At 34.3% G+C, this 72,089-nt stretch overlaps 3 protein-coding genes and 2 pseudogenes across 5 annotated transcripts; 3 read left to right on the forward strand and 2 right to left on the reverse strand.

Moving 5' to 3' along the window:
- Window positions 1–19,327: 19,327 nt before the first annotated feature.
- Window positions 19,328–21,033, forward strand: LOC145626775 (putative pentatricopeptide repeat-containing protein At1g03510 pseudogene; annotated as a pseudogene).
- Window positions 21,034–21,695: 662 nt separating this feature from the next.
- Window positions 21,696–24,094, forward strand: LOC145626776 (protein ALTERED XYLOGLUCAN 9 pseudogene; annotated as a pseudogene).
- A 4,549-nt stretch (window positions 24,095–28,643) lies between these two features.
- LOC145626777 (uncharacterized) lies at window positions 28,644–30,880 on the reverse strand. 2 transcript variants are annotated; one of them, XM_081679254.1, is made up of 3 exons: window positions 30,740–30,880; window positions 29,544–29,840; window positions 28,644–28,820 (listed from the first exon to the last, which is right to left on the reverse strand). In XM_081679254.1, exons 2-3 carry the CDS (start codon window positions 29,760–29,762, stop codon window positions 28,707–28,709), a joined length of 333 nt encoding a protein of 110 aa, XP_081535380.1. In that variant the 5' UTR covers window positions 29,763–29,840; window positions 30,740–30,880; the 3' UTR covers window positions 28,644–28,706. The 2 variants fall into 2 exon arrangements, with proteins under 2 accessions (XP_081535380.1, XP_081535381.1); XM_081679255.1 differs by having other exon boundaries at window positions 29,544–29,888; window positions 30,740–30,815.
- Window positions 30,881–33,111: 2,231 nt separating this feature from the next.
- On the reverse strand, window positions 33,112–36,977 carry LOC145626778 (uncharacterized). Of its 2 annotated transcripts, none has more exons than XM_081679257.1 (8): window positions 36,849–36,977; window positions 36,195–36,566; window positions 35,919–36,004; window positions 35,328–35,406; window positions 35,169–35,228; window positions 34,657–34,778; window positions 34,461–34,532; window positions 33,112–33,498 (listed from the first exon to the last, which is right to left on the reverse strand). In XM_081679257.1, exons 2-8 carry the CDS (start codon window positions 36,564–36,566, stop codon window positions 33,462–33,464), a joined length of 828 nt encoding a protein of 275 aa, XP_081535383.1. In that variant the 5' UTR covers window positions 36,849–36,977; the 3' UTR covers window positions 33,112–33,461. The 2 variants fall into 2 exon arrangements, with proteins under 2 accessions (XP_081535383.1, XP_081535382.1); XM_081679256.1 differs by having other exon boundaries at window positions 33,112–33,652.
- A 1,659-nt stretch (window positions 36,978–38,636) lies between these two features.
- LOC145626780 (expansin-A13-like) lies at window positions 38,637–43,890 on the forward strand. The gene is made up of 2 exons (XM_081679259.1): window positions 38,637–39,225; window positions 43,364–43,890. The coding sequence occupies exons 1-2, from the start codon at window positions 38,720–38,722 to the stop codon at window positions 43,668–43,670; spliced, it is 813 nt and encodes a 270-aa protein (XP_081535385.1). The 5' UTR covers window positions 38,637–38,719; the 3' UTR covers window positions 43,671–43,890.
- Window positions 43,891–72,089: the final 28,199 nt, after the last annotated feature.

The following is a 72,089-nucleotide window of genomic DNA, read 5'->3' on the forward strand; positions in this document are numbered from 1 at the left end:
ATTTATCCCGTCTCCGGCCTTGGCATGTTCAATGCTCTTCAATTTCTTTGAGTCAGCACTGTTCTGTTCAGTCCCTTCAAAGGTTCTTTTGCGAGGTTCGAGGCTTGCCAGCTCCATTTATGTGCTAGAGGATTGTTGGCCCACCTTTGCCTTTCTTTTCCATCCACCAATTCTAGGAATGTCAGCCTCAATTCCTTCCATCATCACAATCTGCTGGGAAGTAAATTCTCCTTGATTGTTCTGAGTATTAGGAGAAATAATGTGTGTAATGTCATTACCAGCCTTAACAGTCACCACACTTGCTGTATTTTGGCCATTAGCAGCTTCTTCACAAGATTCGGCAGAAGGAGTAGTATCATTTGCGTCGGCATCCAGCTGGACACTTGGCACGGAAATTTGGTGCTGACTCGAATTAGTTCCTGCTTTATCAATGCATCTTGGTCTCAACACAACCATATCTTCTCCCTCCACCCTTTCAGCCTGAAGTCGAACCTCTCTCTCCTTGTAAATAGAAGCTTGCTTGTTGTGAAGAGAGCAATTGTTAGGACTGTTAAACAACAGCTTACGAGCAGCACCTGGGGGGCCAAGTTTGATAACTCCCTGGTCATTGAAACCTTTTGGTTTACCAGCAGGGATAACAAGAAGACTTTCTTTCCATTTTTTCTCCTTCTCTTTTTCACTTAGGTTGATTTTTGCTCGTTTTCGAGGAGTTGCTCGGAGCCAAGGCCCGTATTGAAACACTTGATCTTCTTCACCATTTCTAGCCTGCTCTTTGTCATGACAATCTCGATCAATGTGATCAAGCTTTCCACAAAAGAAGCAAAAGTCCGCAAGCCTCTCGTATTTCATGTCTATCCACTTAGAGGTGGACTTTCCTGTTGCCAAAAGGAGGCCTCTTCGCAAGGGTTTCCTGACATCCACCATAACCTTCAATCGAAAAATTCCCCCCACCCCAAAGGATCTTCCTCGTCAAGTTCTATAAATCCCCCGAGGAACTCACTAACGTCATACATTATCGATGCATATCGTCTGTTAAACGGAACGTCTAGGAGGCGAACCCACATTGGTGTATGGGTAAAGGTTATCTCCGAGGGTTGTTCATCCCCTTGAAGTTCCTTAAGCATGATTATTTTGTCATAAAAAAACCACGGACAACCCTCCAGAACACGATCTTTGTCACTCTCACAAAAGAACTGGAAAACAAACAAATTCGTTTCCACAACCCTAATTGCAACATCATCCTTCAACTTCCAAACCGATTGCAGCGTTCGTTTCATAGCTTCCACGTTATAGGGCTTGCTTGTACATAATTTTCCCACAAGAGTCAGTCTTAATTGAGCGCTAAATTCTTCAAGATTTGCCCCCAAAGAATTCCCTCCAATCACCGCCAATTCATCATCAGTAAGCTTCAACTTCTCCCATTCTTTCACCAGATTGTTCGCCATAGGGGTTCTAGGGTCGATAGAGCAATAAAAATCGTCACAAAGAGAGAAAATCGAGGGGAAATCACTGGGAAATCGAACTACAAAGCGAACTACGAAGCCCTAGCAGGGCGACTACTACCATTAATGATACATGAGTAGGGTCAACTTGCCAGAAATTTATCATTTACTATATAAATATCGTTTTTAATAATTTAAAACAAATTAATTAATCAGTAATTAATTGTAATGTGTTAATTACTGTTTTTAAAAAAAAGGCCTCCATCCACCACTTCCCTCCGTCTCCTCACTGCCGCCGGTGCCTCCATTGCAATCACCCACAATTCTGACAAACACCCAATTCTTCAAAACACTCTTGATTACTTACTTACCCATCTTCCCTTTACCCCAAATGCTCCTTCTTACTGGGTATTGGATTGAGGAGGAAGAGTTTGTTTGGGATTAAGTACATTTATGTTTATGCTTTTGGTATACTTCTCTAAACTGTTTTCTTTGAGTTTACTGCTTAATTTTATGATTTTTGTGTGATTTTGTTGATGGTTTTTGTGGGATTTTGTTCAATTATCATTAATTATAACTGTTTAAGATTTTTGGAACCCCGTTATTAAATTTTAATGTATAACTGATTCTTTATTGTTTGATTTAGTGTGTTAATTGTGTTTTCTTACTAAACGGAAGAAGAATCAACAAAGAAGATGAATGGCTGAAGATAAGAGGAGAGAGAAACAATTGGGGTTTTGTTATTTTAATTTAGGGCTTTTTTAATAAAATAATAATTTACACATTACAATTAATTATTGATTAAGTAATTTGTTTTAAATTACTAAAAACGATATTTAAATAGTAAATGATAAATTTCTAGCAAGTGGACCCCATTCAGGTATCATTAATGTTATTATGTTTTTTATAATCAAAGTTGGTGTCAATATAGCTAGTGATACAAGTTGGTGTCAATATAGCTAGTGATACAAGTTGGTGTCAATAATTGTGACAACCCCCAAAGTTGGTGTCAATGGTTGTAATTTTGCCAAAAAAATTAATAACACCATGAATAGTATATGGGAAGACAAAAATAACGGAGGGAGTAATATGTATTGAACTTAACTTATATGTGTTGCATTTAATTTTATTTTATTTTTATTAAAAATAAAGTATTTTGTCTTATCTTAGAGGATTTTTTTTATTTTTTATAAAGCTTTAAGCTAATAGAAAGTCAAAAACTTCACAAGTTTGGTAGTGTTTGAACATGATAATAAATCTTTCCTAATCCACGCGCTATGCCAATAATTAAACGCCAAATAATTATCACATCATATTAATAAATCTTGCATGATATGTGTAGACACCCAAATGTGTCCCCAAAACCAAACCCAGTGATGAATACCTTTCACGTCATTTGATTATCGAATGAAGTGAAAGTGTGAAAATTCTACTAATGTAGATGTTTTTTAAAATCTCTCTCACTCTGTTTTTGAAAATATTTCTTTTCTTATTCTATTTATGAAAATAGTCATTCCAATTAAGTTTGGTCCATGATATGGGTCCAATAATGGTGTAGTTGGATGGGGCATTAAAAGACCATTCCAACGATATATTATAAGCCTAATTCCGATGAATAATGAGGAAGTTATGGTCAAAATACTAAATTGAGACCAAACCGGATTTTACCTACGATCCAATGATCATGTGGAGGGTCCAAAGGTATCCTATTCCTAAACTAATTAGGATTAATTAGAAGCTTCTATGAGTTTCTAAAATATCTTAATTATCCTTTTTGAAAAGATAAAATTAAAGAATTTGAAATTGAATAAAAACTTTCTTTTTTAAAAACTTTCCTTTTTTTAAGTCCTAATTCTATTCGAATTTAAAGATGTTCAAAGACAGTCAGATATTATTTTTTTGCCTCATAATTTTTATCCAAACCTTATATGGTAGGATAGATCTTAAAATTATCTTCCCAATGATATATTATAATATAAATTTCGAACTATAACGAAAAAGATATGAGATACGAAACTCTATTCAAAACTGACACCCTTCCACTATTTCGGCCATATCCTTTTATCTACAAAAGATTTAATCTGATTCTAATTGGGTTGGAAATTAGACTTCAAGAGCTTTCCAACGACATATTATATGATTTATTTGGACTTTTGGATCAAAAGATATGATAAAAACAAAATCCGCAAAAAAGTTGTCCCAGCGCTAAACGATAGGTCTATCGCCTAACGACAATACCTGTCGCTTGGCGCTTCTCTTGTCGTCTGGCGCTAACTCCTGTCGTTGGCGACATGAGGTCTTTTATTCCGAATAGGACTCGAACTCTTTTCTTTCGATTTCCGTGCTATTTTTTCTATAAATAGGGGTCGTATCTCCCCGTTTTTAATCATTCACAACCGTCATCTCTCTCTCTCTAAAGCTAGAAGCTTTCTCGCTCTCTATTCTTTTTCTAAACCTTCTCTTTTACAAAATTCCTCACTCATTAGATCTAGAAACACCTAACCAAGTTCGAAGTTGCCTTCACCCTAGACGTGAAAGGTTTGATATTTATGAGGGTTTGGTCCCAAATCTCTATTTCTATTATTTAATTTAATTGTTTATTATTTTCCTTGAAGCTACTAACGCGTGTATTTTGTTATTAGAAAGAGGTACGAGGCATCGAAGTAAGTAATTTAATTGCTTTATTATAGATTGTTTTGTTGATTCCTAGTATCATGTTAGGATATTTTATTGATTCCTAGTATCATGTTTAGGGTTAAATAAAATTTCTAATATCAAGTATGTTTATTATGATGCTTCCTATTTCTTTCCTAATATCATGTTAGGGATAAAGCTTTGATCTTTAATGCTTAGTGACATGCTAGGGTTTTTTTATTAATCTTGTTAGTATCATGCCTAGGATCTTGTTAATATTAATATTATGCTTTACTTTCAACATGATTATGATGATTATGATTATAATTTCGATGATGATTATTATGTTGCTTCATGTATATATTATTGTTATTGCTTGATCACACCTTTTTTGCATGTTTAAAGATAATTTGTACTTGTAATCATGCTTAATAAGATGATTAATAATCTTGTTTAGGTTAAAATGATTATAAATCAAGTGATCGTCAATAATAGATCTGTTTGTGCATTAATATTCAACCAATATAGATTAAACAGGTTTAGGGTTAATCTATTGATTGTATGTTAGTCAGAAAGTGCACATGAATACGATAATAATAAAGTAGAGGCCTATTTTTAGGGCAAGTTTAATCTCTTTTAGGTTGGATTTGTACCTTCATCCCCGAACTTCCAGTCATGGTTCCAGGCCTATTGTAGTTAACGATCTCCTGGATCGCTAAGGGGTGTAACCTTCACCCTGTGAACGGTTTACAAGTTCCTAAAACTTGTTGGCGACTCTTTTACTCTAGCTTCCTTCCCTTTGGACGCCACCATGCTTAAGTGTATGATCACAGTGGGGCTCAAGTGTGGGATGACTTGAAATATTCCCTACAATATGGGTATAAAATCACACTTGATATTTGTGTCACTTCATATATAATCATACTTGATTTTTTTTTTTTTTTTTTTTTGTCATTTCATATAATATCACACTTGATGTCATTTGATATGGAGTACTAGCTATTGAGGTAATAATCATTATACATAGGCATTAATGGCAAAATCAAATGAATCTTTCTTTTATAGTAACAAATAAAAATCTATCAAATTGTGTGGAAATAATCAGAGATGATCACAATTCCCACAAGAATCATATTTTGACTAAACACGTATCACTAAAATGAAATGATCAGATTAAATAATTGCATTTAAACTTTACTCTTTAAAGAAAAGGAACAAATGAAAGAAAAATAAACTTACAATTAACTTGATGCAAAGGTAAACTTTAATTTTATTGAAACAAACTATATGAATCAATAAACATCTAATGGTACATAATATATCTCACTAATTAATAACACTAGTTTAATTTTCTATTTATTTAAATAATTTTGAAATAGGGGTCGACTAAATAATTTCAGAAATTTTTTAATCTATTAAAATTTTATTAGGAGTTAAAATAGGTTTAAAATAGTTGAAAAATGTAAATTTTCTAGTTTTGTTAATGAAAATACTCCAAACAATAGATGAAGGGTGAGACATATATATGACTTAATACGAAGTATAAAATACAAGTCCGGTTGCATTTAACTATATCTAGATGGTATCATTTTTCATTTTATGCTATAATTATTTCTCATGGTAATTATATAATCAACTTTGTTATATTTAACATTATACCAAAATATCCTTTGTTTCTTCTATATATATAACCTAGCTTCTTCATTCCCCATAATTCTTTTCTCTTTTCTATTCACCATTTTTTCTCCTCTCGTTCATAAACAACCTTCTCTACAAAAATTATGGCGGACCCAAACCAAAATTCGCCTCTAGTTGGATTTACTGAACCGGTATGAAACTTCAATTCTCCTTTTCAATTACCTATTGGTATAACATTTTTTGCTCATTCTTTATACTTGTTTGAATCGAATTGTGGTCTAATTGGGTGTAATAGTGTAAATGGTTGATTTTACATCTACATGATTTATTTAACTATTCTTTTTTTAAAATTATTATTATTATTTACTATTGATTTTAAATTATTTTCAGAGTTGATTTTTTCTAGTTGGTGATGTTCATTTGAAGGGCATAGAGGGTTTGGGGTTTTAATCTATTTATGCATGTTTCTACTTTGTTAATTACATAAATTTTATTTATGTCGGTATTTATGTACTCTCTTCTAGTGATAGTTCAATGGATTAAGTCAATTTGTTTTTCTATCAACTTCATGTGTAATATTTATGTCATTATTTTGGGATATCACATAATAAACTAATCAAATTTTACATTCTTCTAGTGATAGTTCAATGAAATTGGTATAACATTTTTTGCTCATTCTTTATACTTGTTTGAATCGAATTGTGGTCTAATTGGGTGTAATAGTGTAAATGGTTGATTTTACATCTACATGATTTATTTAACTATTCTTTTTTCAAAATTATTATTATTATTTACTATTGATTTTAAATTATTTTCAGAGTTGATTTTTTCTAGTTGGTGATGTTCATTTGAAGGGCATAGAGGGTTTGGGGTTTTAATATATTTATGCATGTTTCTACTTTGTTAATTACATAAATTTTATTTATGTCAGTATTTATGTACTCTCAACTAGTGATAGTTCAATGGATTAAGTCAATTTGTTTTTCTATCAACTTCATTTGTAATATTTATGTCATTATTTTGGGATATCACATAATAAACTAATCAAATTTTACATTCTTCTAGTGATAGTTCAATGAAATAATTCAATGTTTTTCTATCAATTTTTATGTAACGTTTTGTGTCACGATTTATCTGCTATCACATGTTAAATAAATCAATCAAATTTTAGTTCCTTCAAGTGATTGATTAATAAATCGATCTATCTGATTATTTTTTACCATTTTTTCATGGAGTTTTATGTCATGATGAAAGATCTATGTGCTATTGTGTGTTAAATCAATCAATTTTTGAATTCTTCTAGAGATAAATCAATGAATCAACCCAATTATTTTTCTATCTACTCTATTTGCAACATTTGATGTCACGATATGTTATTTCTAGTTGGATTAACTAAAGTTTAATTTTTGTGACATCTCAATAAACCAATCCAACTATTTTATAACCTATCGCTTCCGTATTTTAGACAAACATGTTGTTTCAATAAAAAAACTTTTAATTTTATAGTTTAAAATATATCCTCTAATATAAGTTAATTGAAAATCATAGACCAACACTTACTTAATATTTCATCATCTTATCTTATTTTCATAAACTCATATGGTTAAAATTATAATTATTCTTATATATCTTTCAAAATAATTAAATTAACCATTAACTAATAACTAATACATAGTCGTATAGTTGTAATAACCCAATACTCAATTATAAATATAGTGTCAAATTAAAATTTTAGTGGTCGTTCATTTATATGTTAAAATCCATTTATGTTAATGTATGGTTACCCTAAAATATTAAAAAATTATATAAACTATCAACGAACTTAACGTCCATTTAAAATTAAACTTAGGTAGATTTAGTAAATCTCATTAAAATCATAGTCGTTCATCTATGTCCTTCAAACGACACTAATGGTTATCTACTTATGACCATTTTTAACTTTCTTTATAATTGATATTACAAGTTCGAGCTTAGATGACTCTTAATGTGTGATTCTATTATGTTTGTTACTTAGGTTGTCATGAAAGTATATATCTTTGATTTGTTTCTAAACTTTGTTGTGTATTTATTATCCGTTCATACATGCAATTTACATAAAATATACTACATATATCATTTATATATTGTTTATATTGTTGCGTTTACTTTAATTATTGTTGTTTTAAATGATAATTTTATTTAAATTTTCACAAAAAAAAATATAGGACCCGTCATCAGATGAATATACAAGATATTTTTTGAATTTTTCACCCTATGCTACTTCACCCGATATAGGTGTAAATGTAACTCAGGTAATTACTTACGCATATAAATAATTAATTTAATTTTATATTGATTCTAAAATACAAAAGTCATGTTCTTTTCATGTTATTTTCCTGTACTATTTTTTTAAAAAAATTATTTTTAGTAACTTTGAATAAAATGAAAAACCTATTACAGGATACTATCGACCAAACAAATGATGATTCCCTAAATACAATACTTATGGCGTTCGAGTCCGCAATGAATAATCAAATTGTTCAATCATCTATGACATCTGTTGAATTTGCTACTAATGTTTCCACAACAACTAAAGTGGTAATATATACTTCTAATGTTAAGTTGTATAGATTAATTACAAACTATGATTACAAAATTTTAATAACTTTAATTTGTTTTTACAAAATAATATTGTAGAATGATGAAGATGATGCCTTAACTGCGACACTTGTGGAAATGAGGGCCACAAGGGCGAATAATGTTGAATCATCTATTGGAACTGTCGAAGTTGCTACTAATGTCTCTGCAGCATCAATGGTAATACTTTTATCGTTAAATTGCGTAGGTCATGCACCAAAAAATGAAGTAAATATTCTCACAAATTATAATTTAAAGTCGTACATAATAATTAACAGAGGTGGTATAAAAAAATTATTGCAGGATACCGTCGCTCAAATAGATGCTGAGGCCCTAAGTGTGGCAATTGTGGCGATTGGGACGACAATGCACCAAGATGGTATACAACCTCAAGTTACTACTAATGTTGCAAGCACTGAAATGGTAATGCATAATTATAGCTTTACATCACAAGCCTTATTTCAATTAATTAGTTACTAAAGAGTATAATAGTTTAGGTCATTATGCAGTAATACTATTTATTCATTACAGGAGATGATAAATAGTTTGACTAAAGTTAATAATTTTGTGAGAAATCTTGTTGATGAGCCCAGAACACTAGATATATTGGCTACTGTTGCTCAAAACTCAGCCGTGGATAATGAGGTAAAATGTTGATAGATTATATAAATCAATCAATATTGTCGAGTTATTGTGTATATGTGTGTACCTTATTCGTTAATAAATCATCAATTTGTCTAAATATCTTACTTTTAATGAAGTGAATGGATGAGTAAAATATCCAAATTTCATTATTAAAGTAAATCATAAAAAATTAGGTTACTATATAGAAGGTAATACTAATGGGATAATAAACTAATAATTTGAAACTAGGAAATCTACGTCTATTAGTATTTGACTAATTAAGCTTAATTTTGTATACTAAAAATATAGTATTTTAATCCAATATCTCAAATTAATATACGTTTTTCGTGAGATCTAAAACTTGATTTTTACTTAAGAAAAAATAATTACACGTATCTTATTACCTATCTCTCAACTTTTGATATTAGGGTAAAAATATAATAGTAGCACTATATGGATCGGAGTAAAACATTACTACTTGGGCATTTTTAGGGTTGTTTTATTATTATTGTTATTATTATTATTATTATTATTATTATTATTATTATTATTATTGAAAGATGGGCATTTGTTGTATAACTACGTCTTTTATGAAATTTGAGTGGACTTTACGATATACTTCGTATTAAATACTCACGATAGGATACATGCATCAAAAGTTATATTGGTAAAACCAAATAAGAGGTTTAAGGAAATTATGGTAAATTATTATATTAGTGTATTTTGCATGCACATGGTGTTTTAGAGTATATATATGCATGTGATGACACAACTTTAAACTATGAATGTAAAAGAGACATAGTACCAAAATTATTACCTAGTCCATTTTTGTCTATTTCATTATTGAGGAATGATAGATTTTGATAAGAGTATAATCAAATCAAATTTTAATTAATTCATGTAGAAATACACATGATTTATTAAATTATGGCAAGTAAAAAAAAGTTATTGTAATATGTAAGTATTATTGCTTGAAGATCCATGCATTACTCTTCTTCTTCTTCCCTTTTTTTTTTTTGTTCATTTTCAAATTGTTTAATTTTTTGTGATATACTATGCGTGGGTCTATGTGTATTGATGTATAATGATATCAAAGGATGTTTATTATGATTTAATTTATTTTATTATTTCTCACTTTTTTAAAATTCATTTTCAAATAAATGATGAACATTTTGCAGACTGTGATGGTTTTTGACATTAAGCAAAGAAGAATGTCAAGGCTTACACTAGATGAACGATTAAAAAATTGGTTGATAACAATGTATGTTCGAAATGACAAAATAAGGATCGATAAGGTATGAAAAAATTCTTACTTTGCTTTCAAGAGATATACATATTATACTTTGTACCCAAATTTATATTATTATGTTATACCTTGCTTTGCAGTTCTATACTCATTTATGGTCCAGCCAACAATTTAGGTCTCTAAATGAAGTTGATGACTTCATTCGCCTTGGCTACCTCCCAAAGAGGCCCGAGAAGGAGGCAAAGCCAGTTGATAATGTACGCTTTATCTTAGTATGATTATTTCTATTAATTAAGTTTTTACATGTTTTTTTTGGTATGATTGAATTGGTATTATTTATAATTTTTGTACTATTTTCTTATGTAGTCTGCGGAAGCGAGCACTTTAAGGGGGAAACGCTCAACCCAGAAGAAGTTAAACTGGGAATTTAGGTTTACTGGAAAAATCTCTAATGGTGAAAATGTTATCTATGATATCCATTTTCTTGATTCTAGTTCCAACACAGATCCAAACAGTGTAAGTGCTTTTTTTTTTTTTGTAGTCTTATATAATACGGAGTATACATATTATAATTTCTATATTGTTTTTTTTTAAAGTCACGCGGCTTTAAGGTCAATGAAGAAATATTTTTCTCAAGTGGAGGAAAGACAAATGATCCTGAAAATCACCGCCGTAAGAGAAGGAAGACGATAGAGCTCACTCTTAAGGAAAGGGTGGAGTCGTTTTTAGATGAAGCAAATCTGAATCTCCTTAATAATGGAAACAACAATGAGGACCGGGATGACAAAGGAAAATGCAGCAAGGATAAAGGCAAGAGGAAAATGTATGAAGATTAAAGATGGCTTGAGAAGTACACCAGAGATCCTTCATTAATTCGAATCAATTGAACTTATATAATAATAAGAATTTATGATATCCTTTTGAAGTGGGGATTTTTTAAAGGTTTACTTTGATGTATTTTGACACTAATTTCTTGTTGTTTTGAACTACTTTTCTTAAAGTTTATTTATTTTTACTAATTAAAACTTATTTCATCCATGATTAATAGAAGGTCAAAAGCATCGATCACAAGTTTGGTAGTATTTAAACATAATAATACATCATTCATTATCCGGTTTTCCAATAATTAAACACCAAACAATTATAACAATATATTCAAAAATCTTTCTTTACATGTTATCAAATCAGGCTTGATTTTTAATTTTGTGTCATTTCATGTAATATGCTTTTGAGGTAATAAATCAACACAGATATTGTCATATATTAAGTCTTAATTGTATGAATAATAAGAAATCAACCATATTATATCTTTATGAATTATATCAATTTGTGTGAAAATAATCTAAAATGATCACAACATCCACAAGGACCATATATTTTGATTAAACATGCACTAATGAAATGAGGATTCAATAATTATATTTGAACTTCACAATAATTTTTTTTTTTTTTAAAAAAAAAAGAGTAAAAAAAAAGAGTAAGAAAAAAGCAGAGTAAAGTATAAAGTCACTCCCTAAACTTAGGAATTTGTTGCAAATCACTCACTCAACTTACAAAAGTTGCATTTTACTCACTATGCTGGTCACCGGAGGTAAACTTTCCGGTTGTTACCTGTTGCTCCAGGTAAAGACAGGTAACTCCCTAAACTTTTTATTAAAATTAAATTTTTTACTTTGGTAAATTCTAATCAAAACTGAACAGCCAATGAGAGGGCTCCTTGATAAACGAGATGCCATCATTACCTGTCACAATACTCAATGAGCGGGAAAGCCAAAAGCCTTTATAACTAAGGTTTGGACAGAAGCTTTCTCACTTCCTTTATTCGCCAAAAAACAGAGCTTCAGAGAAAAAAAAAAAAACCTTTGAACTTTCCTTTTGAAGAAGAACACCATTAATGGCGTGGCCCATGGATGAAATCCCAGCAATAAAAGTTGCTCGACTGTACAACGAAGAAAGTATATTCTTGTACTTTTTATTTGTTTACTTTATCTTTGTTGTTTTGTGTACATAAATGCCAGAGCAAGTGTGTGGGTTGTGTTTACTTTTTCTGAATTATGGTATTTTTGTTTGAATCTAGCTTAGATTATGTGGCAGATAGTGACTGTAGGACAAAGTTTGTGTTTTTGTTGTTGTTTTGTTGTTGATGTTGCTGTTACGGTTAATTAATTAAGAATTTTGGTTAGGGTTTTAAGAGAAGGGTAGAACTAGGGGACTTTCATGGTGGGGTTTGAACATGACTTTGTCCATAGTTGATGATACCTTGCCTTGTGTCCTTGAATCTAGGTATGGAGACTTTGGCTGACGCTCACCCTTTATGGAGCCAGCAGGATCTCCTCGTCACCCACCTGTTCCCGAAGCTAACCTGGGGTGCTAGAATTGCTATGTAGCGTGTGTGCTCGAAGTGGAGGCTCTGGTGGCGTATGCGCAACTACGCGTTCACCCTTCCATTCCTAGGCCCTAGGGCTGCTGTGAACACATGGATCCTCGAAGACCTCATCTACAATGATGGTCGCGACTTTCATGCCTGGATTCACAAGGACATGACCATCTATTTCGATGGATTCCCCCTGTTGTTCAAGGAAGAGTAGGGTAGTTGTAGTTGGGTAGGGGGGAGGGATTAGTGAGCAGCTTAGATGGTTTTTGGAGTTGTGCTGCATGCTCTTTTTGTAAAGCTTCTATGTTTTTTAGTTTTTATGTTTTAAGATCATTGTCATGGTAAGGTAGTGTAGTTGTGACAGATTTGAGTAGGTTTTTGGTTTCTGTCACTACCATGACAATGTAGATGATGATGTAATGGCTTCTTATGAGAGGTCATACTGAAATGTATTGAACAAATTAATCTTTTGATGATGAATGAATGTTAGTAATTATTTTGCTTATATTCTTATTCTACTTAATTTTGCATATTCTTGTATGAGCAAAAGTATCATTGTTTACTATGTATGAATGACATGACAAGTAAAATGCATATAATGTATTGACTTAATCATCATAATAGTGTTTTGTGTATGTTTTAATGACAGAATGCTCTGATATCAAACCATGCATAATTGTTCACCATGGTGGGGAATGGTTAGAGTGTGGTGAAATGATGTACATTGGGGGTAGTGTTAGAGTCTTTGATGGATTACCAAAGGATTTAGATGGTACATATGTCAAGGAATTGATAGAGTCTTTGGCATACAATGATATAGTGAAGCTGCATTATTTGGACCCAAGAAAAACATTAACTGATGGGGTTAGGTTTTTGGGTTTTGAGAGGAGCACATTTGATCCATTTCTTTGTCTGTTGTTAGAGCACATGGTCATTCATGTATACACTGAGCATGAAAGTGGGAGTGTTAATTCAGGCGGGGGTTCTTTCTTGAATATGTTGACTGGTGGGGCAGCTGGTAGGTCAAATCCTAGGAGTAGTGCTGTGAATGAGGTGGATTATGATAGTGAAGGAACTGATGAGGATGACATTGAGTATGTAAATGCTAGGACTAGGGTTACTCAAGAAAAAAAGGAACAAGCATCATACGAGGAGGAGCTTAGTATGTTGCAAAGATTGGCTGACTCAAAGGGTAAAGAGAAACTGAATGTTGATGATAATTGGGAGGATTGGAGTGATAATGGGAGTTGTAGTGAGGGGGAAGGTTCTGATGAAGATTGTGGGTATTTGGTGGCACCTAACACTTCAGATGATGTTAGGAAACAGCAGAGCAAAGTTAGGGGTGATGCCGATTGTGCATTTTATGTGGGACAGTCCTATGAGAATGATGCAATGTTTAGGAAAGCTTTGGGGAACTATTCCATTGAATCAGGAAGGGATGTTCCATACTTTAGGAATGACAAGGACAGAGTTGGGGCTAGGTGTAAGCATCATGAGAAAGGTTGCCCTTGGAAGATCTGGGCCTCCTGGGATCAAGGCAAAAATTATTTTAAAGTTAAAACTCACATAGGTAAGCACACATGTGGTAGGTCAGCAAAGGTGAAGAGAATGAATGCAACTTGGATTGCCAACACATATGCCAACAAATTCAGGGTCAATCCTTACATGAAACTTCATGACATAGTGCAGACAATATGGTTGGAAAAGGGAATAAGGGTGACCAATTTCATTGCTTACAGGGCAAGAAAGAAGGGCCAGGCCCTGATAGTTGGTGAGTATGAGGAGCAGTATGGTCTTCTCCCAAGATATGCTGCTGAAATAGTGAAGTCAAACAGGGCAAACACAGTCAAGATGCAATTGAATGCTAATATTTTCCAAAGATTGTACTTATGTTTTGATGCTTTAAAGAAGGGATTTTTAGCTGGTTGTAGGCCCTTCATATCATTATATGGTTGCTTTTTGAAAGGACCATTTGGGGGGCAGCTTTAGGTAGCTGTAGGGAGAGATGGGAACAACCAAATGTTCCTAATAGCATGGGCTGTTGTGGAGGTGGAGAGTACAGACAGTTGGACCTGGTTTCTGAGTTTGCTAGGTGATGATTTAGGGACTGTGCAAGGGGCTGGCTACACATTCATGAGTGACCAGCAAAAGGGGTTGCTTGCTGCAGTTCCTGCAGTGTTCCCAGAAGCAGAGACCAGGGTGTGTGCTAGGCATGTTTATTACAATTTCAGGGGTGTGTTTGGGGGTAGTCTTGAATTTAGAAAGCAGTTCTGGATTATTGCTAAGAGTTCAACAGAAAATGACTTTAATGCAAATATGGATGCCATGAGGCAGATATCAGAGGATGCGGCAGATGATTTGATGAATAGAAACTACATGAAATGGTGTAGGGCCTTCTACAGCGCTGTCTCATGTTGTGAATCTGTGGACAACAACATGAGTGAGGTATTTAATGCCTATATTTTGAACTCAAGGCATAAGCCTATTATAACTATGTTGGAAGACATAAGAGAAAGTTTGATGGAAAGGTTACATAAAAAAAAGGGATGAAATTGGAAAAAAAAAAAAAGATGCCCTAGGATTCAACAACAATTGGAGAAGAATAAGGTTTGGGCAAGAGGGTGGAATGCCTTTTGGGATGGGGGGTTTACTTATGGAGTTAGGAGAGGGGCAACCCAAACAAAATTTGTAGTAAACTTGCAAGATAGAACTTGCAGCTGCAGGGCTTGGCAAGTCAGTGGTATACCTTGCAAACATGCAATTGTTGCAATCTGGAACAAGGTGGATGAACCTGAAAACTATGTCAATGATTACTTCAAAAAAAACCACCTATATGAAAGCCTATGATTTTTTACTTGAACCTCTTAATGGTCCACAAGAGTGGCCAAGGTCTGATGATGTAGTGCTCCCACCCAAAGTGAAAAAAGTCCAGCACAGACCTAAGGTGAAGAGGAGATTACAGCAGGGGGAGGTCACAGCAACAGGGAAACTAAGGAAGAAAGGAGTTACCATGCACTGCAGCCTTTGTGGGATGCCAGGACATAATAAAAAAGGGTGCAAGAATGTGTCTGAAGGTGGTCCTACCCACAACAAGGGTCAGTCCAACACTGCACAGCAACCTGATAACATTCAACAGCCACAAATGCAGGGCCATGGTGCAGGACAAAATCCTATTCCCATGCACATGAGAGGGATTGGATTATATACCTACCCTAATGGCTTTCAAAGACTGTCAACAGTAAGTTATTTCAATTTAATCAAATTATAAGTCATATTATCCTATACTGTAATTCTAATGTCAATAATAAAAAAAAAATGTGTAGCCTGTTCAGAGAGCTTACTATAGAGACAATGGGGGTGGTGAGCAGACAGTGTACTCTGTCAGCCAAGATGAGTATCCATTGTCCAGCCAGCCTTCTCAAAATTAAAACACAATATCAAGCCAAACATTGCAGGTAATTTTATATATCATCTGTAAATTGAAACAACCTTAGTATTCATTTCATTTATTTAAATTTTCATTTAACGGAATATGGCAAGGGAAAGGAGGCATGACAAGCACTAGGAACATCCCTAAGGTACATTCCCTATCACTAACTTATATATTATCATCTAAATAAAAACCAAGTTACAACAACAATTAAAAACAAAATAAGCTTCCACGGCTCACAATTGAAGCCCAAATTAAAGCATGCTGCCCTTTTATACTTTAGCATCAAATATTCACCCTCAACCTTCCTTAATTTCTTGTTGGCTTCTTTCAGATCATGCCTAATGCTCATAAGCTCAGTTTTCAGCTCCTGCTTCTCCTCCAGTAAGCCCAAAATCACATCAGTCTGCCATGATGTGGGATCTTCACCATCAACCCATCTAAAAAACTTGCAACCCCTCCTTTTAGTTTCAGCATCATAGTCAGGGCATGCATAAAACCTTCTACCAGGATTATCTTTAGTCCAAGCCCTACTCTTTGACACTAACAAACCACAATGACACCTCCTTCCCCCTGGACTCATTCCAGAACTATTCCTAGACATATTGCAGAATTAATATTTTTGAGAGGGTTAATTTTTTTTTATGAATTTTGTTGCAGATTTGAAGTGCAGAAGTTATGGATGCTGTGGTGTTTATATAGAGCTTATGTACTTTTTTTTGATCAAACAGTATTGTAACGGCTATTTTTTTGGAAGCAAAATAACAGATTTCTAAACATAGTTTAGGGAGTTCCTGCATTTATATCAGAAAGTTTAAGGAGTTGTCAGAAAGTTTAGGGAGCTCATGGAATTTACCTGTTACTGAAGGTCACAACTCAGGTGAGTGAGTGAAATGCAACTTTTGAAAGTTCAGTGAGTGATCTGCAACTTTGGCCTAAGTTTAGGGAGTGACTTTATACTTTACTCGAAAAAAGCACTCTTAAAACTAATGGAATAACGTACAAAAGGATTTTATTTTTTTTAAAATAATTAACTAACTTGATAGATGTATAAATTATTTTGTTTAATGAAACATTCACAACTTAAATTTTATTGAAACAAACTATACGAATCAATAAATATCTAATGGTACGGTACAACTAAACTCACTATTTAACAACACTAGTGTGATTTGCTATTTATATAAATAACTTACAAATAGGGGTCAACTAATAATTTCCGATTTTTTTAATTAATTAAAATTTTAATAGAAGTTAAATAAATTTAAAAGAATTCAAAAGTGTAATTTTCCTAGTATTGTTAATGAAAAAACTCTTGCCTATGTAAACTTATCTTACATTTACAATGGGTGAAGGGTGTGACATATATGTGAATTAATATAAAAATAAGTCTGGGTGCAATTAACTTCACCAAGGTGGTATTACCATTTTATGCTGTAATTTTCTCATGGTAACCAATCAAATTTATTATATTTATCATTTTACCAAAATATCATTATAGCCATATATAATATATATATATATACACGCTCTACCTCATACATCTTTTCAATCCACCTTTTTCATTCCTCTCATTCTTATACAACATCTTCAATCTACATCTACATATTTAACTTATGGAGAACCCTAATGATAACTTGCGTGCCAATTTGAAAACCTTCAATATCTACATCTTGGTGAATTGGTGTGAAATTTTAATTCTCCTTTTCAATTACCTTATTTTTTGCTTGAGTGATGCCTTGGATTGTTGATTGAGTTTTAGAATAAACTTTTGGAAAATTCTCTTTGGTAACATCTAGATTTTTTTATTTTTATCTTTGGTGAATTGGAAATAAGTTATTATTTTTGGTAATCCTGTATCAATTGATTACCAAAGATAATAAGTATTGTATTTAAACCATGGTTAGTTTTTTTAACCAGGTGGTTCAAGAACTTCCCATTCCTCAGCCCTGGCTGCAGGGAAACGTTTCTAGCTTGCTATGTCATGACGAAGGTCAGTAACCTCGGCTACAATGCTACTAACCTGAGCTAGATAGTGTCGGAGACTTTCGGTCTCACATAGCTTGACAACGATCAGCTCGACAGTTGCCTTTTCTCAGCGGTTGTTTGCAATGAACTTCTCCTTAAATTTCAATATGAGATCATCATCACACCCGGTTATTATACTGTTCCATTCCTGAGGCCTTTGGAAACCCAAGCCTGAGCCAACCCTATAAGGGTCCTTGTCGAGAAATATTTGCACGATGTTGCCACAAAATACTGGAGCAAGTACATATGCCCCTCGAGTGCCGAGATATGATCCTTCGAATCTGTCACGGCATCGAACTTGATGTGCATGCAAAGGCAGTTTGACCTACACTGCTTGCTCTTACAAAATCCATGGGGCAAAAGGCGATCTCTCGGGAGTCATGATCGCTTTTCCCTTTCCTTTGCTCAGCCAAGAGTTCTGCATGTCTCTTCCATTGAGGCAATTGTTCTTGTTTTGTTTGAAGGTGGTGTTGTGAATGCGTCGGTCATGCTAAGCCGCCTCTCGCCTAGGCCCTCGTGAACATTCCTACGCGGTGGTGTCGGCGTAGGTTGCTTTGAGCACGTGTTACGCTTTGAGCACATGGGGGCCCTCGGGACACATGTCATACTCTGAGCACATGGACTCCTTTGGTGAACTTTTTATGGCCTTTAGACTGACTTGCATGTATAGAATATGACTTGAGGCTATTGAGCTTAGTGCCCTAGTTGATAAGTAAGGAGCCAAACTGAGAATCCGTTTTGGCACCCAAACAACTATTAACCAAAACTTGGAAACTGTTTGTTAACTTGTTACCAAAACTTGTTTATTAGAGCAAATTTAGCTCCAAGTCTTAAGACTTGAATGTGACATCATTTTTGGTGGTCCCCATTAAAAATGATGTCATCAAATTCTTGTTAAGACTCACTAAGACCTACAAAAATTTATCACTTTATCCCTAAGACTTAAATATTTGACATATTATACGTAGAAAAGTGTAAGAAAAAAAAAAGGGATAATAAAAATAAAAGTGAGGTGGGAGTAGTGGGTCTCAATCTCAAGTCTTAAGTTGAGTCTTGAAATTTCAAGACTCAATTTGAGACTTGCTTGAAACTTTTGAAGAAAAATAGGAAAAATCATAAGAATAAGTGTTAAGACCTAAAATGATGATGCCACCAAAGTCTGACTTGGGGCTAAACTTGCTCTTAACTTTGAGTACCGTCGTCATAAAAAAAAAAAAAAATGTTCACAAACGTATTAACTCATTTCCACCCCTAGATCCAACAACATTACATTTGCAAACAAACACGAAACCTCGAAAATAAATGGCGAAATTGCAGAAGTCATGAATTACTCATACAACTCAAACTTCTTACGCTTGCTTTCCTACACAAAGCAGCTAACTTCCCACGTTAATCAAGGCCGCCATAACCAAGCACTCTCTCTCTTCCACCACATTCACTCTGCACTCATTCTTCCTCTTGACCCTTATGTCTTCCCGCTCACTCTCAAATCATGCTCAGCCCTCCATTGCTCACTTCTTGGGACCTCCATTCATGCCCACTTAACCAAATCTTCTCTACTATCAAACCCATTTGTAGCTTCTGCTCTTGTTGATTTTTATGGGAAATGTGTTTCCTTGGTTTCTGCACGCCAACTGTTCGACGAAATTCCCCTTAGAAATGATGTTGTATGGAATGTAATGATTTCACTTTATGCACATTCTAATAATGTATCTCTGGCTTTAGGGTTGTTTGAATCAATGGATGTTGCTCCTAGTATTTCGACGTTTAATTCAATTATTGATGGTTTGTCGAGGTTAGATGATGGGTGTTACAGGGCTCTTGCGTTTTACAGAAGAATGCAGGGTTTTGGGTTGAGGGCGAATTTTATTACTGCATTGGCTTTGCTTTCTGCTTGTGCTGGAGTTGGGGCTCTGAAGTTGATTAGAGAGATTCATGGGTATAGTATTCGAAACAATATTGATCCGAATCCACAGCTTAGGAGTTGTCTTGTTGAAGGGTATGGGCGATGTGGATGTGTTGATTATGCTTATTGCATATTCTGTAGTATGGAGGAGAGAGAGCGAGATGTAGTGGCATGGAGTAGCTTGATCTCAGCTTATGCATTGCACGGCGAGGCAAGAAAAGCGCTGGACATATTTCATGAAATGGAAGACGCGAAAGTGAAGCCTGATGGGATCACTTTGTTGGGTGTACTGAAAGCTTGTAGTCATGCAGGATTGGCTGATGAAGCGAAGGGTTACATTGCAAGGATGCAAGAGGTTTATGGTGTGGAAATAACCAGTGATCATTACTCTTGTTTGGTGGATGTACTAAGTAGGGCAGGGAAATTATATGAAGCTTACGACGTCTTGACTAAAATGCCAGTTAAGGCTACTGCAAAAGCTTGGGGCGCGCTTTTAGGGGCTTGCAGAACTTATGGGGAGGTAGACCTTGCAGAGGTTGCTGGAAGAGCATTGTTTGAGATAGAACCTAATAATGCTGCTAATTATGTGCTGTTAGCTAGAATTTATGCAAACGCAGGAAGATATGAAGAAGCTAATAACTTGAGAAATGAAATGAAAGAAAGACGAGTGAAGATAGCACCAGGTAGCAGTTGGGTGTAGTTGGACAGGAGTTGTTTCGTCCCTTAAGTAGGACACACAACGGAAATTCAATGGATTCCCAGTTTGCCTGCCAAGGGTAGACTGGTAGTGTCTAATGTGATTCTAGTATAATTTTTCCTGTATACCAATGTTGGGCTGTCCTTGAGAACTGATCAGCAAGGCCAGCAACCCGGACCTCAGACGTAAATCATGGTATATGGCGGCTTATCTGACCTGAATTTGATCGGTTGAACTGTATTTTCGGGTTTGATAATACAAAAAATATACTCATTAATTGCTTAACTGTGATTATTCACTATTTATACATGAGCCAATGGTTGGACACCTCTTTGTTTTGCTTTTCACACCACTATTGTCATTGCTCGTTTTGTACAGGCTTCATAAAATAGATGATTGGTGGATGTATGATGTGTATTCCAGTGAAGTGATAAATAGATATTTTGGATTGATAAATTACTCCTCTCAATCTTAGTATCTCAAAATTAGTTAAAATAAGTTACGATGAGGGGTTTAAACTTTAAAGTGACAATAACAAAATCATAGATTTCTAACCAACCATGCCAAAGTTTTTTTTTTTTTTTTTTTAATAGTGTGCAAACGAGACGGCATTATATATTACAAATGCGTAGGAGACTGGGAGGGGGGGTTTTGAACTTATATAGTAGGCCAATACCTCATCGATTATTCTATTCACTTGATTTTTACTCATTTAAAATTACATGAATTTATCTAAACTTATTGAACTTTTTTTTTTTTTTTTTTTTTTTTTTTTTTTTTTTTTTTTTTGAACTTACAAGGCGTGAAAATAACTTAATTTTTTGTTCTTTCAAAATAGGGCATAAGTGAAAGGAAAAAAAGTATCCAACCACTAGATCAATATGGATCTCAAAGAGTAATCTATCAAATCCCTGAATATAACATTAATGTATAAATCGAATTAATATTAAAAGATCTGTACTATCTAAACACGACATGACCTTTTCTTGACTAAAATTACCGGATTTGAGCATAAGATATCTCACCCAATACACGACCTTCCACGTCCCAACCCGTGCTCAACTCTTGTTTCACCTCTAACTTGGTAAAACCATTAAACCAGACATCTCTTTAATTTTCCATTAGAGGAATAAAATACCCAATTAAAAAGTACAATCAATTACTGTGTGTTTAACAACTATTGAACCGCAGTTGATTCAGACTGACGACGCCCGATTGCCAAGAACCATCATCAATCATCTTCCATGGTCGACATATGACCTCTCAACTTCCCTCCTTTCTTTCTCGATTCTTCACAATTCTCAATCGTCGTTTGTTGCTTCACCTTTTCCTGACTTTGACATCTTCCCCTACCTCTCTCCTCCCTTGTCGTTACCCCATTTCCATCACCCAGTTTCCGCCATTGCAGCACCTTCAGCTTTCAGGTAATCTCTCAATTGTTCAATACCCAGATCAAAATCATTCACTTTTCCCCAAATACTTAATGGGTTTTTGTTAAATTACGAATTAATCGATTTAACAGCTGAAAATAACGAAATCCCAGAAAAATTATTGAATACCCAGATCATAATTTGTGAGAATTTCCCCTTTTTTGGGGGATTAATTGTTGGATTTAATGGAAACTTGTTAGTTTATATGATGTTAGGTGCCGTCCAATTAGGTGTATTGGCGGCTTGTATAGTAGTTCTTGTTCCAATGGCGTTAGCAGGGTGGCATTTGAGCCGCAATAAAGTGTTGTTCTTTAGTGGTGCTCTATTCATTTCACTTGCTGTTGCTGTTCATCTTTCTCCTTACTTTCCTTCTCTTACCGACTTTTTCCCTGATGTTTCATCATCGTCATCTTCGTCTTCGACGTTAGTTGTTCTTGAGAATCGTGAGTCTTGTATTTCTTTTCTTCATCGGATCCAGTGGAAAAATCACCCTAGAAATATGAATGTGTCTTCTAGTTGGAAATGGATGTTGTCAGATGAGAATGTGTTAGCTTGTGATTTTCAGAAGTTGGGTAGGAAGGATGTTGGGGATCTGCTTAATGGGTCTTGGGTGATGGTTGCTGGGGATTCGCAAGCGCGGTTATTCGTGCTTTCATTGTTGGATTTGATGTTGGTTGAGGAAGAAATGGTGGCGGTTCGAGGGGAGTTGTTTAAGAGGCGTAGTGATTATCATTTGGTGGTTGATAGAGTAGGGTTGAAGTTGGATTTTGTATGGGCTCCTTATGTTAATAATTTGACTCACTTGGCATTGGAGTTGAATAGGAATCATAGCTGCCCTGATGTTCTGGTCATGGGTTCTGGTCTTTGGCATATGCTTCATGTGAATAACGCGACTCATTATGATGCTTCGTTGCAGCTTCTGAGTCGTTCTGTGATGCCATTGTTGGTGGGTAAATCTCAACCTCATTTGTTTTGGTTGGGGATCCCAACATTGATACACTCAATGCTGAATACTGAAGAGAAGAGAGAGAGAATGACTAGCGCGACACAATTTGCTTATGGTTTAGGAGTTCGTGGTGCTAAGCTTTTACGGCCTAGTGGCCCGTTTGTGTTGTTGGATATTCAGTCTTTGAGTGGGAATTGTGGGGAAAGATGTACTGAGGATGGAATGCATTATGATGGGGTTGTATATGAAGCTGCTGTTCATATCATGCTTAATGCTCTACTTATCCAGTCTCAACAAAAATTGTAGTGATGGTTTTGTTATTTAGCTGGCCGTTCTCTGACATTGATCACAGATAGCATCTTTGATGGAGCGTAAGCTTTTGGTACTTTGTAAGAGATTTCTTCATCCCTGTATCTTTGATGTATCTTTGGTGATTCCTGATGTATACTTCTCTACGTTTTGGATTAACTTTTAGCATGAGTTTTCTGATTTTCTCGTAGTGGAGAGATCAATTGCTTGATTTTTCTTATAGCTTAGTCAAACATGTATTAGTATGGTATACTTACAAAACTTGTATGCTATAGGCAAAGGGGAACCCTTAATGTTTTTCATTCATTCTAGTTAGAAGCTGTATAAGTATGTGGTTGTACTGATGGAATAACAATCAAGAGATTTTTTTTTAACCTTTTTTCACTTCTTGGAGATCTCCCTGTTCTGGCGTTCTTTGGTACTGTATGACTGTCACTAGCATTGCAAGCCTGCTTGATATTGCTACAATAATTTAATAGTCTTGGATGATGTAACAGAAATATTTTGCTATCCGTTGAACTTGCTGGAATCTTTCGTTTGTAATTGTGACTTGGAACTAAGCATTATATCTTCTCTGGTTGCAATATAAGGATGGTGTGGCATCAAGGCGATCAATCACATCAGCCATTCTGGTATGTTGTTTTTTAATTTTTGCTCAACTTTAATGGTGCCAGTTTAGTAACGGAGGTTATGCATGTCATTAACATGTTAGATATTTCATGAAACGGTTGTTGAGTACACTGAAATTATATGATTATACTAGAATTTTGGTAATCAAGAGCTCCATTGACTCAGAATCGTGTGACAATGCATCCACATGATGCATCTGTAGGATGTTCTAATACTTTCTACTGGAATTCAAGTGCAGAGAGAATTTTTTTTGTCTTTCTTTCAATTAGCATAGGATGATAAATCATTTACTTCCAATCTGAATTTCCACTATTCTTCATCCAAAAGTAAGAACAAAGTCTCAATGATCTAGAGCAACATGTCAACGAATGATGTCAAGAGTAACTCCATGACTAGTGTGCTAGTAATGACAGATGAATTGGGCTAATTCTATAAGTTAGCTGTAAAAGTATAGCCCTTGGTATCTAATTGGAAGTCATGCAGTTTGTGACACCCTAATTTTTGCTCTAATGTCACATTCATTTCCCACATTTATGACAAGTGTAGATATAATAAACAAACCTTAAATCAAAAATTGAATCTCTCCTTAGTCCTTACTTTATGTATTTGGTCCTGTCCTAAATATGGTTAATAAGGGCAAATTTATATACAACAGATGGGACACCTTCCTTCAAGGATGAAATCTACAAGGGTTAGGAGGAGGAGCATTGCCTGGAAGGAGAGTGGAATTTTTTTTTACAGTGTGTGTAATTTTTTATGCATCCCTAATGTGAATTACGATATTTGATGATTATTTGTGGAGGACCTCCTGAGCTTGGGATATTTTGCATAGTATTTATCCTTGTATATTTATCGTAAATGTTTATCCACATATCGTGAATATCTTGCCTCTTGTCATATAAACAGAACATCACATACGTTGCTAGCATTCTATCATTGCAATGGATAACTATTTTTTCTCTTTTATTTGAACAAAAATGGCTATGAACATATTCCAGAAAAACCAGATTTAAACTCATCATGAGTTGTGTTATTGCTGAACTTGACATTTTTTTTTCAGTCAAAATAAAGGCAAATGAGACTGACCTATTCGCCAATTTCTTGATCAGAGCCAAAATATTAGTGACCCCGTTTTAATGAGTTGCTGAAAAAGAGTATAAAGATATTGCCTACCTTGTTTATGGGTATGGTGTTAATTGTTGTTGGTATTTGCCTATACCAGGCCAGAGGGGCAGACCTTAAACTCGATTCGATTCTGCATCTTCTAAAAAACTCCTTTGTTGGTGGATAAACTAACATTTTAGCTTTTCATGTGTATGTTATTTACAAAATGAAATGTACTGTATAATTTAGTTTGAAAAAGATAATACATATGGTCAAGTTCCAGGAACCCTTCTTCAAAATAAAAAATAAAAATAAAAAAAAAAAAGGTTCCAGGAACCCACTTACAGGAAATGTTTTGTTGAAAGAGGCCTACTAATGGCATGTTGAATTGCATCTTTGAATGTCTTTGTTAAAGCAGCTTTGCTTGGAAGCTTGACCTTGGTGATCGTGTTTTTCTTAGAGACATGATTGGAGATTAGATCAATAGCAATATGGTTCTGGAGACCTCTATCCTCATATTGCACCTTTATTGCTATGCTAAGTACCAATGAGGATGTTGATGATAGCTTTCATGAGGGTAAATTTAACTGTGTGAAATTTTATCTTTCTCTTGATGGTGATGATAGTTTAAAACAGTGAGACTGTTACATCAGAGACTTTTAGAGCATGCTTGGATTGGGGGTGATACATTAAGGGTAGTAAAAGTCAAATTTGAAAAAACAAAAGTAATTAGAGGTGGTGTTGTAAAAGACATGGGCCCTGTTTGGGAGAAAGCTGAAAGCTGATTGAGTTAGCTGATTTTGACTAGTTGATTCTATTAACTGATTTGACTAACTTATTGTATTAACTGATTATATAAAAGTGTTTGGTAAATAGCTGATAGCTTAAAGGTGATTGAGTATGTGAAATGACCAATAAGCTAATTGTGGGGTAGGTAGTTTAGATAGGATTTTAAATTAAATGAGGTTATAAGTGTCATTTTACAATAATTAATGAATAAGCTAATTGAAAAAGCTCCTAAAATGAGCTTTTTCAAAAAGAGCTTATTTAGTGGAATAAGCTCTTTCAATAAGCTTACTACCAAACACTTGTATTAGCTTGTTTGACCAGTCAATCAGCTAAAGTTAGTCAAATAAGCTAATATACCCCCAATAAGCTTACTACCAAACAGGGTCGTGGTGTTCACAAATGAAATAAGGTAGTTGTGCCATGAGAAAAAGAGAGAGGGGGGGGAATTATTACTCTCATAATGAGGGTAATAGTTACCCACCCTCCCCCTAGTGTAACCATTACCCCCCAAAATGAGGGTATTGATTCTTCTTTCTTCACCTCACACGATACCATCATTATATAATTTTTCTTACGATCACACCATCACTATCTCCTTCCCTATTTACACATTCATTTTGTTTAGTTTGACTTTTATTACCCTAGTAATACATCTCCCCCAATCCAATCATGCCCCAGACATAATTCAGGCCCTCAAGGTTGAATATGTCTTCTTTCATGTGGATATTCAAAAGCATGAACTATCCAAGCACACTAATATAATTCTTTCAGAAGCCTTCTTTTTTCTGTCAGTCTTAAAAAGTTTTTTTTTTTGAAAGATCCTTTTACAGTGTGCTTGGATGAATGGATTTCTTAGTAAGAAAAGGTAGGGAAAGTAATGGATTCAATTCTAATTGTTTGGATCAGAAATGGCAAAGTGAAGGCCAGATGATTGAGGTATCGTATACCCTTCCCTTTCAAATATTTCCGGAGTTGAAAGGATGTGGAAGGAAAACATAAGTCCATTTCTCCTTTTCCTTTTCCCTTTCTTGTTTCTTTTTGTGTGCTTAGAGGTGATACAGTGAAGGTTGGGTGGAAGAAATTGATGTGTAACAATCCTGCACCACCAAAATGTTCGTTTATAACCTGGTTAGCCATTCTTGGCAGATTAACAACCTGTGATGACTTGCTGAAAATTGGTTTTTCTTGTGCTCAGCCTGAAATACAATTATTTTGTGTGCGAAAGAGTTGAAAACTCGTGATCATCTCTTTTTCAAATGTGATGTTTCTGGTAAGTTGCTACATAGCTCTTTCTCCTACTGTATGGGAAGCAGTTCTGAAGTCATTACATATTAGCAAAGCTCCTGAACCATAGACCTCTGAGTTGATGTTTGGGCAGAATACGCTTTCTTGTATTTTTCTTACAGATGGGATAAGTTTAACTTCCGTGGTTCTTTTATTCAAACAGCTTCTAAATCACAGGCATGATATCAAAAGCTGCTAACTCTAGACAGCTAGCAGGTAAACTAATGTTGCAGCTGAAATCAAACGTGTCAATTTGCATAATGCAGTGAATGAGCAGATTTTAAGATTGTCAATACACTAATACCTTAACTCTCTTCAAATGCTATGTGAATTATTTTTACCAGCATTTACCTTTTGTCTCTCCAAGAAGAAAGAGGGTGAGGAATGAGTGACTTAAAAAATGAACAATCACCTTATTCTAACTAAAATAAAAGGTTTGGTATGTAGTAATACCGAATCCTTTTGGGACCAAGTCTTATACGAAGTATATATATATATATGAAGGACGAAGTGCAGTTAACTTCCATTGGGTGAAGTTATGCTAATGAAAGAGCCTGTTCATAGTCCTTCATACTCATCATGAATTGACCGATGAATTTTCAGAGCTGTAATAAAACGGAGCGTAATAAAACTTTACTCTGAAATTCAGTTGATCCATTCCGCGTTTACATCGTATTTTGCTCAGAATGTGAACACTTATTGTCGTTTCACAGAGTAGAGCGTACAGGTTATGCTTCTGCTGAAGGAGTAGAATCCCATTGGGAAGTCCCTTCTTCAGTCATTTGTGCGCCAGGAGAGGTTCACTAGACAGGTTTTTTAAACAGCTGCACCTTTTTTGCTCTTTTTGGTGATGTGGAATCAGCACCAACACAGCTGTTCTCAATCATTTTTCAACTAAATGACTAATGCAATGGCTCAGAATTACCAACATAGAAATTACTAATAAACAAGCAAGACTATCATTGTCTCATGTGTTTACACTTTACAGGTTGCATTAAGCAGAGATTTATTTGAATAGATATACTTTTGACTCAAATACTCAATTTTTGTACAGATCATATTTGTAATGCCTTGGATAGGGGCTATCCAATATCTATTCACGGTAGAATATTAAGTTTGATAAGTTCAAACAAGTTCTCGAACCAGTGAATCCCTTCATCACTGAAAGAAGCCAAATAGCCTCCAGAGGACTATCAGACTAATTTCAGTCACTAGTACAGATCATCAAAATCTAACGTTCTGTTCTGACTTCTTGTACAACGTGACTCATATTTGGTACTGAATATTATAGAGTTAAATACGAAACTTCAAAAGCGATTAATTTCAATAAAACTGCTTTGACTAACTTTGCTCAAGCATAGCTTCCCTCATACATTGTTTAGTACAATTACATAACCACTACCCTCAAACAAGGGTTCAGTTCAAGTGGTTGAAAACGGACATGAGCCACAGTCAAACAGCTAAGCCAGTATTCAGCTTGTAAACATTGCTCTAGGTTCAATAGGTGTACAGTGTACTAGTCTGCTTATTATGAAGACAGTGAAAAATGAATGGAAAGGGTGCATAATATATGCAAGTGTCAAGACTGATAAACCTCAGGAAGCTGAAGCCCTACACTGGCAGCTGATTTTCCGAGTATCCTTTTCATCTCATCTGATCTGTCCACAGCAATGTTGTAGGAGAATAGGAGCTCCTAAAACAAAAACGAGAAGATCATGATAAAATTAGAAGATCAGTGCACCAATTGGTGTAGATTTTGTAGCAGAGAAGCAAAAGAGGAAGAAAAAAAGCAATAATTAATCCAGTATGGATAATGTGTAAAGGGATGTAAGCAGTCATAGGTCCTAGAACAATATGAGCTGAACATATTCACCAATATTAATAAGATTTCAGATGAGATGCATAACCGATGTCACAAACTTCGTAGATACTGTTCTTCGATCAGTCATCTAACATCAAATAAGTCTGTAGATATCACTTCCTTTCCTCCATACCACAGCAACATTGAATCAGGACAACAGTTTCATTTATGTATACTTTTATTTTAGCTACACATTATTCAGAAAGAACAATTTACTGGGCTTCTCAGTCATTAACCCCCCAAAAAAAATTTGTCTTGATGGGCAGATGGGATTTTAAGCATAAATAGATAGCTTACAAATAGCATCAGAAAAAGGTCTACTCAATTTGTATGCAGGTTACCTGATATAAAAACCCAACCCTCTTAACTAAAATTTTAAGGAACCAGCAAAATGAAAACATCCCACGATATAGAGAAGAGAGAAGAATATTCACAGGTATAAAGACATACTACAAACTAACACGGAAGAAACAAGTGACGGCTTCTTCTATGAACGTCTAATTGTTTATAAATGAAATTCGACTTCACATAATGCAAGGCTCTAGAATTGTATACCTTGTGATGATGGACACTATCAAGCAAGAAAGTATAATCATTTGCCAGCTTCAATTTATTCTGTATAGATGATGGATCAGACAATTGACGGTTCTTCTTAAACTCTTCCATTATATAATCACTAAAGTGCCTTTTGTAGTCTTCCTGTCCAATGTGCTTCTTCACAGATTTGAGAAGTTGCCTACAAACTTTCACAGCATGAAGACCTTCTGAGCCCATTTCTTTTTCTTTCCTTCTTGGTGTTAATTATCTTCTTGCTCCCCTCCTTTCTCGCACAATTATATCGAATGAACAAGCCTGTTTTAGAAAAAGCAGCTACCACTATCAGAAGAACAGAATTTATTCCTGAAGAAGTTATCATTAACAGTTAACACGACAGGAATAAGATCAGCAGATATAAATGATAATCGGAGTTCCATCTAGTCAAATTCACTTCTTCAAAGCATCTTGATCCCTAAATTCAGTGTACATCTCTCTCAAAAGAAAGCACATAGATGATAGCCAAATTACAATGCAGCTATTCTTTATCATGAATTCATGATACTTCGAATGTATCAAGATCAAACACTAATATGGGAAACATTCGTTGAAAATGCTCGAGTTTTAATTCATTGTATTCTGCACTCAAGCATTCTAAATTATCAAGAAGATGTAAACTTGTAAATGGTAATCGAACATGACACGACCTACAAATCATCAATAACAAACATACCGTAAATAAGCACATTGACCCAATCCCTCAAAATCAAGGATTCACGACCATTTCATCAATATTCCATTTCTAAGGTCACAATTTCATAGTTTGATCCTAACATTGAAGGATTCGGAACCAAATTCGACTCGGCTTATCAAATAAGGCTCAAAAAATTACTAAAAGTTCTCTCGCTTAATAGTATCAGTATCAATGTAAATCGCTGGTTATAATCATTCATAACTAGATTACTTATAACAATATTAACAATTAGTTCAAAAATCCAAGTTAGAAGAACCCTAAATTGACTAATTAATAATCTAACAATTACTAAGACATTGAACAAGCAAACATTAAGTGAACACCGATTAACAATCAAAGCCTGTTAATCCTAATTCGCCCCAAATAAACAACTAATGCCATAATTGTTAACCCATAAAGCAATTAGACCAAGCTGAAATTGGTATACAATGATGAAAAAGTAATTAAAAAATCATCGTCTTACCTTAGGAGCTGCTTTAATGGAGGAGAGAAAGCTCATTAGCCACTTCAATGAAGAAGAGAACTCAGAGTGCTTCAGCGTATGAGAGAGAGAGAGAGAGAAGGCTTTTAAAACAGGGAATTAGGAACCTTACAACTACGGGTTATTGGGGATGTTAATGAACATAGCTAGTTCGTGTATGGTTCGAGTTCGGCTCGAAATTTATGAGACGTATGAACCAACAAAACTTGGCTCAATAAGCTCGTGCTCAAATTTTTACAAACATAGTCGTAAGTTTGTAACATAGTTGAGAAGTTAGAAATGTAGCACAAACATATTTGTAACATAAAATTAAGTTCTAATAATTGATCCATTTATCTTAATTCATAAATTTATCTTAATTCATTAGGATAAATTGGTCCTAATTGGTCATTAGGGGTTAATCATGACACATGTCATGATATAATTGGTCCATTTATCTTAATTCATAAAAAAAAATAAAAAAAAAAAACAGAAAATTAAAAAAAAAAAACCCCCAAATTATGTTATATAGGGTCGGGGCAGAACCACGGTGGGTCAGATTTTGAAGGCAACCTCGACATTATCCCTAACATCCCCGTCATCCAACATGATCCAAATGCCTCCCCTTTCACCGGAGCCGCCGTCGCAACTGGCAATTCTGCCCCACCTGACCCACCGTCGACCCCAAAAACCACCCACACAAACTGCCACGAGCATCAGCAGAGTTCGAGTGAAAGGGTTGAACAATTTGATTACCCCTTTGATGGGTTCAACAGCGTGAACTATTAAAGGGGTTAAACGAGGGAAATAATGAGGGCGAAGGAGTAAAATGGAGGAGGAGATTACCTTTTCTAGGACATCGGGAACTGTGGTGTGAGGTAAGAAGGCGGAGATTAAGGTTGAGCGCCGCCAATTCTTGCACACCAATCTGGAATTCTGCAAATCCTTGGTTTTAAAAAGTAATTGAGCGATTGATTGAACTATTTCGGTGGGTAGATTTGACCAACTCCGGCATTTATTGGTGGTTTTTGGGGTCGGGGCGGCTGTGTGGGTTGTTTTTGGGGTGGTTGATGCTCGTGTTTGTGGTTTTATAGGGTCGGGGTAGTTTGTGTGGGTGGTTTTTGGGGTCGACATTGGTCAGGTGGGGCGCTAAAGGGCCGGTCGGCCGATTTTCGGTGGTCAAGGTGGTGGTCGGGCGTTTTCCGGTGAGATAAGGGGAGGGGCTAGGGTTTCGCGGTGGTGGGGGTGGCTGGGAAAATTTTGGGTTTTTTTTTTTTTAATTTTCTGTTTTTTTTTTTTTAAATTTTCTGTTTTTTTTTATCAATTAAGATAAATGGACCAATTATATCTTGACATGTGTCATCATTAACCCCTAATGACTAACGGAGTTAACGATCGTTGGTCATTAATGGCACTCGGTGAATTTTTAAAAAACTGAGTGGCATTTGGTGAATTTTGAAAAGTCCGATGGCATTTGGTGAATTTTTAAGGTACTAAGTGGCATTTGGTGAAATAGCCGATTTTAAAATTGACAAAGCTTGTAATTTGCTAAAGTTTGAATGAAAGTATGACAAGGTAACATTGCTCATTGTTGCCTCACTCGATTGTCCATCCTAGGGGTGTCAATTCGAATGATCGGATCGGATCTGATATGATCGGGTCGGGTCAATTTTTAAAGTTAAGTCATACTAAATTGTTATGTCCACGCGAATCTAAATCTGAATCGAATATTTTTAAGACCGGTTTCGAATCGAGTTGGGTCGGGTGTGTTTTTGACACCTCTAGTCCACCTAGGGCTATTTGGGAGTTTTGGGATAGAGAATCACATGTTATTCTTAGTCTTCATTTACTTTGTGAAATTTTGGCGGATTGTTTGTTGGACCTAGAAATAAACTAGTCAACTTAGAAGTGATCAAATTTCAAGTTGCTAAAAGTAAGCTCATTTGGTGCTCATTTATACCACAATGATTAGAGTTCTTTGAGCTTAAAACTAAACTATCACATCATTCTACAAATGAGTACCTTATGGTGAAACCCAACCGTTTTGGATCATAGCTACTTACAGAGTTATTGTTGTTTAGGATTAGAATAAACTTGATTCACCTTTAAAAAAAAAAAAAAAAAAGGAGCTGCACTATAAAGCGCAGTAATTTATTCACATACATCTTCTGTTTGATGTTGTTCTTAGTTGCTATTTTATAGACTTTTCAATACACATCTTCAAACATCAATATCACTAATAACATATATTTAAATTTATTTAACTTGTATTATTTTGAAACTACAGATGGTAGAGAAATTTACAAGACCTTGCACAAACTCAAAGTGTGGTTTCTTATACATAAATAAAAATATCAATAAGAAAGGGAGGAATATTGCAAAATTGATTTTGTTACTTGTTGATATTTATGTGGCTTGTCAATCTCACATATGAAATTTCTGCTGAAGGGCATCCTAAAAAAACCATTAGACACTATTCATTTCACATCTTGGATGATACTACAATCAACTTTATGCAAAAAGAAACTTAAAATTCTGCATAACGTCAGTCTCTGATGTACAATGCTTCATCATTGTAGAAAGCGTGTTGAATGACATATAAGCTTCTCGTTCTACTTCGATCCACAATGTCACAGCATGCTTGAAGTGGTGACTGGTGTCATGGAAATATCCACTCCAATATTGGCAAGGCCTCCAAATACAAGGTGACATTTGCTTTGGCTTTTCAGAAATATCTCGATAAATGACTTGTACAGGCATACCTTCATACATCATAACAAACTGTTACCATACGCTCCTCCAAGATAGGCTTGTCATATCTTGTGCACACTATAACCAGGATCTTCTACGGTCAAGCTTTCCTTCCAATTCTCGAATTCAGATCCACCAAAGACAACTTGTTTTATGCCAACAAAACTTCCCATATGGAACACCAAGCACAAGAGTTAATCTAACAGTTTATATAAATCCTCTAGTATATATTAAGGAGAATAGGTGATGCACAATGTAGTGCAATTCCTTCAAGCTATGTTACTCAGACACTGGTTTGAGTATTAGGTGCAGGTAAATATCAAAATGGTTGTTACACAAGAATGTAAAAATCAGACACGATACACTATCAGCTAGAATTGGACATGGTTGCAAGGACACGAGTCACACAACATATACAGTACATGTTCATGTTTAGAAGACTTTGTGTGAGTTAAAGCATACAGATACATGCACACATCTTAAGCTGACTTGATTTTTAATTTTTGTTGAAACACTTATATGAAACCTACTTGTGATTTGTGAACACGTATCGCACTTATTCTTATCTTCATTCTATGTTTACAATTTTTCTACGATTATGAAGTTCAAGAAAATTGAAGTGTAAGAGTGGGCATGAAGTGTTGTATAAGAATCATTACCCTTGTCAGAATGTTGATTGTTAGACATGGGTAGGAAGACAAGCTGAAGAGCCAAACATAGGCTTTAAGTTGTCAGAAAAAAAATAGCAATACTACATATGTACATATAACCTCTAGACTCCTTTCCATTATATATAGAAAGTATCTTATATATTCCACTTCCATCATCAGATTTTCATTTTGCAGTAATAAGATTACATAATTTGATAAATAAATTCATCTAATCCCTCACGTATACATTAACAAGGTCCATGATATGACTGAGACTTTAACAATAAGATAGATAGGGAACTGGGGAAGGTATAAAGCCTTACTCAGAGCTTATCTGTGTCAATGCATTCAATAGAACATCCAGAAGCAGCGATTCACTTGTCCCAATATCAACCCTGTCAGCATATTAAGCAAAAATAAGTAATTCACCACAAATTCTATAGAACCTTGCAGTCTGTTACAAGTAAAGAAGATTCAAGCTCAAGCATAATCACTTTCAATTTGAATTAAACTCTGTACCATATTCGTGCCACATTGTCTTGAATCTCAAGATCCCCTATATTATAAAAGGTGGTCGGATCAACATTCGCTCCTTGGATAGCGTCATAACTTAGTCTTTTGTCTAATGGAGATTGTGATAACTGCATCAGAGACAGAAAGCTTTTGAATTAGAAAGTACTGTAATTGTAACCTCCTGACAAGAAAATTTGAAGGGCATAATTTTTCCTCTCTATGTATCTAGTAATTGCATTAAGTTGATAAAAACTAAAAAGAGAGGTGGCCTTTCTAATGCACGAAACAAAACTTTGTTATTAGGATGTTCATGAACCAAAGAATTCATAGAATCGTCAGGATCATGAATATTTGATAATTCATGCAACTAAATAATAAACAAAGCTAGTTTGTATATACATCAATGCTGCACCCAAGCACAATTGAACTAAGAAATTGCAGAAGTATCATCAACTTTTGGCAAGAGTACATATCTCCAACATCACACTAAATATCATGCTCCTGAAGAATAGCATTACCTGCATATTCAGTGAATTGCAACCACCAAGACGTCCAATGATGTGCCACGACCGAATAACCTATAAGCAAACATAATTATATATTTATATGAAACTACTTCCATTAAACTAGATTCATTTAGCATCATATACCCTATCTTTTGAAGAACAGTGACTTACATCGCAAATCAAAGAAACGTCTTTCTGTAGTGGAGAATTGTATAATTCAAACCATATATATGAATTTGTGAAATCAAATCTGCCAACCACCAAAAAGATTAAAATGAATAAACAGACTTAATTCAGGGTTATACAAAACAAGACAGCATTGCAAAGAATATTACAGGTATGTAAAGAAGTTCGATTGCTGTTTGAGACATTAGACTGTTAGCTTTACCAAGAAAATCAAAAGCAAAATGGGACTAATACAGCACAAGAAACTAACATGTTACCACTTAACAGATAATCATCCAATCCAGATTAAATACAAGCTAACTCAAAAGTTATTCAATATTGTCCGTCACAAGTAACCCAGGTTAAGTAAAAGCCAACAGATTTTGGACTACAGCAGACTAAGCAGAGTAGAAGTTTGGACTTGCATCTCAAATACGATATTTCCATAGTGTGTAATGACTTTGCACAAATTACACATTAGTCACTCCCCTTACTAAACTACAAATCTGTGATTAAACAAAACTTGAAACATAATCAACAAACGGTCACTATAAAGAAGTTGTGAATATAATTTCAAAGACGATAGCCCAAACTTACTTGTTGAATGTAACTTTCATGGCTGAGCCAGAACCAGTTTTAACTTGCAATATCTTGTTCTTTTTTTTCCTCAACCTTTCCTCCATCTGAAACATCATTCATACCACTAAGAGCTCGAAATCACATTAAAAAAAAATAAACATGACACTACTTCTCATCCATCACTCAATGTAACAGTAATTAATCAACTAAATTCACCAAATAAAGTATACATATTGAAATACACTACAAGATATAACCATGAACTTCATAGAACCATAGGAATTTCAATCTTACTTTGGACTGAGCAGTATCCGGATCATCAAGGCAGTCACCAAGAATTTCAGCAAATTCCGGGTCCCGGTCATAGTCTTTCTCTTCTCCTCTTTCCCTAAATCTCTTCTGAGGTCCATCAAGCTCCTCCTCATCATCCAACACCTCGAATTCGCTCTCCGAATTTCGGGTTATCAGCTGTTTCTTACACCCTTTCTCCAAGAACAAGATTCTAAAATCCCAATTTTGAGTCTTATAATTTCTGGGTTTCAAACATTTCCAACTTGAATATCCAAATTTTGGAAAAAGGGTAAAATTATTATGTTGAAAGGAAGCTAAGCAGCCTGCAGTCTTGGCTAACTCTAGAGGGTTTCCACCATAACACATATGCAACATCTTCAAATTAAAGTTCATGCCAAAAAAAAATTACTTAATTAGAAGTTGTAAACATTCATAAATTCTAATCAACAACTAAGAAAACCCAGTTCTAATCTGGATTTTGGGCAGTGTTGGAAAGTTAAAAGAAAAATGCACAACATCAAAAATACTTTGAATAAATCAATTGTACAAAATTCCAAAGTGCAAAATGGATAGTTCAGTTAAGCACAAAGATAAAGAAATTTAGAGAAATTAAGAGCATAATTGAATAGAGTGTGAAGAAATGTGCAGGGAAGTTACCTTTAAGGAGAAGGGAGCACGATGAAAGGGATGAGTTTATAGTTTCGTCAATAGGAGCAGAAGATTGGTTTTCTATTTTTTCCTTTTTTTTTTTTTTTTTTTTTTTTTTTTATGGGAAAGGTTGGTTTTATCACATAATATGAATTAAGAGTATGCACAATGGCGAAGAAAAATAAAATTCTGGAAATTTTTTTGATCCCATCAATAAAAAAAAAAAATCAAAAACTGGACCCGTGTGTGAACTTTTTTACAAAAGTTCATGAAGTTTTTGGTAAAAAATTACTATTGGGATAAAATTTTCCCCTAACTATTTCTTCATGTAACGAATTTTATCACCATTGGAAAAGCTCTAAATGCATACCTTTAAAAAAAAAATGAGTTAAGGCATAATGCATAAGCTTATGGGAAAAAAAATTATGATCATCTGTGTTTTTTTATTTTTTTCAAATAAGTTATCATTTATAAATTATAGCCGTTTTATATTTTTTAATCACAAAAAAATCTACCATTTAAATAAACACAGGTGTCACCATTTTAAATCTATTTGATCGTTGCATTTTGGGACTTCTCTGCTTCACGCTACTTTTTGTCTCTTTTTACTGTTTTTTTCTTCCTATTTTGGCTCGTGGGGTGAGGGAGCTATTCCTTTCCATGGAAAGAATTGGGTATTATCCTCCCATTAAAAAGATCCTTATAGCAATTTTCACATCCATGAGGATGGTAAAAAAGAAACAAAAAGAGAGCTAAAAGGATATATATCCTCTTGATTGTTGATGCTCTTAGTCCCTCAACTTCAAAGTGTGGCAAATTGGTCCTTAGCCACCCAAGAGTCCAAGACTTATACTTTCCACTTGCAATAATAGTTGAGCATCAATGATTCAGTTTAGGCTTTTTTTTCACAAAATGAGTTGCTAAAGTTTAAGGGAAGGTTGCATTTCTCAACCTCTAATAGATGGAATTATTAATGACTTAGCCAGCAAAGCTGAGAGACTAATCAATTTATCACATTAGAAAGTTGAGGGGACTAAAAGTACTCGAATACCAAAGTTGAGGGATTGTACATTCCAAATATGATGGTGAAAGCGTATGCAATAAGGGTCATTTCCGTTGAATATCAAGCCTTACTTAAAAGAATGTGATAGTTATTTCCAAGATTGTGAAAACCAATTAACATCACAACTATTATTAAGATAATGTTATGTTCACGGAAATGTTCATTAGATTTAGTTTTTATGTTCTTTAAAGAATGTGAAAGTTAACTCTAATAAATGTGAAGTTATACTTAGGGCATGTTCTCATTGACTGAACTCGGCTGAACTGAACTGAAATGAATATTTTATAAGAGAAGGAAATTAGGTGTTGAACTGAACTGAATTGAACTGACCTGAACTGAACTGAATTGAATTTCAACGTAAGAGAACAAACCCTTAATGCTTGTTTGGTTGACACACATAAATTCACGAACTTTCAAGGCAAGATTTTCATACACTTTTCTTCTACGTATTCAAGTGAACATCCATCCATACTTCAAGCGAACTTTGCTTCTCTCCCATTATTAAGCCTTGAACTGTTATTCTCCGGATTTAATAACTTTAAATGTTGAAATTACATTTAAACAACCAAATCATAAAGTATATTTACAAGGTATCAATTCCAAAACTTTGATCTTTATACAAAGTGCTCCTAAAGTAGAAACCATCTACCACTCACTCTCATTCTCTCAACTTTGTTTCTCATTCAAAAAGCTACAAAAAAGACAAACACACATTCAAACAAACACCCAAACAAGTGAAACAACTAACCATCCTTCTTTAACATTTCTCCCTTTCCCTTTCTCTCACTCCCCTCAAATCTCTCTCTTGTCCATAATAATGCCATTTCATTCACACTCCCTCTTCCCACTCACTCCATCACTCCTCCTTCTCCTCCTCCTCCTCTCTCTCCTCCACCCCTCCATTGCACACTACAACCCACCACCCTCCTCCTCCTCCCCACTCCTCTCCCAATGGGAGTCAGCGCGTGCAACATACTACGCCGCGGCAGACCCCCGTGACATCGTCGGTGGTGCATGTGGTTACGGCAACCTCGAAAAAGCCGGCTACGGTAAAGCTACTGTTGGGTTGAGCACTGCTTTGTTTCACAAGGGTCAGATCTGTGGCGCTTGTTTTGAAGTTAGGTGTGTTGAGGATCTTCGGAATTGTATTCCGGGTACTTCTATTCTTGTTACTGCTACTAATTTTTGTGCTCCCAATTTTGGGTTTGCTGCTGATGCTGGTGGTCGCTGCAATCCTCCCAATAAGCATTTTGTTCTTCCTATTGAAGCTTTTGAGAAGATCGCTCTTTGGAAAGCTGGCAATATGGCTGTTCAATATCGAAGGTATATATTTATTCTTTTGGTTTTTTGGTTGTTTAAATGTAGACGGGATTTGATCTGAGGTATTGGGTATGAGTAGTTCGCGAGACTTTAACCAACTAAGCTAGTTGACATACGGGTTTTTTATATTCATTTGCTTATTCTTTTTGTATTTTGGTTGTTTAAATGTAGACAGGATTTGATCCGAGGTATTGGGTACAAGTAATTCCGCGAGACTTTAACCAACTAAGCTAATTGACATACACGGGATATTTGTGGGTTTGTTTTGTTTAGTTGATGTAGCTTGATTGGAATTAATTCAGGTGCTCAAGGTTGATTATTTTAAATAGGTGGTGCAATTGAAAAAGGGGTTTTGTGATTATGGTTGTTGGGAATTTATGAGATGTTGCAGTCATCAATTGCATGTGTTATAGTGTAATTGTCTTGATAAAGATGCTAATTGATGGTAGGTTTGTTGCATGTTTTTCGACCTGGGTTCGAAACTTCTTAGGCCATGTTCTATCATTTAACCTCCTTATTTGAGCTTGTTGTGAATTGATACTATTGATCTTACTACCTTATTTAAGCTGAGTATGATTTATGAAGTACAAAAAGTAGGGAGATTAATACCAAAGCTAGTCCTTGATCGAATTGTCAATTTCAAGGACTAATTGTAGACTATGTTCTTTACATATTGATTTTTCTTAGCCCCTTATTGCTCGTGAAATACAGGAATTTGTGTAAATTTGGGTGTGGCTCTGGTAATTTGGATTGGCTATGGGTCAATTTTGCAAAGTTTAGGTAGATTTTCGTACTTGAAGAAGGGTGATGCTTCGTCTATAATGACAAGCTTGCTTCAAAGATTTTAGATTAAATTTTGTCATTTGAGAAGAATTTTCTTTGCCTTCAAAAGGTTAGTGCTCGCTCATAGTTTAAAAAATCGTTAATTGTATATGCTAAGCATGTGAAAAATTTCATGCTCCTTGCAAACCTTGATAGGGGAATACGAGTATAATGATCTTTGTAGTGTTTCCTAAATGCTTATAACTTCCTAAAATAGGAGTAGACCATGATTTGATCTCCCGAGAAACTGAGATATCCTCTTTTGAGCTGACATTGTCTTAAATCCTAAATCGTGAGGGATTTGGACAAGTGCTATTTACTTATGGATGGAGTATGCTGTACCACGGCCAATGAGCTAAGTATGATACTGCTTGATACAAATTTACCTTTCTATTCAGTTACTTCCATCCTGTATTCTATATGTACTATATGATGGATTGCACATTGTGGTGCTTTTACAGAGCCTTCATAGAAGAGTTGTAGTCATAGTACTCAAACCATTATGGGTTAAAATGTTATGAGCATATGATCACATTTCATCCTAAATCAATGGTCCAAAATTCTGTAGGATTCTCCATACCATTTCTTCTTTTTTCAGTTCATGTTTGGTACAATAGTTCATCCAGTGAAACAAAGAGGAATAAGTCGGATAACGTCCTTGCATTCAGTTGATTTGGTGCTCACGTAATCTATTTAGGCACTTCATGAGTTCATGGTCTCCATACAAGGTTCACAGAAGTTTTAAGAATATATATCTTAGAAAATTCCCTAAATCACTCAGTGCAGTCTGATAATAATTCTATATTCTTCCTGCATGTAAGCTTTGGAGTAGCTTTTCTTATGGACTATGTTTGGATAGGATTATTTGAAGGGAAAGTGAGGGATAATCATATAATTTCCCGTATTTGATAAAGGGCAAGCTTCCCTTTTCCATAAACAATATCCCTCCATTGTACAGATTTGGAAGGAAATTGGAAGGTCACTCTTTCCCTTCCTTCACCTCTCTTTCTCTTCCCTCCCTTTCCTTGCCCTCCCTTTCTCTTCACTATTGTTATCCAAACATAGTGTAAGACCATGTCTTAACTTATCTGTCTAATTATAGGGGACAAAATAGATAAACTTGTATTAGGGACAATCTCTATTTGATCCACCTCCTCTTAGTACTCCGTAGCCCGTTTGTAAGAGCTAAGTGTGATCTTTGTTACATATGCTATGCATTTTCAAATTTTAGATTTATAGACTATTATTAATGGCATTCCCTTTGGAAATTTCATGAGAAATACCCATTGCAATGGATTTTAGCCGTCAAATGGCCAATTATATTCTATTATTGAAATTCATTAGGTGGCTTATTTGATACCCTTCCTTAATGCTTGAACTCCTTATGTGGATTATCTTCATAGTTTTACTAGGAGGAGGAAAAGTTCTAAACAATGTCCAAGCAACTAATTTCACGAGGCCTTGTAAAACCAACAGAAGTGGAGGTAAGTTGTTTAATTTTTTGAGAAGATTGATTGGGGATATTAGCCTCGTAGTCGTGGGAGGATTTACCAATCGTTGATGGAAGCACAACTTCCACAATTATGTCTACTTTCACGAATTTTTGAAGAAATAAGTTAAAATGGAACTTGAAGTGGCTAGGAGATGATTTAAAACTCTTACAAATGAGGTAGCCTTGGAAGGATGAAATTGCTCTCACATTATCAGCTATGAGGCTGAATTCTCTTTTCTTTCTTTAACATTTTTGGTATACAGCAGAAGGAAAGAGTCTGGCATCTGGCGAATGGAAGTTTGATTTAGGACAATCTGTTGTTCTCTGAATGTGCCAAATCTAGAGTTTAAGACCCCTGAATTTAAAATTTTGGGTGGCCTAAAATTGCCATTAAGTTCAAAATTTATCAAGCAATTAGTAAAAATGTATGGCTAGTGTGTTCTAGCTGGCATTTGTTCTGCCCAAATGTGCCCAAATACCAAGATACACCTGCAAGTCCAGTAACCTGCAAGCAAAGCCTAGGCCCATGTTGAGAAAATCTATCTTAGCGATAAACTATCCATGCCCATTTCATATTAAGTTGAGCAGTTATATTGTTGAGGGTGCTAATGCAGATATTGGGCATGAAGAAGTTGGGTTTGGAAGAGTATGTTTGAGGGGATCATGGTTGGCGAGTACATAATGTAGCTGAGCCCATATTTGCGATTTAAGGCTTCAATTGTTGGTTGTTTGTTTGTCAACTTTGAGGAAAAATGTTCTTGTGTCTCTTCAACATTATTGGTAAAGAGTTGTAAAGCCAAGGGTAGTGATGGAAGTGTATGATTCAGGGTAATCTGGTGTTCTGTGTAGATGCTAAAGTTAGACATACTTTCAGAATTATAGATCTTGGTTTGACTAATATTGTCTTGGTTTGATTAGAAGATATATGGCCATTATGATCTAGCTTCCATTTGATCTGTCCAAATGTCAAGATACACCCTGCTTACCCAAGTGTTAGCAAGCTAAGCTATGGCCCATATTAAGATATGGTCAATATTAACAACTCTTTTAAGGAGCATTGCCTTTCTGCTTTCCAGGCTACTCCACCAAAGCTTATTAAGAGTGGCAGCAGTGACCATTAGATCTTTTTTTTTTTTTTTTTTTTTTTGGTTAGCCGTCTACTGGAACATCAATGCAGTAGAAAAAAAAGAACAATTTATCACTATGTAATGTACACGATATAACATCTTCGGTTATGAAAGTACTTCACAATTTTGGTAAAATCTTTAGTTGTCTATGTATTGTATTCTTAATCTGTTTGATATGGAGTCATGCATGCTTAATATAACTGGATGACCATGTTATCTCGTCTCTTTTTATGTTCTTAGACTTCTTACAAACTGAGTTACATGTGTGCATGGAACCTGCTGGTGGTGGGTGGTCTGCTTATATTCTTTCAGAACTCCTCTTTAAGAATGTCTTATACCTCAAAACCACACCAGTTTGTAGTGTTTCCATGTAGTATATCTTTTTCACTCTGCAGCATATTAATTCACATATAACAGCTAGCAATTCCATATTATTGCTTCAGATGTACAGCATGTACTGGAGTCCCATACCCATTCATTATCAATTGCCTTCAAGCATAGAAATAAATTTTTCCCTGTTTTGACGATGGAATTACTTTGATATTTCGATGTAGAGAATGGCAATTAGATGCAGTTAGTTTAAACCAGTAGACCAATAAAATCGGTTTTTCTCCATTTTATACATTTAAATTTCTGAAAGATCTAGCAAACTCCTTTTTCCGACTGCCAGTTTAAGTGTTTGTCCTTCGATTATGAGCAGGATCCGATGCAGAAAGGAAGGAGGGATTCGGTTTACCATCGATGCATCTGGAGTATTTATGTCCGTTCTCATCAGCAATGTTGCAGGAGCAGGTGATGTTACCGCCGTAAAAGTTAAGGGGTCACAAACTGGATGGCTTCCAATGTCCAGGAATTGGGGACAGAACTGGATACTCAATGCTAATTTGGAAAAGCAGCCTCTTTCATTCGAGGTCACTACAAGTGATGGGGCTATTCTCAAATCATATAATGTAGCTCCAAGGAGTTGGAAAACTGGCCAAACATTTGAAGGAAAACAATTCGATTAGAGAGCTACAATTCGTGATCTTATAATACGAAATTATTGGATTAGAGTTCAGCTGTATAAGCTATTCTTGCACCACCTTCATTAGTTAGGTTAAACTAAAGAATGAGCCAAAGGCTTAGGATAAATTCTAGATCTCTGTATCATTGTATGTGGATGTACACTATTACCCATTTTTGAGATAAATGGAATTTATGGCTGGTAGGCCATTGCCATCTTCTTTACTCATTTACCTTTAATACAGTACTTTGCATTACAACCTGGAAACCGAGCTCAACACTAAGCATTACAACCTGGACATCGATCTCAGTACTTTGCAATACAACCTGGAAATCGATCTCAGCTTCCTCCGCTGAAGCTGAATAGGAAGCATGCTTCAGGGCCTCGAAATACATCAGGGATTATGATTCTGCTGACCACAACACCCTTGCTCAAACACGAAACCACGGCATGGTTAAGACTACTAAGAGGATAAGCACAGGAGACCTGAAGTAGAAGCAGCAATCATCTATGTAATGTTATGTACTACAATCAATCAATCAAAGCTTTATGGCCCATAAAAGAGGAATGCTATGTAACTACATTTTGCCAAAATTCTTATCAACAGTGTCAAACTGATTTTAATCCTGAGCGCTCAATACAATGCCTCTCATCTCTCATGGATTTGACTAAGCACATTTACGATTTAGCCTTCAACCTCGATTGTAATTACAATATTTTCTCTAGACTTTGTTTTTTTAAATGCATCATTTTGACTAGTATATTTGTCAAGACATAACTTTAACCATTAATATCTTTAATTGTTTATTAGTAAAAATTGTAACTAAATTATATTATGAAAGAAGACATTGTCACAAATCTAATGATATATTACAGGGCATATAATAACATTTATTTATTTTATAATAGCAAAAAAATTTAAGTCAAACATGACATGTGAATAATACAAAAGTCAAACTGATCTATTTAAAAAACAAAGGGAATATCTGCATTAATTTCAATATAAATAGGGGCATTTGATGGACCTAAGCTTAATCAATGCCCAAGAAGCCCAAAACACTAGTAAACTAAACCTTTTATATATATATATATATATATATATATATATATATATATATATATATATATATATATATATATATATATATTGTAATCTACTTTATATTTCGTATTAAAAAGACTTTTTAATAAAGTTTATGCATCGTGTCAACCCCTTTAAATACTAGGAACATGACACATCATCTTATTAGCCATTAGCATGTACTTGGTACAAAATATTACTTATTTACATGTAAAATTAAATAGATGCTTATGTTACTTGGGACCAAGAGTATATTACTCCATAGTCCATACATAATAACTCTTACCATCTTAACTATCTATTCAATGTATCTTCTTGCTCAACAAACATACAGTTAAGTTGAATAAAATGAGTGTTTAGTTGTTCTAATTTTTTTTTTTTACTATGTAGTGAATTTAAGCCATTCATCTAAATTTTGATACAAAAAAACTTAGAAACTTTACTTTGAGATTTAGAAAAACTGTCATTTTTTTTCTATATGATGACATATCTAATTTTATTTTATTGTTGTGGAACATATTTAAATTTGATTATTACGTACAAGACAGATTCTTCAAATTCAAACAAACCAACTACAATGCAAAAGAAAATTACTTAAAAAGATGAACCAAATATTCAAGTAATTCAACTAAATAAAGTTAAAAGAAAATTTCAAAATAATTATCAAAATTTAGAAAAAATATGTCAAATTTGTTTAGTTAAGTAAACAAATACAATTTCCTAAGAAAAAAAAATAAAGTAAACATATATAATGTACAGCATTGTCAGTATAGTAATAGTAATAACCCGAGACAAGTCACTCATACTACACACTAATGTATTTTGTTATTTGATGGAATTTAATAAACTTAATTAATCAAATCACATGATATTTCTCACAGTAACATGGCTTTAAAAAATACGAAGTACTATTCTTTTAATAAAGGCACTAAAATCCTGTACAAAACAAATTTGCTTTAATTTTCCTTTTTCAGCAAAATTTTACCCTTATTAAGGTTCTGTTCACATTTATTGAACTGAGTTGAACTGAACTGAACTGAGCTGAACTGAATATTTTATGAGAGATGGAAATTAGGAGCTGAACTGAACTGAATTGAACTGATTGGAGCTGAACTAAACTTAACTAAACTGATTGGAGCTGAACTAAACTGAACTGAAATTAAGGGCTTGTTCACATTTACTTAATTTCAGTTCAGTTCAGCTCCTAATTTCCTTTTCTCATAAAATATTCATTTCAGCTCAGTTCAGCTCCAATTAGTTCAGTCTAGTTCAGCTCCAATTAGTTCAGTTCAGTTCAGCTCCAATCAGTTCAGTTCAGTTCAGTAAATGTGAACGGGCCCTCCTAAGTTACACTCCACTAAATCAATTAATCATATAAAAATAAATTAAATTTAACATTTAGCTAGTAAGACTTCAAATCAAAACCTATTCCTTATCAATACTAAAAGTCGACTTTGGTGACTTCAATGTGTTCCGGGTGACCTCTAGTAACTTGTATCTGGGTCGGTAATGATTTATCGTCTAACTGGAGATACATATACAGTCAATGTACATTAACTACCCTTGAAAATTTTCAAGTATAAATGCTCTGATGCTACAGTCAGTAAATAGATGATATGATCGTAAAGCTAATTTAAGAGGTTTAAGGTTAAGAAAATCCGTACCTTAGAAGTGAATATATTGGGGTATTTATAGAATCTCCGAATAGGTGTCTCGTGGTGGTCTTGTCAAGTGGGTGGTAGGTGTCCACGTGGTCAGAAGAAAATCTCCACAAGGCTAGTGAAGTATGTTGATTTGGATAATGGGCTAGTATGGATCATGATCAAAAATACAAAGGTTCAACCCGATTACCTAAACCATTTCGATATTATCCTGTACACTATGTACTCAAGTTCTGGCAAGACTGTTTAATCAATCTAATATAAATCCTTAGATAAAATTTAAAATGTGAGCTTTTAACGCCTTCATCATGTACTTGTATTTACCTTTGTTCGTACAATTACACAATGTGAATCATATACATACTCGTGTTAGCTAAACTTATCTCTATCTATATCCTACTTATTGTCAAATTTTGAAAGTGAGCTCTCATTATTAGAATCCAAAATCCAATAAAATCAATACACTTACAAATTTGAATTAAATTGAGGAACAACATGAAAAGTAAGATCTCACTTTTCATTATTAGTCAATAGTCATTTAGTCATTACATCTCTAATCAACACAATTATTATTATTTAGTCTTTTAATAGTTGTTACCACTTATAAAAACTCAATCCCTAAAATAGTTAACTTTTTGTGTTTTTCTATTTTCATGTGCCGCATAAAATTAAATTTATCAAAATTATGTGGTATTCAAACATTGAAAAATCAACATTATCTTGTTTTTTCTATGTTGGGCCATGATATTGTGACATCTGCCTATCTAGCTACTTCTTGGTGTTGGATCACACCGTGACGGTGATGACTTACAGCCAGGTAAATAGGGCCCACTTACCAATATCCTAAATAAACAGTTATTATCAAGATATTAGCCTTACAAATTTTAACCACATTTTTATTCCTAGAATACAGCTAAATGGTCCAAACAAAGGAAAAAAACAACATAATAAAAAGAATATCTTAGATAGATCTTTATTTCTCTAAATACTTGGCTCCTGTTAGACTAGGACCTTTTTACTTTAAGACACTTGGAAAGTCCCCATCATTACTGTTGTTTTTTTTCATTTATTTATTTTACTCTGGTTCATTATATATATTGCCCCTTGTATAAATAAAAATTATTATATGTACACTTGTTATAGGCTTTGTTTTTTTTTTTTTTTTTTTTTTTTTGAAAGATAATAGGCTTATTTATTTCTTCTTATTTTAATTTATTGTAGATAAAATATTAAATTAATTATTTTTCAAAAAAATAAATTAGAAAATTTCTGACAAAATAATTGTATTCAAAGTATAATTTATGACAATGTTGTATTTTGTATAAGGTTATATTCAGCTTAACTTATTGAAGTTTCCTTTGGGTTTTTTTTAAGTGTATTGGTTTGACTAGCACATAGCTATATAAAGATAAATTAAATAGAGTAAATTATTGTATAAATGAGATTTGTTGAGAAATTAAAATTTTGAAGAAGAAATAGTGCATTTGTAGTTTATTAAAAAGTTAAAAATGTGAGTTGAGATAATATATAATACGTAGTATACAATATACAATATCCTTTTTTAATATAATATATAATATAATTGGAAATCATGTGAGGATAGAGATATAATTTTGAAAAAAGCTAAGGGCATGTTCTCCTTAGCTTAAGTTTAGTTCACTTCACTTCAGTTCCTGATTTCCTTCTCTAATAAACATTTCATTTCAGTTCAGCTCCAATCAGTTCAGTTCAACTAAGTTACGTTCAGTTCAACTATGTTCAGTAAATTAGAATAGGCCCTAAGAAGAAGTTGTCTTGTAAAAGTAGTGCTTGAAAGTGGGGGATAACTCAGGTGGCTAGAGCTTTCTCTCAGCTTCTGATCATCTTGGGATCAATTCTCATCACTCGCTCTTTAACTAACACCAAAATATATAAGAAAGTGATGCACTTAGAGAAACAAAAGGGAGTATTAGCTTTATAAAAATCCATAATTTAACTTTTGCACTATTACATAGACCATTTTGATCTTCGACTTTTCTTTATGCATAAGTATAGTCATGTTGATGCTTGTTAGAATCATCTTAATATATAGTTTTTTAATATCATTTTTTTTTATAATTAATGCTAATTATTGATAAATAAAAAATGGGAAAATTTGCTAAAAATAGCACATCCCTTAAACGGCTATCATCAAGACAACCTTTAAATTAATTCCTCCGTTTTTTAGTTGACATCATTTGACTTTTACAATATTCACTCACTAGACTTTGACTCCCTTTTGCGCTTTATAGATACGAAAAAAAATATAGTCTGTGGGATCTTGTTTGAATCGTCTCGATGTATATTTTATTAATATCCACTTTTTACAATTTTACAATATTAATAATTAAAGATATTAATTGTTAAAAACATGCGTTAGCAAGCGTGATAATAGAAAGGTGTCAACTAAAAAAACAAAGGTAGTATATCTTAATATTACAACATTTGGGGGCGTCTTAAATTTAAATAGGTCAAAAGTGGGTGTAACTTGGTGAACAGGTTAACTAAGCCACGTGTTGCTCTATGATTGATTGGCTTAAAAGAATTATTCAACTCGTTTTCTTTTCTTTCTCCTCCCCACAACACCACCATTGTTGCAACTCCAACAGCCCCCTCTCCCATCCCCACCATCAATAATGCCCCCTTTCCAGCCTCATCCCCTCGAAACCTATCCCCTACCCAGCTCCACCCTTGAAATCCACCACCTTCATTCCCCTCCCCCCTTCCGATACATACCCCTCGTTTTCCCCACCCAAAACCCCCCTCGATCCCCTTCCTCATACCCAATTCTAGCCTCTTTCCTCGGCCTCAAAAATCATCCCTCCTATTCTTCATTCCTGTACAACCGCCCTTTCACTAACCCCAAAAACCCACCACGCTGGGTTCGTGGTGTTCATCGAGGGAGAGGAAGGGGGGTTCGTGAAATTATAAAATTTTACCTTTTCATCATTATTATGATTTTCATTTTAATAATTTTCTAATTGTATGTTTTAATGTACTATAAGAATTAGCTTACCCACTTTCTACTAGTACATATGAGTAGAACGAAAATTTTTTGTTGAGGTATAAACTTCCCAAACAACACATGTAAGTGTCCTACATTGAAAAAAAAAAAGAGTTTGACACTTTATAAGGCTAAGGACTTGTTCTCTTCACCTGAAACCAGTGATCTGGTTTGAATTTTTTAAGGTCTAATCTGGTCTGGTCTAAATTTTTCTGATCTGGTCTGGTTTGATCTGATTTAACAATTTGACTAAACTTTGACCGCATTTCAATACTAATCTATAAAGAAAAACACTATCAAAATGGATCTTGTTAGATTCGTCTCATCATGAACTTTTTAAATATGTAATTTTTATAAAAAAAAAAATTAATACACAATTAACGATATTTAACGATAAGTAAATGATAATCAAAAGTTCTGATCTGGCCAAATCTGAATCTTTCTGATCTGGTCTGATTATATATGAATTTATTAAGGAATAAGTAATAAGGGTTTGTTCTCATTAACTATAGTTATTTGGATGGTTGTGTGCAGAAGGAGTTAGATCCTTTGTTAAGGATCTAGGGTTTGCTATAGTGTTAAGAGAGTTACATGTTATGTTGTTGTTGGGGGGATGAGTAGGAAGTTGGCCTTGGCTAAGGTGAAGTGTGTGTTTTGTTGGAGTGGTATTTGGTGTCTTTCTTTTACCTTCTTTGTAATGATTCTTGTAATAATTACTCTTGAAATTTACTATCCGAAGTAGGCGCCCAAACTTTGTTTTGGGGTTTCACGAGCCTCGACGTTGTCAAAGCTTTCTTACCAACAAGGAAAGCTATTGAAGAAAAGGTCACAAGTTCAAGTGACCTGTTTGAAGACCTTACTTGGTGATGAATTGATCCCGCCAAGAAAGGAAATGCTAGCCATGGTCAAACAGTTTCAATTCTCTCTGCTACTCTCTTTAGGGTATGTTCTATGCTTCTATAAGGAAATCCTCATCTGCAATATGTCCGACCAAGTCCAATTTAATGTTGTTTTTAATATCAAAAGTTGTAAAGGCTTAAGTGTTAAAAGCCAGATTTTCAATTCTCAAGTTTTTTAATTTCGAAGTTGGTAGTGATAAGTCTTAGTTCTTATTTGGTACTCCCTCCGTCCCAAATTCCTCGCAACGGTTTGACTTTTTGCACTATTCACACATCTCACTTTGACCATCTTTTTTATCTATTATATGAAAGTCAATGTAATCATGTAAAATGTTGTTGGGTCTATTTTAATGTATAGTTTCTTAATATAAACTTTTTATAACTTATTTAAATATATAATAAAAGATATTGACAGTCAAACATGTACATCGACAAGCGTGTCCAGTCAAAATGTTGCAAGTAAACCGGGACAGAGGGAGTATGTTGTAAACCCTGATTATATAAATATATTTTGCTTTTGTAAAATAAATAAATAAATAAATAAATAATAGAACAACCATTAATATTGTTCCATATAGTAAGAATTTATCAAATACGACATTATGTGAATTTATCTGGAATAATATGAAATTGTATATAAAAACAATTTAACTTTTCTTGTAAAAGTATGGTTAAAAAATCCATAAATTCTTATATGTGGTCAGTCAGTGCCACACGGCCCACATTGTCTGGTCAACCACCTTTAGGGCCTTTGTTAATCTTATAAGGGTTAGTCGATTAATCTTACAAGAATTAAATCGTCAGTATTATAAGAGTTATTCGGTCAGGAATAAAAGTGTTACTTTGTTATTTGTTACAAGTGACCACATAATGTGTCCGTCACACACAAGATGCGGTAATTATAAAATTTTACTCCCTCCGTCCCCCATTGATAGTCATTTTTACTAAAAAAATCACGGGAATTAAAGAGAAATAAAGAAAGTACATTGAAAATAAATTTACATAGGGTATGCAAAAAAGTAGAGAAAAAAAGTAATTAAACTACATGAGAAAGTAAAATTTACATGGGAAAGTTAAATTTGCACAAATATTTTTGTAAATGTTAGAAAATTTTGATAAAAAAAATGTTTTAATGATGCTTGAAAAAAACAAATGTGACTAACATTTTGAGTCACCAAAAATGGCAAAAGTGATTATCAATCGGGGACGGAGGGAGTATAACGATTTTAAATATACCAATAAATATATATAAAGTTTTCATAGGATATAATGATATATCCCATAAATTAGCATACATTTTAGCTTTAAATCTTTAGATAAAATCGTACAAGTGTTGAAAGTAGGACCAAAAGGGAAAAAATCTAAAACGATAGTTAAAATGACATTTAAAAAAATTTAACAATACTATAAAAATAAAAATGGAAATTCTCAATGGTAGGGCGTGTTCGGTAAAATATAGCTGTGAAGGTAGCTGTAGCTGTGGAGGTAGCTATTAGCTGTGTAGGTAGCTGTTAGCTGTCAACAAGCTGTTAGCTATGAAGATAAATAATTTAGATATGAGTGTTCGGTAAAGTAGTGGTTGACTAGCTGTTACATATAAAAATCAATATTTTATTTTTAAAACTATAGATTAAATTTTCAACAGCTACTTGAAAAGCTATCTCTAATTTCAAAAGCTAATATTTCTAACTTTTCACAAAAGCTACCTCCACCACTAAAAGCTACCCTAACCACTACTTTACCAAACACTCACATTTTTTGTTGAGTAGTGGTTTGACCAAGTCAAACCACTAAAAGCTACCTAAAAGCTACTCAAAAGCTAACGCCGAACACGCCCGTAGCCTACTACTTTTGCTTATTCCCAATGGAAGCCAAAAAAATTTCGGATTCTTAATGGTAGCCTTCAACTTTTACAAAGTTGCAACCGTAACCTTATTAAGTCTAAACCTTTAAATATTTGTTAACTTAAATTGTTGTCATCCATTTTCTCTCTGCTTCCCTTCATTCATCTTCCATGGCAGCCACCTCCAACCCTAAAACCCTCCACCCGCAACACCCTCCCCACTCCAACAACCACTACATCTCTGTCCCCCCTTCCACCGCAACAACCACCACATCTCCATCCCCCTTCACTCAACCGCAACAACCTCCCACAGTCCCACGAAATTGGCCTCCAACCCCAAAACCCACCACGAAATCAGCCACCCACCAAAACCCCACTCACGAAAACACCCCCATGGAAACTGCCGCCCACCAAAACCCCACCCAAGAAACCCGCAACTCACACAATTACCACCTACACCTACCAAAACCTCAACCACGAACACCCTACCCATCTTAACCCCTCCTAAGGCACCCCCAACCCAGGAAAATCACCACCCATATATTGAAAACCTCATCTGCGAAAATGAAGAACCCTAGAAATTGATTAAAAGAAAAAGAGGGAGAAAAGAAGAGCACTTTAGAGAATTACACAATTAAGAGTTTTGAGATTGATGGACATTGACAAATTTATCAAATAATGGTGATGAAGGTGGAGAGATAAATCTTTTGATTTTGGAGGTTGAAGAAAGAGGAGAGATAGAGTATGAAGTTTTTTTTGGAGTTGTTTTTCTGTTTTTTATTTTTTTTTTCTTCTTTTTTGTCCTTTTTACTTTAAATATTAGAATAGTTAATTTGTTTATTACTCCGTAGACAGAGTAAGTTAGATTTAACGGAAAATCAACATTAAGGTTACCGTTGTAAAAAATTGAAAGTTTAGGGCTACCATTGAGAATCCGAAAAAAAATTGGCTACCATTGAGAATAAGCAAAAGTAAAGGGCTACCATTGAGGATTTCCCAAATAAAAAAGAACAACACAAAAAAATACTAATAAAAATTTCCGCCCCTCTAAACACTAACCTAATTAGAGAACTAACGTGAAAACATAAACCCCCAACAACCCTTTTTTAGGGCCCACTTTTTCCATTTCCAAAAACTTATGGCCACAAAATTTTCCCCTTAATTTCCCTTTTTCTTAAATATTCCTCTTACCTTAAAATAAAATACATTAAAAAAGTGGACGAGAAACGTCTACAAATCAACCATATCATAAGATATTTAAGTGAAATTCCAATTTCACCCTTTTATAAATACAACGTGGCAGTGCAAATTAAGAAGGGCGGCAATTGAATATGACGTGGCCAAAAAGTGCACTAAAATTCCACCTGGATTTTCTCTCTCCTAATCTTTCAATCCTCATCTCTTTACTATTGGCCAAGTATTTTCCTTTTTTCCTTTATTTATTTATTTATTTAAATTTAATTTTTGTCTATTTTTAGCGGCTATAGATATTTTTCCGGTGGTTTTTAAAATTTTTTAGTTTGGTGATGATAAATATCGTTTTATTTATTCTGGGGGGTCATCTAATTATTGCGATTTTATCTTACTATTGTTGGAATTTATTATTAGTAATATGGTACGCGCGCGAGTGGAATAATAGTTTAGTACGCGCGTGATTAGTGGTTACACGTGGGAGAAGTGACAGCCATATGAAAAATCTCACAGCTAGCAATTTGTAGTTTTTTTTAAATAAATTAAATAAAAAATGTAGGTGATTTAACATGCTTGCCTTAAGCGCTCCGCTAGAGCCGTATTTCTTCTACGCAATATTCCTCTTTAACCTCAAACAAACAAAAAAAAAAAATAAAAATAAATAAATAAATAAATAAATAATAATAATAATAATAATAATAATAATAATAATAATAATAATAATAATAATAATAATAATAATAAAATTAGGGTGTGTTTTTTTCATTTGGTTTTTACTTATCTAATTTAACTAAAATTATCATAACTTATTTGAATTTAGATCCTATTTTGTTCACCTTATTTTCATTTATTTTAGGGAAAATAAGTTCAATTAAGAGTTAATAAGTTCAGATAAAATAAGTTCAGATGAGTTGTGATAATATTTAATCAGGGGTAATTCAATCTAATATATATAAATAAAGTAGGCATTTTTCGGAAGCATTTGACGCGCCACATAAGAAAAGGTATTATTTTGACCAATGAAATTTTAGATTAATAATTTATTTTAGAATTAAAAAATTCACTTGCCACCTAAGAAAAAGGGACGAATAAAATTTAAGATTTTTGCCACCTAGGTAAAAATAACGAATAATGAACAATTAAAATTTAAATTATTTAAAAAACTAATAATTATCTTTTTTATATATATATAGATGTTAATCTTTGATCGTAAATATTTTTAATCTCTCCCTAGCAAATATTATAAAAATTAGATATTAAAAATGTACTCATCGAAACGAATAAAACTAAATCTCATATCACTATGTTTTTTCTTATATACAAAGAGAAATTTAGAAGATTCCCCCTAATTTTTTTTAATAGTTAAAAGATTTTAGATGAGACTAACATTTTAAAACAGAACGAGTATATAAAAAAAACGCATTTGCAAAGGACTTATTTTAATCAATAAATAAAATTATTTGTCATTTATTTTTTATTAAGCGAAATTAAAGAATAAGGTTTGGGATTTTAAATTCAAGCGCCACGTAAAATAAATAAACCTACGAAAGATAACTTTAGAGTTAAAATTAAAAAAATAATAAAAAATTATCTTATGATATTAGGAATTTTATTCAAATATCCGATGAATGATCTTCATATAAAAAAAAATCTTAAATTAATTGAAAAGATTTACTAGAACCGTGCGATGCACGGCTTCATCTAGTTTATAACTAAAATAAGTTCTAATAAGGACTAATAATTAAGTTCATATAAGTTCAAATAAGATCATATAAGTTCAGATAAATAAAAAAAAAGGTGAATAAATTACACCATTAATCGAATAGAACATATCTGAATTCATTAAAACTTACTTTATTTATATTTTAAACTTGGATAATCCTTATCAAAACTTATTTTTCCTAGATTGAATTTATTATTCTTAATTTGAATTTATCTTAACTTAACTAAACTTATTAGGTCCGAAATAAATGAAAATAAGGTGAACATGCCAAAAAAAAAAAAAATTATTTGGGTGAGGGATTATGTGCTTCTGCTCCTAGTACCCTATTAATTAAGCTTGTATGCGTAGGATGAGTGTAAAAAAATTGATGTATCTAGATTAAGCAACTATGTTTAAACAAGCTCTGTTATTTGATTTTTCAAAGATATCATCACTTGCTATTGTCAAAAAAAAAAAAAAAAAAAAAAAAAAAAGAAAGATATCATCATCCAAGCACTTAAATTATGACATTGGTATAATAAAAATTATTTTATTTTATCTATTTTTTCTTCTAAGTTATAATATGTTACAATTAACCATTGAAACACTTTGTAGCTACAAATATACTCTTAATATATTAGCTTGAATATTTGATGTAACAAGGTAAGCTATTGGGTATTGTAGCTTACTTATTAATATAATATTGTATATATTTTAGATATATTATAACAATAAATTAAATCAAGATTATAAAATTTATTACTACCTCTGAAATATCCATAGAATATTCTCATCCTAGGTTTAGGATATATTTTGTATAAGATTATCTTTGATATCTGTACATATCTTATAGTTACCTAATATGATTAGGTTTCTCATTGTAACCCTATAAATATTGATCAATGGAAATCACTCTATAGAGGAGTTTATATTATCTCACATGGTATCAGAGCTTAGGTTAGATCTTGGGATCATATACAAAAATTCTCACCCTGCCGGTGGGTTAGAAAATTAAATCCACCGGCGGGATATTCAAAGTTTTTTTTATGCTTCCGCAAACACACATATAGATTTTTTTTTTCTTTTCTCAAAGTTTTTAGTTTTAGAATCTTTATGTAACCTTGCGCCTCCTACCAACAGTAGCAATCGCGAAAGCCTCCTCCATCGTTGTTGGCAATCGCATACACTGTCGCCTCCCCTTACTGGCAGTAACCACATCTGCCAACCTACTCCATGTGCCGCACTCTATTTCCACCTCCCCATGACCAACAATGATTCTTACATTGCCTCATTGGTTTTTTTTTTTTTTCTTACACATAATCACATAGATTTTGTTTTGGTGGTGGTATATCACAATAAGGTCAACTTTTGCACATCTCTTTTGCTATCAAGTTAGCTCCTTTTATTGTTGCAGCACTTGGAATCTTTGTGGAGTATTAATTCTTGCTACCTGGTTTCTCTTTTGAGAATTGATTAATTTCAAGCGGTGGGATTTAATCTTTTCTTGCGCAATTTTATTTGTTTTTCTTAAACTGTGATTTCACGTAGTAGTGTAGTGTCTTCTCCCCGATGATGGTTTGATCCCTTAACTTATTCTTCTCTGGATCTGCAACTTGGCCCAAGTATATGCGTGACTCTTCTCCTTCAGCCTAAAAGCGCATATCTCTACTATACGTAGGTCGTGGTTGTTGCTTCTCATCGTCATCACCAGCACATGCCTACTACTTCTCTTTTGATCATGGGTTACTATACTATCCTTATCGTTCGATGCTTGATTCAGATCCAGTCTGAGCATCCGATTTTCTCCCGCTCTGACTGCGGGGGTGTGATAGAGAATATCCATAGAATATTCTCATCCTAGGTTTAGGATATATTTTGTATAAGATTATCTTTGATATCTGTACATATCTTATAGTTACCTAATATGATTAGGTTTCTCATTGTACCCCTATAAATATTGATCAATGGAAATCACTCTATAGAGGAGTTTATATTATCTGACAAGTTGTAACTTTGGAATGCCCCAAAGTTGCAACTAAGAAAAACCAAAGGTAGTACATTAAATTATTCGAAGTATAATTAAAATTCTCATGGAGCTTTAAATTAAAATGTTAATTTTCTGATTAATTTATTACAACCATCCTCTTCCTTTAATACAGTAATTCAATTCGTACAACACTTACCTATCAAGGTTTTCTTAAACAACGTTTGTTGTACTGTTTTTATGGTCCCCTTTGATACGCCCTTTTGATGTATCAAGAATTCAAGATAATTGTCTCTTAGTATTCCATGTAATTAATCGGTACGTATGTAGCTTAAAATATTACTGAGATAGGATGGATTTTTTAGGGGCATATGGCCCATGTAAGACTATAATTCTTTACCCATATGAGAAAAGTTAGAAAATTTAATTTTCTTTTTCTTCCAAACAAATGAGATAATGGAGCTACAAATGAGATAATGGAGCTGGAACTAACGATCTTAATTAGAGTTACAAAGTGAGTTTTTTCAGTTTTCACCTCTTTCATCAAGCAGTTTGGTTATGTTGATGCAAGTATTTACGCATTTTTACTTTCCATTGTAACACGTAATAAAACCTTTATTTATTTATTATTTTTTTTATATATTTTTAGTGAGCTACAAGGGTGGACGAGAGGAAAATCGATCTCAAAATATATTAAAATTGGTAAGGAAGCACTAACTACTTGAGTTATCCCTCACTTTCAACACTACAACTTCTTTTTTTTTTGAAAAAACACTACAACTTCTTGGTTGCTACTATATTTTTGGATCCAACTTTAAGTATCACGTTTAATTTATTTTTTAACACATTATTATTTACTAATTCGCCAATATACTTCTTAAGTTGGAGTGTTGGACTACCTAGTTGAGAAAGTCCAAATAATCCATAAAGGTTACGCGTTTGAAGATTGGTAGAATATATACGTAGTATTATCCATCTCTTCTTTTACTAAATGCCTACTTATTATTAAAATGTAAAGATAATTGGAATATGCCCTTACGAATTCCTTGTCTTTTTTATTTTGTAGATGATTGTCTTTTATCTATCTTGCAAAGTTGCAAAGTTCCTACAACCTCTTTTAACCATTAGTCCGACCTATTAGTTCAGCCCGATTCGACTTGAAAATAGGGCAGATTCGAATAAGGCTTGAAACATATTTTTAATTAAAAAGGTCGAATCAGGCTCGAAAAGCTCGCTACTTTTTTGCGAATTTGAACACAAGGTAATGAGGTATCATGTTAAGGCTCGGCCCTGCCCTATTTTTTTATTACCTCTAAACCAAATCCTTAAACATAAGATTTTTATTTAGGTGCATTATACCGTCTTTTGCCTATTGTTTGCGACATATACTTACAAACATCTAAATCTAGCAACTTACAATACATATACTTCGTATTTTTTTTAATAAATTAAGACATGTATGAGTACTAATCAACTCCTTCACAGTACTTCTTAAAAGAGGAATTAATAAACGAACTCGTGGACATCAATCTTCAGTTTGAATTGTATGCATGTCCTACAAAGTAACTTAAAATAATTCTGGAAAATAATATTTGAGAGGCTTTGCCTTCCTATGAGATGTCTTCTTCTCAAATCCTTAAATCTCATATTCAAGGAATACAACAAAAGATCTTAATCATTAAACATAATATATAAGGCCCCAGTTTTGTAAGCTGAACTAAAATAAACTAAAACAACATAAATGCATTAAACCGAAAAAAAAAACAACTTGAATTGAACTAAACTAAATTAAAATGAACTGAAAAGACTTGAAGTAAATCGAACTAAATTAGTAATAATCATAATAGTAAAGAATAATAATTAATATAATACGAGTAATAGTTTTTTATTGTTAAAATAATAATAATTGTTTTTTTTTTAGCATCAAAATAATAATAATTGTTGGGAGTAATGCAAGTCGAAAGATTCGATTGTATTAAGCTATGTTTGATGATAAGTTTCCTTTCTTGCTTGCTCTGGCAGGGCGGAATTGCCCTGGGGGGTGGGGCGAAGAGAAGTAGGCTATTCATCAAACTAGTAAACTCCGTACTTTCAAGTTTCCCACTTGCCCGGTCAGACCGGGCAAAGCTTCGAACATCTTTGCAACTTTCCAACCTCGCGCGCCCGGCAGGGCCGATTTGCCCGGTCAGACCGGGCGGAGCAAAAAAAAACCGGGTTTTTGCCCAGTGTTCTTCGCGCCCGATCGGGCAAGCTTTGCCCGACCGGGCAAGGGCTCGAGAACGCGTTTTTCTCGGGATTTTATTTCCTTATTTTGATTTCTTCTCCTAACCTATATATATATCAAATCCTTAAAGCTTTGTGACACACACAAAATTCAATAAACCTACAAACAAAAGGCCAAAAACCAAAAACCTCAAAAGGAGATCTGAGCAGTTCTTGATATAATTCCAATCCTTCATTCGGGGTACGGATTTGAAGGATCGTTGTGTTACCTTTGGGGAGCATTCGTCATTGAGAACCTCGTACCGGTGGTGGCGAAATACGCTTCTAGGGCAGTCGTAAAACGCGTCACAACGTATTGAGATCTACATTCAAAGTAACATCTTTCCTTGTTCTTGTTATTATTTTTTATTGCAACAGATTATCTCCAACAATCTAGAAGCGTATTTTCTGTTGTTATCATGGCTAGTAGTTCTCAAAATCGTTTATACCTTTATTTATCGAAACTTGAATCTCTTGATAGCACTAATTATAAGAGATGGTCACAAAGGTTGTTGATTGCCTTTGAACAAATTGAAGTTGATTATGTTTTGTTTAATGATGCTCCTGAACCTATTGAACAAAATAATACTCCTGTGACAATTCTTGATACCCCCGGATCTGGTCCTCCCCCTAAGACCAACTGTGTTATTGTGAATGAAACTGAAATCAAGAAGTATGAGAAAGATAACAAGTTTGTTAGAGGTTATTTGCTGAATAATATGATAAACAACATCTTTGACTTGTTTATCACAAACAAATCTGCAAAATCTATCTGGGAAACCCTAGAAAAGAAATATGGTGCAGATGACGCAGGGAAAAAGAAATATGTTATAGGAAACTGGTTGAAGTTTAAGTTGGTGGACTCCAAACCCATCATGGACCAAGTTCACGAGTATGAAAATTTGGTTGCTGATATTCTTGCTGAAGGTATGAAGATGTGTGAGATTCTTCAGGCTAATGTCTTGATTGAGAAATTGCCTGAATCTTGGTCTAACTATCGAAACCATTTGAAACACAAGAAAAGGGACATGACCCTCGAGGAACTGATAAGTCACATGAAGATTGAGGAGGCTAACAGGCTCAAGGACTCCTCAATTAAGGAAGCCGAATAATGAACTTTCTGTGAAAGCTAATCTTGTGGAGTCTAATGCAAATGTTGACAAGAACTCAAGTGGCAACCATCAAGGCAACAATCAGAAGAAAGTGAAATTTCAGAAGAAAGGCAAGATTGAGAAGAAAGCTTTGGGTAACTGTTTTGTATGTGGTAAACCAGGACACTTTGCTGCTAAGTGTCGTCATAAGAAGGGGAACCAAAAGGCTCAACAGTCATCGAAAGAGAAAATTAAGGGTGAAGCAAATGTTGCAGAGTCGGGAGACATTATTGCTGCGGTGATTTCCGAGATAAACTTGGTTGAGAATAATGCTGAATGGATTGTAGACATCGGGGCTTCTCGTCACTTCTGTGCAAACAGGAACATGTTCGTAGAGTTTGAAAAAGCTGATAAAGGAGAGCAAGTCTACATGTGGAACTCAAGCAGCTCTGAAGTCCAAGGCAAAGGAAAGGTTGTCCTCAAGCTCACCTCTGGGAAATCCTTAGCTTTGCATAATGTTTTGTATGTTCCATCACTACGTAGAAATTTAATTTCTGGGGCTTTGTTGAACAAAGTGGGGGTTAAATTAGTTTTTGAGGCAAATAAGCTAGTTTTAACTCGCAATGGCGAGTATGTTGGGAAGGGATACCTCAATGGAGGCTTGTTTGTACTTGAAATTGTCATTGACTCTGAAATGAATAAGAAAACTTCTTTTGCTTATATTGTTGAGTCAATAGATTTATGGCATGGTAGGTTAGGACATGTAGGTGTTACTTCATTAAAGAGAATGAAGGAAATGAACTTACTCCCTAACATGGTAGTCGATGGACATGACAAGTGTGGTGTATGTGCTGAAGCAAAGTTCGTGAAAAAACCTTATAAGCAGGTAACGAAGAGAGTGACTGAATTACTAGAGTTGATCCACTCAGATTTGGCCGACTTCAAATCCATAGAGAGCAAGGGTGGTAAACGTTACTATGTTACCTTCGTAGATGATTGTTCGAGATATTGTAAGGTTTATCTACTGAGAACCAAAGATGAGGCAGAAACAAAGTTCATGATCTTCAAGGCAGAGGTAGAGAATCAGCTGGAACGAAAAATCAAAAGAGTTAGATCCGACAGAGGAGGAGAGTATGGGTCTACATTCCTGAAAAGCGTGTGTGAAAGTGAAGGCATCATACATGAGGTATCGGCTCCATACACTCCACAGCAGAATGGAGTAGCAGAAAGGAAAAATCGAACTCTTAAGGAACTGATGAATTCCATGTTGATTAGCTCGGGCCTACCAGACAATATGTGGGGTGAGGCAATCTTGTCTGCAAACTTCATTCTCAATAAAGTACCACACAAGAAGCTGGATAAAACTCCTTATGAGATATGGAAGGGTTACGCTCCTAACCTAGTTTACTTGAAAGTGTGGAGGTGCCTTGCAAAGGTGGGTTATCCGTCTTTCAAACGATCGGTGGTAGGCTCACGAACATATGATGCAGTAATGGTGGGCTACGCAGAGTCAAGCGCAGTGTACAGATTCATGAGTTTGGATGACTATTCCATAAGCGAATCTCGTGATGCAGAGTTCTTCGAACAGGTATTTCCTTTAAAGAAAGTTGTTGATACTAACATGCCTACTTTAGATGTCATGCCCACAGAGACAATCGAGTTGCCACCAAATCAAAAGGAGAGTGACCAACCATGTAGAAGCAAGAGGCAGAGAACAGAAACGAATTTTGGTCCAGATTTTCTCACCACTTTTTTAACTGAGACGAAGGATGTCAAGGACCTAGATGAGATCATGGTGTGCCTAAAAGTCATGGATGAAGATCCAAAAACATATGAAGAGGCCATGAGCTCAGTTGATGCAAGTTTCTGGAAGGAGGCAATCAACAGTGAACTAGAGTCCATAATGTCCAATCAGACATGGGAGTTGACGGATTTGCCTAAGGGAAGTAGAGCCATAGGGTGCAAATGGATCTTCAAGAGGAAGATGAAAACAGACGGGACAGTTGAGAGGTTCAAGGCCAGATTGGTGATAAGAGGTTTCTCTCAAAAATTTGGAGTGGACTACTTTTACACTTATGCACCTGTGACTAAGATAGCCACCATTCGTATCTTGTTTGCTATAACATATTCTTTCAAACTACTTGTGCACCAGATGGATGTCAAAACTGCTTTCCTAAATGGTGAATTGGAAGACGAGATTTACATGGAGCAACCTCCGGGGTTTATAGTACCAGGCATGGAAACAAAGGTGTGCAAGCTTAAAAAGTCTCTGTATGGCCTGAAGCAAGCTCCGAAACAATGGTATGAAAAATTTCATCAAACCATCCTTGAATTTGGTTTCGTTGTTAATGGCTCAGATGCATGTGTTTACTCCAAAATGTTTAATTCTCATTGTGTGATCATCTGTCTATATGTTGATGATATGTTGTTGTTTGGTACGCACATGGATGCTATAAACGAAACTAAAAACTATTTGTCTTCAAAGTTTGAGATGAAGGATCTGGGAGAGGTGGACGTGATACTTGGTGTAAAGGTCACAAAAACCAAGGAGGGTTACTGTTTGTCTCAATCTCATTATGTTGAGAAAACTTTGAAGAGATTTAACTGTTTTGATGGAAAACCTTTGAAAACTCCATATGACCCTGATTGTCTACTAGTGAATAATTGTGGGGGTAGTGTCTCACAAGTGGAGTATGCTCAAGTGATTGGGAGCTTAATGTTCCTAATGAATTGCACAAGACCTGACATAGCTTTTGCGGTTAGTAGGCTAAGTCGATACACACATAATCCTGATGGAAGGCATTGGACCGCTCTAAGGCATCTCATGAGGTATCTTAGAGGAACTATGAATCTGTGTTTGAAGTTTGTGGGATATCCTCTAGTGTTGGAGGGATATTGTGATGCAAATTGGGTGACTGATAGTGGAGAAGTAAGCTCTACGAGTGGGTATCACTACAAAAAAAAATCAATATAGCATCAACCAAAATTTGTTGCTATTCACCAAAAATCCGTTGCCAACTCTATTTAGCAACGGGTTGGAAACAAAAATTTGTTGTTGCTAAAAGGCTTGTTGCCATGGGATTTTGGATACAAGTTGCAAAGCAATTTTGTTGCAATATTGCATCAATTTAAATATAGTTTCCATGATTGTTTCTGTTTTTGGTGCATTCGTTGCCAACTTTGCCAACAGATTACCATTGGTCATTGCTAAAATTAGCAACAAATGATTAATGTTAGTTCCTAAAATAGCAACAAATTATTAATATTGGTTCCTAAAAATAGCAACAAATTATTAAAATTGGTTTATAAAAATAGCAACAAATCATAAATATTGGTTGCTATCAACACTACGAGACAAAAACCCAATCACTATTAGAAATTCGGTTCAACCCGATCTCGGCCTTTACCAATCTGAAATCTCACTTAGGTTAGGTCAACTCGGCTCGACTTTTCATGTAAGGCTATTTGAATCCCCAGTCTCAAGAATCGCATTTGGTAGGAGTCGAACTTGTGACCTCAAAGTCACATGGTGAATCTCTTACCAACTATACCAAGTACTATTTGTTTACTTCTATGCATATAATTTATAATAAGTGAACGAAATATTAGAGACGAAATTGAAAAATTTGTCTCTAAATTAGGGACAAAATAAAAAATCTGTCTCTAAATTAGAGACGAAATTGAAATCCGTCTCTATTTGATGTCATTATAGCAACAAATAATTTTATACATTATATCAAAAAGTGGCCTACATATAAATTAACAACAACATGTATCACAACTCGTTTCCAATGGCAACAAATAAAATAATACATTATCAATTAGCAACAATAATGTAAAATACTTGTTTCTAATGGAAACAATTCAAAAATTAATTGTCTGTGTTTGTTTCTAAATCAATACAAATAAAATATTTGTTGTCATAGTTTGTTACTATTTGGCAACAAGAGAAAAATATGATGCCATCTAGTAACAACTAGTGAGACAATTTGTTTTAAAAAGCAACAAATCAAAAACATGTAGCCATTGTTTATTAAAAAACTAAAGCATAAAATGTCGCTTTTAATTAGGCAATGAAAAAATTTAGATTTGTTGCTATTTAGCAACGTTCTAAAAATCTGTTGCCAAACTTAGTTGCTAAAAAGCTTTTATTTTTGTAGTGTATGTATTTACTCTTTGCGGAAGTGCAGTCTCGTGGAAGTCAACAAAGCAAACATGCATTGCAAGGTCCACTATGGAAGCAGAGTTCATAGCACTAGACTTAGCAAGTCAAGAAGCAGACTGGCTAAGAAGTCTATTAGCAGACTTGCCGTTGTGGGGTAGGCCCGCCCCTCCAATCTCCATACACTGTGATTCACAATCAGCGATATGCGTAGCGAACAATAGTGTGTATAATGGAAAAAGGAGACACATCCGTGTGAGGCATGCATCGGTGAGACAATTTATTGTAAATGGTGTTATATCCTTGCAGTATGTTAGAACAGAAAAGAATCTTGCGGATCCCTTTACAAAAGGTCTAAGCCGGAGACAAGTAGAGGATTCATCAAGTGGCATGGGCTTGAAGCCTATGTAACTTATTTACTATAGTTTTGTGAGTGTATCCTTTAATAAGGAGTATCCATAACTCCGTTATGCGAATGGTTTATATGATGAACTTGATGAATTATCTATTTCAATAGAAACAACTCGTAGTTTATAATAACTAATTGAGTAATATTGTGGTTGATATATCTAGCCTTACAATTTCCCTCATAGGTGAAGTTGTGGGAAGACTTGATAGATATAAATTCAACAAAGGGGTGAACTATGTGTTCTTAATGCGTCCATAGCTCAATTGAGTGGTCTATTGATCTAGACTTGATGGAAGCACCAATGTGGTAAGGTTGGACTTTTTTCCTTAATGTTCTCATAGCCCTTAGGGTGGTTTATATGTTGAAATAAACTTGATGAGACACCTATGTGAGTGAGCAGGGTTGGCATCCTCCTATGGAACCTATGTAGGTTCCTAACAACACTCACTAGAAATCCAAAGGAATGATGGCCTCGTATGACGTTTCATACGGTCGCGGAATTGTATCAAGCCTCTAAAGGTATAGTGTGTGGTGTCGGGTTCTTTCAATAATCTTAGGAGTTCAATTTATACTCTATAGAATGTTGAACACCCCACTCCACTAATGTGTTAGTTCAATCCTTATGGGTTATTTCACTTATGCGCTTATCCTTTCCTTTACTGCTCAGATTTCTAGATCTCATGTTCGATTGCATTTGTGGGGGATTGTTGGGAGTAATGCAAGTCGAAAGATTCGATTGTATTAAGCTATGTTTGATGATAAGTTTCCTTTCTTTCTTGCCCTGCCAGGGCGGAATTGCCCTGGGGGGTGGGGCGAAGAGAAGTAGGCTATTCATCAAACTAGTAAACTCCGTACTTTCAAGTTCCCCACTTGCCCGGCCAGGGCGACTTTGCCCGGTCAGACCGGGCAAAGCTTCGAACATCTTTGCAACTTTCCAACCTCGCGCGCCCGGTAGGGTCGATTTTCCCGGTCAGACCGGGCGGAGCAAAAAAAAACCGGGTTTTTGCCCTGTGTTCTTCGCGCCCGACCGGGCAAGGGCTCGAGAACGCGTTTTTCTCGGGATTTTATTTCCTTATTTTGATTTCTTCTCATAACCTATATATATATCAAATCCTTGAAGCTTTGTGACACACACAAAATTCAATAAACCTACAAACAAAAGGCCAAAAACCAAAAACCTCAAAAGGAGATCTGAGCAGTTCTTGATATAATTCCAATCCTTCATTCGGGGTACGGATTTGAAGGATCGTTGTGTTACCTTTGGGGAGCATTCGTCATTGAGAACCTCGTACCGGTGGTGGCGAAATACGCTTCTAGGGCAGCCGTAAAACGCGTCACAACGTATTGAGATCTACATTCAAAGTAACATCTTTCCTTGTTCTTGTTATTATTTTTTATTGCAACAGATTATTTCCAACAATAATAATAATTAATAGTAATTAAATTTAATAATAACTATAGTAATATTGATTAGTAATAATATTCTTGATGATGATGATGATGATGATGATGATGATGATGATGATAATAATAATAATAATAATAATAATAATAATAATAATAATAATAATAATAATAATAATAATAATAATAATAATAATAATAATACTCTCCCTGACAATTAGCATTATGGAAATCTCAATAGGGAGATCACTCCTCTGCATGCTTGGCTTCAATTGGTCCCTATATTGGGTTTGGGTCAGGCGATGAACGCGAAAACTTACCGATGTGTGTTGTCCTACCAATTGGGTGTTCTATTGTTCTCTGTCTCGACGCGCGTCATGCTTTGCTTGTTCAAGGGTTTTTACTGAGGATATTTTCGGTGATCACGCGTCGTCATGTGCTAGTATCGTGGGTATTGAACATCGACATAATGTTGTTCGGGATAACCTTGTTGATGTTTGCTATCGTTCTGGGATTTCAGCAAGGAAAGAGGTTGACATTAGGTTTTATAGAGGGAACGACGAGGCCCTTAGACCTGCAGATGTGTTACTTTATTCTTGGGATCGTGGTCGCGATGTCTGTGTTGATTTGACAGGGTCTTCTCCATTTGACACAGTCAAGGTATTTGACTTTATTCCTGGACGGGTTGTGGCTAATGCAGCTCATCGAAAGCGGGCCATGGGTTAAGTATGAAGCTCGTTATCAGGCAATTGGATATGGTTTCATTCCCTTTTCCTTTTCTTATTAAACCATATCCAATTGCCTGACAACGAGCTTCATATTATGACTGGCATGTCATGGGCACCCATGTTTATTTTTTCCCCCTGATGCAGTGACTTCTCTTACTCTAACCTTTCTCTTTTTTTTTTTTGGTCTGTTCTTAATCTTCTTTAACTTTGGTGCAATGACTGTTTGCTCTGACAGTGGCCATTCTTCTGGGTAAGCTTTTAGTGGTTCAAGGCCTTCAAGCAAAAACTGATAAGCTTTTGCATAAGTGGACTTCCTGAAGTAGTCATTCACATACTGTTCAGGTTATTCCATTTTGTTTCATATGGTAACCACAGCATGTTCTGCCACATGTTGTTACTTTTTTTACTAAAATAAGTGAAAATAAAGCAAGATATTTAGTGATTTCTATTGAGCAAATTTAACCGATGATAGCCTTATATATGTTGAGTAATTAGCTAGTTAATTTTTTATTGAAGAATAATTAGTTAATTAGCTAATTAGTCGATCATTTACACATATGTACGTGGTGTAATTGTTTAAATTGATTTTATACCAATCAAGAAAGAGATTACTTATTGTAGGGAATATTTCAAGCGCTAACCCCTAGCTTGAACCCCACTGTGATCATACACTAAAGTACGGTGGCGTCCAAAGGGAAAGAAGATAGAGCAAAAGAGTCGCCAACAAGTTTTTTAGGAACTTGTAAACCGTTCACGAGGTGAAGGTTACACCCCTTAACGATCCAAGAGATCGTCAAATCCATAAGGTCTTGAACCAAATAGGGTTCGGGGATGAAGGTAAAAATCCAACATAAAAGAGATTGAACCTGCCCTAATAATAGGCCTCTACTTTATTCTGATCGTATTCATGTGCGCTTTCTGACTAACATGTAATCAATAGGATTACCCTAAACCTGTTTATCTATGTTGGTTGAATATTAATGCACAAATAAAACTAGGGAAATTCTCAATGGTGCTCTTGAGGTTTTTCTTTTTCTCAATGGTAAACAGCAAAAAAAAAACAAATTATCCTTGGTAATCATGAAATTATTACATAAAGTTACTTATAACATTAATGATAGTTTTGTATTAAAAGTTAACTATGGTTAGGTTTATTTTAATTTTTTACAATTAAATAAAAGTTTTTTTAAAAAAAAATAAACAAAAACAAAAGTCAGCCACCACCAATTGCCAACCTTCCTCCCTGCCATGGTGCCACCCTCACCACCACTGACGCCACATCTGCCGACACCCATACCTTTACTCCACCCTCGCCGGCGCGCCGGCCTTCCCAGCAGTCGTCCCTCTCCTAAACCATCGCCCCATCCCCTAAACCCCCTCTTTCACTCACCGAAACCCCATTGAAACCCCTCCCCCAATTCATAACCCCAACCACCCTAACCCACCGCCTCCACCTACGCCCAAACGGCCAGCCCCGATGCGGCTCACTCGGCGTCGGTCGCGCTAGACCCCCAACGCCGGTCGGTCCAGACCTTGAAGCCCATCAGTGGGGCCTCCTATCCCCGCAAAATACTCCAAAAACCATCTCGAACCCTCGAAAAAACCCTAATCGGAACCCTAGCCATGGCTGGGAAGGTCCGGTTAAGGTTTTAAGGGATGATGTGATGGTTTTAGGGGAATTTGTGGGGGAGGGAGGGGGGTTTCGGGAAGAGAGATACGATTGGGGAGGGGGTTTAGCACGCCGACGGTGCTAAGGAAAAGGGGTTTGGGTGCGCCGGTGGAGTATTGGGTGGTGGGTCGAGGGATGGCGTGAGGGGTGGCTGCCTGCTGGGTTGGTGGGGGATGGGTGGTGTTTTTTTAAAAAAAATATATATATTTAACAATTAATATAAAACTAACCCTAATTAAAGATTATATCCTAAAATATATCATTAATGCTATTGTTAATATATATTAAGAATTTATGATTACCAAAGATAATTGAAAATTCTAATGTTTACCATTGAGAAAAATAAAAAGTTGATGAGCATCATTGAGAATTTCCCATAAAACTATTATTGGCGATCACTTGAATTATAATCAAATTAACCCTAACAAGATTATCAATTATCATATTAAGCGTGATTACAAGTACAAATTCCCTTTAAACATGCATAAAAGCGTGATCAAGCAATAAAAATAAATGATCAAGCAACATAATAAATAATCATAAATATAACATTTATAATAATAATCATAATAATAATAATAATAATAATAATAATAATAATAATAATAATAATAATAATAATAATAATAATAATAATAATAATAATAATCATGTTAAGGCATAATATTAATAGCAAGACCCTAGGCATAATACTAAAAAGATTAATAACAAACCCTAGCATGTCACTAAACAATAAAAATCATACATTTAGCCCTAACATGATACTAACATGAATAAATATTAGGAAGAACATAAAAGGCATCATACTTTTAATCATACTTAATATTAAAATTACACTAGACATGATACTAGGAATTTATTGTGATCACCCTAAACATCAAATTAAGGAAAACATCCTAACATGATACTAGGAATCAAAATAACAATCTAAGCATGATTTCTATATCATAATATCAATTAAACCATTAAAGTACTTACTTTGATGCCTCGTACCTCTTTCTAATAACAAAACACACACGTTAGTAACTTCAAGGAAAATAATAAATCAATTAAATAATTAAATAATGGAAAGAAAGATTTGGGACCAAACCCTCAGAAATTAAACCTTTCACGTCTAGGGCGAAGGCAACTTCGAATATGGCTAGGTGTTTCTAAATCTAATGAATGCGGAATTTTTATATTTGAGAGAAGGCTAGTTTAGAAAAGAGAGAGAGAGAGAGTAATCAAGAGAATATTGATGAGAGTTGGTGAGAATTGGTGAATGAAAACGGAGTTTTTAGGAGACTATTTATAGAGAAAATCAGCCAAAAAGATAAAACATCAAAAACAGAGTTCTGACGCAAAAAGCCAGTTTAGCGCCAAACGCTGACCTTAGCGCCAGGCGCTACAGCTGGCGTTTGGCGCTGACTAAGAAATCGACGCGTTTTCTTAAAATCAGATAGAAATTGCCGTACAGGAGGATAAAATTGTATTTTCCTCAAAACGTTCTTTGATTCTAATTAAAACTTTAAAAAGTCAACAAAAGTCAATTTATCAATGCTAATTGAATTAGGAATGAAAAGAACCTTCTAGAAAAATCTAGAAGACTAAAACCATTCCTAATTGCATTAGGAATGATAAATCCATATTAGGCCCTCCTCTAGATCATTGGGCCGCATATAAGGCTCAAACCGGATCCAGTTCAGTAATTTGGCCATAACTTCCTCAATACAATAAGTCTATTGTAGACCCTGGTCCATCTAGAATAGATGGACCACCGGCCCATATACACTATAAACTTCAACTCACGCGACCCAAACACTCTCAATTTCTTTAGTTTCTTTCTTTTTGTAATTTCGCTATACATACATATCTATCTTCTATGCAATAGATTTCATTTATTACTTTCATTTCATTTTTCAAACACTCAACTACTTATCTCTCTCCTCTACATTGATGAATCACCATGGAAGAAAAAACAAGAAAAGGTCAAGAAAGGTAATTAAATATTTAAACAACTTAAAATTTCTTTAGCTTTCTTCAAATTCGTTGATTGATTTCCTTCAAAGTTGTTGTGATTTGGTAAAATTATTTAAATTTTTGTAAACACTCTCGAATTTTTGAACAATATTTACATTTTCTTAGACACTCGAGAAATTCTTCAACAAGTAATGATGAAGATGAACTGTAAGTAAAATAAACCCTATATAATTGTTGAATTTTGAAATTAGATGATGAATTAAAACCCTAAATTATTTGAACATAAGAAAAAATTGGATGATGTATCTAAATTTCCAAAATTTGCTATTTTTGGCTTTTTTACCAAATGTTCAAAATTTGCCATTGTTCAATTTTTTTTTACTAAATGTTCAAAAGTAAGGCGTGGTATATTACAATTGTTCACATATTTTTACTAAATGTTCAAAATTTGCGATGTTCGTATTTTTTACTAAATGTTTAAAATTTGCGATCGATCAAATTTTTTTATTAAATGTTCAAAACTATAGGCGTGGTACATTGCGATTGTTGAGATATTTTTACTAAATGTTCAAAATTTTCGATGTTCAGTTCGGATTTTTTTGCTAAATGTTCAAAATTTGCAATCGTTCAGATTTTTTTACTAAATGTTCAAAAGTATAAGGCCTGGTACATTGCGATTATTGAGATATTTTTACTAAATGTTCAAATTTTTCGATGTTCAGTTCGGATTTTTTTTTTACTAAATGTTCAAAGTTTGCAATCGTTCAGATTTTTTTTACTAAATGTTCAAAAGTATAGGTGTGGTACATTGCGATTGTTCATATATTTTTACTAAATGTTCAAAAAAAATTATGTTCAGTTCAGATTTTTTACTAAATGTTCAAAATTTGCAATCGCTCGGATTTTTTTTACTAAATGTTCAAAAGTATAGGTGTGGTATATTGCAATTGTTCAGATATTTTTACTAAATGTTCAAAATTTTCGTTATCCAGTTCGGATTTTTTTTACTAAATGTTCAAAATTTGCGATTGTTCAGATTTTTCTACTAAATATTCAAAATTTGCGATGTTCGATTTTTTTTACTAAATAAATCGATCAAATTAATGAGAACAATAAAAAATATCAATTAATCGATCATAATGGATTACGATTGAAATCGATCAGATTAGTTTCAATGAATTCAATTGATATTATTAAAACAATAATTTCATCCACAAATTCATCTCAAAATCAAATAATAAAAAAAATTAATATTGATCACAATGAATTCATAATAACTAACCGGGATTGATCTCTTCAGAAATATCGACAATTACCATCACGTTAATTGCAAAAAATCAATGGAAAATATTAATG

Source organism: Chenopodium album, chromosome 4, assembly GCF_948465745.1.
Source record: "Chenopodium album chromosome 4, dcCheAlbu1.1, whole genome shotgun sequence".
NCBI lineage: Eukaryota > Viridiplantae > Streptophyta > Magnoliopsida > Caryophyllales > Amaranthaceae > Chenopodium > Chenopodium album.

Bases quoted from the DNA above. Each gene is read 5' to 3' on its own strand.
- LOC145626780 (XM_081679259.1), top strand. From the start codon at position 38,720: ATGCCATTTCATTCACACTCCCTCTTCCCACTCACTCCATCACTCCTC. The intron at 39,226-43,363 runs GTATATATTTAT...GATTATGAGCAG, and splicing joins ATGGCTGTTCAATATCGAAG to GATCCGATGCAGAAAGGAAG.
- LOC145626778 (XM_081679256.1), bottom strand. From the start codon at position 36,566: ATGTTGCATATGTGTTATGGTGGAAACCCTCTAGAGTTAGCCAAGACT. The intron at 34,779-35,168 runs GTAATGCTATTC...TCTCTGATGCAG, and splicing joins GCAATTCACTGAATATGCAG to TTATCACAATCTCCATTAGA. The intron at 33,653-34,460 runs GTAAGGCTTTAT...CCATATGGGAAG, and splicing joins TTGACACAGATAAGCTCTGA to TTTTGTTGGCATAAAACAAG.
- LOC145626777 (XM_081679254.1), bottom strand. From the start codon at position 29,762: ATGGGCTCAGAAGGTCTTCATGCTGTGAAAGTTTGTAGGCAACTTCTC. The intron at 28,821-29,543 runs GTATACAATTCT...TTTTTGTTTTAG, and splicing joins ATAGTGTCCATCATCACAAG to GAGCTCCTATTCTCCTACAA.